The sequence below is a fragment of the Leopardus geoffroyi genome, chromosome A1 (assembly GCF_018350155.1).
Source record: "Leopardus geoffroyi isolate Oge1 chromosome A1, O.geoffroyi_Oge1_pat1.0, whole genome shotgun sequence".
NCBI classification, from domain to species: domain Eukaryota; kingdom Metazoa; phylum Chordata; class Mammalia; order Carnivora; family Felidae; genus Leopardus; species Leopardus geoffroyi.
Window position 1 is genome coordinate 47989524 of NC_059326.1, and position 66373 is coordinate 48055896.

The following is a 66373-nucleotide window of genomic DNA, read 5'->3' on the forward strand; positions in this document are numbered from 1 at the left end:
AGACAATTCCAGCTCTCCTGATGCACACAGTTAGATAATGTGTGAAAGATAGTGTGAATCTCTATGGAGCTATTCCAGTTGAGAAGTGCAGTGGTGTCCCCTTACGTGTGGGGATGTGTTCCAATACCCCTGCGGAACGATGTCTGAAGTTGTGGATGGTACCAACCCCTATATATATATTTTCCTGTGTGTACGTCTCTATGATACAGTGCAATTTATAAATTAGGCACAGGAAGAGGTTAGCAATAATAACTAATCGTAAAATAAACAATTGTGACAATACAGTGTAATAAAGTTATGTGGTCTCTTCCTCAAAATATCTTATACTGTATTCATCCTTATGATGATGGTAATGTGAGATAATAAAATGCCTACGTGATGAGATGAAGTGAGGTAAATCACGTAGGCATGTGACGTAGCATTGCAGCTGCTTTGGACCTTTTGACTGTATGTCAGAAGAAGGATCATGTGCTTCCAGACTGCAGTTGATCACAGGTAACTGAAAGCATGGATAAGGAGACTACTGTACTTTGACATTTTGTAATTTCCTTGTATTTGCAATTTTTTAATGTTTATTTATTATTTTGAGAGAGAGGGAGAGAGAGAGAGAGAGAGAGAGAGAGAGACAGAGTGCAAGTGGGGGAGGGGCAGAGAGAGAGGGAGACAGAATCCGAAGCAGTCTCCAGGCTCTGAGCTGTCAGCACAGAGCCTCATGCGGGTCTCGAACTCACAAACAGTGAGGTCCTAATCTCAGCTGAAGTCTGACGCTTACCTGACTGAGGCACCCAGTCTCCCCAGACCTTATTCTTTTTCTTCTTTCTTTTTTTTTTAAATGTTTATTTAGTTTTGAGAGAGAGGCAGAACATGAGTGGAGGAGAGACAGAGACAGAGGGAGACACAGAATCCAAAGTAGTCTCCAGACTCCGAGCTGTTCAGCACAAAGCTCAACCCAGGGCTTGAACTCAGGAACCATGAGGTCATGACCTAAGCCAAAGTCAGATGCTCAACCAATTGAGCCACCCAGATGCCCCTGTAATTTCCTTACATTTCTAAAAAAATTTTCCAGAGTCATATTCTTTTCCTGGTGTTAGAGTAATGTTATTCTCCCATCCCCCCCATAATTTTAGCAGTTTTACTGAATCAATAATTTATGAAATATCTGTTCTGCTGCTCAAACATTTATTGCTTTATTATTTTGGTAATATCTGAGATAATTATGCAAGTTAGCTTCCAAAATATCCTTGTTAAATGTTTAATCCTTCATTACTATATATTAATTTAGAGAGTTGAGGTTCAACTGGAGTGTAATTCTAATATTTCATTAGAACACAAAAGTTAAGGCAGTTTATGTTATTGTTGTTTTTGATGTTGGAGATTTTTTATCAAGGTTTGTTTGCTTTTCTTTTAATTGTGATTTAGTTAAGAAGGATTCATCTTGAAAGTAACTCAAAATAAGGGAGCCTTATTGATGTGGTGATGATTCTGTGACATATGCCTGCAGACTGCATGGTGGGAAAGCCTGAGTTTATTGTTAATTGTTAAGGCTTCACTGTACACAGAGTGTATTGGGAGTTGTGGTCCACGTAAAAATAACAGGCACAAGCTCGACTCTCTCTGATCTCTTGTTATAAGGTGTATACAAAATAGATAAACATTTACGCTGTAAGAAGTATTGGGAAAGAACTCTTTGGCAATAGTATCACTTATGCATGGTAAATCTTTCAGACAGACTCAGTTTAATCTTAACAATAATTTGTCTTAATGTGCCTGAACTGTGTGAACGTCTGCAAGTCAATTCTTGTAAAGAGGCCACATACAAAACTAAAAAAAAAAAAAAAAAAAAAATGGCTTGCTGAAAAATAATCTCAAATGAAGGCCTCTTCTGTGGCCTCCTTGAATTCTTTCACATTATTAATTTTTTTTTCCTCTCCCCCACGTTCTTACTTTGGCTGGAAGGATAACTTCGAATAAAATGCTGAGAAGGAAGATGGTCACAATTTTAAAAATTGACTGGGGTTGGTTTTTGCCTACTCCTGCCTCAGTGTAGAGTGGGATTGTTTGCCACACACAGTCATGGTTATAGAAATAACATGGTGTCCTCAGGTCCTACCACTGTCGGGTGAAAATCTCAAAGGGAATATAAATCACCTAAATGAGGAATCCTAATCCTTTTCACAGCTTTCATACTTATGAAAAGGCGGTCGATTTGTAGCATGTAAGAGAGAAGATGATTTTACTTTGTTGGAATAATTCAAACATCTGCTCCTTACTTTGAATAGATTCTGATTTATGTGCCTGTACAAACTTGATATCTATAAAACCGACTCGCAATGTAATATTTTGAAATTTTATTCTCTCTTTGCTTTAGGGAGCTCCAGAACCTAGGAAGTGACTAATGATATTGCATGAGATAGATTAACTTAATTCTTTCATCATCAATTTTTGTTTGTGACTACATGGTAACAACCATAAAAATAGAGACTAAGCGTTCATTGCTTGGAGCGTTCTACTTTCCTGTTGTGCAGCAGGACGATGCAGCTATGTTCCATAATTTAAAGAATGCCTATATACTCCATGAGCATCATGATGATTCAGCAATTCAACTTTATGCAACGAAAGCAAAAAGAAGAAAAGTAGAATATTCAGATTCTGACTTAGTATGGTGTGGCCCAACACTCCCCAACCAAACACGTTCAAGCTTTCAACTCAATAGAGCACCTTAATAAGGAACTACATAATATTGGAAGTACGTGTTTCAGCACAATCAGGTACTGTGTTATCTCGACAGTTTAAGACTTAAAAGAGAAACTCTTTCTTCTTTCTTCTTGCCTGATTTCCCTTAAACTCTTTCCCCTAGGAAAAGGATATTGTTTATCTTCCCCCATGTTGATGACTCCAATAACCCGTGTTGAAAGTTTGCAGAATTGCATTGCCACTGTAGATCTATTTCTCACGTTACTCTTCAAATCGAATGTTCTGTAATATCTAAGAGAAACAGTGTTTCCAAGTCGTTGTGGTTGTCGTTTAAAAAAAAAAAAGTTTTTTTAAAAAACTTTTAATCACTTTAATCACTTTGATCACTTTAATCAAAGTGTTCACTGTTTCTTCCATTCTTTCTCCCATTTATCACTACTTCCTCGTCCTTTGCTTTCTCATTCCAAGGAGCTTTTTATGAATTGTCTTTAGTTAGGGTATAATTTAAGTCTGATTTCATAAGCCGATTACTGTGGAACCAGATGACAGAAGAACCTCCCAGAAGAGCACACTTAATACAGGAAGTGAGGTTAATGATTCAGTGGGTGAAACTCTTATTTCTGACTCATCATGCCACCTAATAAAACGCTATATTCACAAAGGAGATTCAGTAAACGTTTGTTGACTGATTACTACACCGCTGCTAAATCCTGACTATAAGAAAAATGCCACGTAGAAATCATCAATTTCAGTTCTGAAGATTAGGAAACAGAAGCACGGACAAATCAACTGACATGTCTGGTAGAATACGTGGAGGAGTTTGTCTAGAAACATTTCTATTATTGGCTCCATTTTATGTCCCTGTATGGTTTCCCTTTGCTCTCTTTCTCATCTCTTGAACAGGTACATTATATCACTATACATACTTACCTTCGAAGGCCTTTGTAGATATTTTTTGGAACAAGGCAGTAAAAAAGCGTTAAGTCCTAAACAGGTACCAAGACATTAGATTCAGAAATGGACCTTTGCCATCTGACCAAATTGAGTGTGACACAAATCGGTGTCCAAGTTTCACGTAGTTGATCAGAAACTATGTGGTAATCTGTGACAACCGGTTCAGTCTGTCAAAGATGCAGAATTGAGTCTGCGATTGGGCAGTAGTTTCCAATTACCCTGGCAGCCTTGGAGAAGTAGTCCACTCTTGAAAACATTCTTTCGGAATTACCTTGCCTGGTTTAGTTGGCGGACCTTAAATTTTCAAAAGCTCTAGGCTGTCATGAGAATGCACGTATATACATACTCACAATAATTTACACGGACTTTCAGCAAACTTAGAAGGCCCTGAATCTATCTGAGGACTTTCCATGGTATCATGACCTGTAGAATACACATTTTTGGCTTAGAGAGCCAGTGCATGTATCTGCTTTTGTTCGTTCATTTGCCAGTTTTGGGGGTATGGGGCTGGGGAATGGGGACCAAATTGTCAATCTTTAAATCTATGTTTATAAAATCAGTGGAAAAATTATTTCCTTTCAAAGCAGAGAGTAAATTTGTAAAAATTTGTTACTGCCATTGTACAGATTTGATTTTTTTGCTAGAATTAGAGATTTTATCTCATATTGAATGCGATTCCTAAAGTTAAACTTCTACTATCAAAAAGTCATTCTGGTATTAGAGTTCTTTCCAGTTCCAGAAATGAGAATCAAAGCATTCCATGAGGGAGAAAGGATTTATACCAGCCTCAGCAAACTAAGGCAGGAGGACCAAATGGGTCCTACCATCTTGGTATGCTAAAATTTTATTAGCATAGGGCTGCACCCATTTGTGTTTGCCTGTAGCTGCTTTTGTGCTATAGGAGCAGTTGAATAGTTGTAACAGAGATTGTGAAGGCAGCAAAGCCTAAAATATGTGTTATCTGGACCTTTTTAGAAAAGTTTACTCACTGCTGGCCTATACCAGTCTAATTAAAAGCATCATAACCTCAGTGCTATTGATTTTTGAGGCTGGATCCTCTTTCTTTTGGGGGGCGGGGCAGGCGCTATCTTGTGCATTATGGGATGTTTAGTTGCATCCCTGGCCTCTTCTATCCACTGGATGCTGGAAGACCCTGAACCCCTCTGCCCCGATAGTGACAATCACAAAGGCCACCAGACATTTCCAAATGTCCCGATTGAGACCCAGTTTTTAGCTAGCTAAAGTCTCTCTTCTTGGCTACAGGAGAGAGGAGTCCATACCTTCTCCATGACTTAAGGATCTCTTCCACTGTGAAGTTTTTCATTAGAGCATTCTTTCTTTCAAAGAAGAGATCTATTCTGCTATTACATCAGTTTATCTCTCTTTTAGTTTTTCAAAGAGGTAGAATACTAGTAATTTCTGCCTCTTAATTAAAAATACCTTAAAAAACCTTGTACTTGCTAAGAAGTCACCCCTTTCCTCATTATTATATTAGTTCTTCTTTCATCTTTTATTTGAAGCATAGTTAACACACAATGTTATGTTAGTTTCAGGCACACAACACAGTAATTTGACAACTCTGTATGTTATACCCTCATTAATATTATTACTATTAAGTGCTATCATCACTTCAAGCCCAAATAAATTAAATAATTTTGATTTTTCTACTCTAGGAAAAGAAGTAGTTATGTAAATCCAAGATATTATTACTACTCCTAGTTTTATTATTGGTTTCTTCTCTGATGCAGCTTGACCCCATTGTGTAGAACTGTCTCCATTAAGAAATTTCGTGAATGAGAAAGATTTATAACGAGTATCCCAGTCAGAGCATCACTCTCTGAGAATGTGAACCTGCTTCCTTTTCTAAACACTTCAGTTAACTGATTTCTACTCTTCTATTTTTTAAAAAAAATATTTATTTATTTATTTTTGAGACAGAGGGAGAGAAAGAGAGTGGGGGAAGAGTTTAGAGACGGGGAGAGAGAGAATCCCAAGCAGGCTCTGCGCTGTCAGCACAGGGCCTGACATGGGGTTCGATCCCACCAACCGTGAGATCTTGACCTGAGCCTAAATCAAGAGTCGGACACTTAACCGACTGAGCCACCCAGACACCCTTGATTCTACTCTTCTTTAAGTATTGCCTTAAGAATTATAATTATATTAGAAGTATTTTTTTTAAGATTTTAAGCAATCTCTACACCAAACTTACAACCCTGAGATCAAGAGTTCCAGATTGTACTCACTGAGCCAGCCAGGTGCCCCTACAAGTATTTTTCTTTTCCCATCTTCATTTAATGACAAAGCCTTACACATATATATGAAATCCTGAATGTTTCTTCCATCTTTTCGTTAAAAGAGTTGCTTAAAAGAGAAACGTTCTTTAAGAATTTTCTCTTAGGCTGTCATCTAAAAATAAATCTTTCTCTTCACTTTTAGATAGATAAACAGGGTTATAACTTTAGCCATTTAAATCATATTGTTGAACCTGATGGTCTGTGTACTTTCTGATCTAAGTAGATTTTACCTTTTAATATTTATCTTGAGTGGATATGGGTGAATTGGTTTTGTGAAAAACTCTTGTAGAAATCAGGCAAGAAATATTTATTTCCTCCAGAGTCTAATCTAAGGTCGATGACATTTACACACAGAGAAAATGAAGCTATTTCATCACTTCAGAATGAACTGAAGTGATCTATCACTGCAAATATAGTTTTTAAAAAACCGCCACACACAGATTACTGAGAAAACGTAATTTAGTGGTCAGAACAAAATTAAATATTTAGAGGAGTGGGAAGTGAGTTAAAAATAAATTCATTTACTCCCATGCTAGAATGACCTGCCGTCATCCCTTCTGACTTTTACCTGATGAGGTAAATATGACCTAAGGTTCAGGAGGTTTGTTCCATACGTGTGACGACTGTGACATTGCCATGGTTCCGAGCAAAATATTGTTTCTTTGGCACTGCTCACATTGTCATTACCATTATGCAACCTTAATTTTCATGTAGCTTAAATGATAGAACCATTAGAGTTTAGTCAAGTTACCATAAAACAATCCAACAGATTGTTTGCCTCTGTATTAATAATTCTTTTCAGGGGAGATACGTTCCTTTCTTATTTGGATATAAGAAATAACTTTTAAAGTATCAGGAAAACAACAGACATTAACAATATTTTCTCTAACACGAATGCCAAAGTGAATAAAATTCCTAACGACATGCAAGTTGGAAACATGTAATGTTTTCTTTATTTTGTCTTCAGTGATACAAGGTGGTCTCTTTTTTTTTCTTTTGTTCAACAATCGAATTTCCAGAGCCGGAAAACTGTTACCCTTTCATACTTGGGTTGATAGTCACTCTGACCTTCTTACACAAAGAGTGAAAAAAAAAATCACTCCAAACCCACAAACCAATGTTTTTATTTTGAAGAAAAACCAACTTTTTTTTTTTCCATGAAAGGGACAAAAAAAGAAAGAAAGAAAGAAAGAAAGAAACCATAGCAAACAAATGTTTTGTGATTCACAATTGCACGCTATTCACAGTTGTGGTGGTTATTATCCAATTATATGTGGTTTCTCCTGTATCATCTTGTCTGTGTATTTTACGGGTGTCATTTTGTTTATTTTTGCTCTGATTATTTTAGAATTAGTACAACATATAGTATGTCTGAGTGCATCAGTTCACTTCAGGCCCAATCTTGTAAATCTCCACACCCATTTTGCATAAAAGCTCCCACAGATCAGATAAATCATGTGTTGACGACCTGCATGTGGATATGGTTACTTGAGGAAAGTCCTAACGCTCCTCTTTCCCCATTTTCTTCCAGTTGTTTCATTTATATTCACTCATTCATGTACTCAAAAATCATTTAGATCCTCATGACATGCCGGAGGTGGTACTTTCACATTTTCTCATTCATTCTTAGGTTGATTCTGTGGTCTCAGCGTATTTATTTTCATTTTACAGATCAGGAAATCAAGGTTTCAGGGAGGTGGAATTATCCAAGATTACATAGGTAGTATGCATGGCTCTAGGATTTGTTACTTTTCTGCAAACTGTATTTGCATGGTTGGATTTGTATGTTTATGTGATGAGAAAAAAAGAGTTTAATAAATGGACTGTAGTGTTCCTAACTGAATCACTGTGAGGAGAAAAGATAAGGTGAAATAATTTATGTCTCAGAGCAACAGCATAAATTTCTTAATTATTAGGTGGTATATTCAAGAGAATGCAACGATTGTCTGGAAAGTGAAATGTTTGGTCAATCAAAAAATGTTTTTCCTGTGTGACATTGCTCTGGTTTTGACTGATCTGAGATGTTTCGGCCCTTTTGGAGTTCATGGCATAGGTTTGCCTATCTCGACCAGTGGGGTTCTCCAGCCTACCTTCTTTGTGTCCTTTTTCTGTGCAACAGAGGAAGAGATTAGCAGGTATGTGGCATTTTGCTTAGTTTTAAATAAGTTGTATTGCATTTCTTAAAATCGTAAAAGCCATTTAATTTTTTGATTGTATAAAACATACATAACATAAAATTTACCACCTCAGCTACTTTTTTAAATGTTTATTTATTTTTGAGGCGGTGGGGAAGGGCAGAGAGAGGTGGGGACAGAGGACCTGAGGAGGGCTCTGTGCTGACCGCAGAGAGCCTGATGCAGGGCTTGAACTCACAAACCGGGAGATCATGACCTGAGCCAAAGTTGGACGCTTAACCGACCGAACCACCCAGGCACTCCCCACTTCAACCATTTTTAAGTGTGCAACTCAGTGGCACTGTTGTGCAATCCTCAACCACTATTCAGTTCCAGAACCTTTTTTCATCTCAGAAACTCTGTATCCATTAAAGAGTAACTTCCCATTCCTCTCTCTCCCCAATATCTGACAACCTGTAATCTATTTTCTATCTCTATGAATTTGATTATTATAGGTACCTCATATAAGCAGAGTCATGCAATATTTGTCTTTTTTGAGACTGGCTTGTTTCACTTAGCATGTTTTCGTGATTCATCCATGTGGCGCGTGTACCAGATTTCTATTACTTTTTAAGGCTGAATAATATTTCATTGTGTGTAGATGCCATATTTTGTTTATTCATCCCCTTACTGAGGAACATTTGGGTTATTTCCACCTTTTGGTCATAGTTCATGAATAATGCTGCCATGAACATTAGTGTGCATCTGAGTTCCTGCTTTCAATTCTTTTGAGTATATACCCAGAAGTGGAATTGCTGGGTCCTGTGGTAGTTCTATATTTAACTTTTTGAGGAGTCTCCAAACTGTTTTCCATAGCAGCTGCACCATTTTACATTCCTGCCAACAATGGACAAGTGTTCTAATTTCTCCACATCCTCGCCAATGCTTCTTTTCTTTCTTTCTTTCTTTCTTTCTTTCTTTCTTTCTTTCTTTCTTTCTTTCTTTCTTTCTTCCTTCCTTCCTTCCTTCCTTCTTTCTTTCTTTTTCTTTCTTTCTTTCTTTCTTTTTCTTTCTTTCTTTCTTTCTTTCTTTCTTTCTTTCTTTCTTTCTTAATAATAGGTCTCTGAATGAGTGTATCTTTAAATTTTTAATAAAACATTTTCCATGATTATAATTAAAATATGCCCATAGATTTTTAGACTTATTTGTTTTAAATAATGGACTCTCCCAATTTGCATCTTTTATTTCTGAGTATATGCTAAGGGCTTATTGTTGGGAGAATTTTCTGTGGTGGGGGTGGGGGGAGGATGTCCATGTTTTGAAGCACTAAGCCTGTCCAATAGGATTCCTAATCAAATAGAACTCTGAACACCCTGAAATTAATTTATACAGTTTATACAATCTAATCTTTGTCTGAATATTAGGCATAAACTCTGCACACTATTAGAACACGTTCTGAGGGGGCGCCTGGGTGGCTCAGTCAGTTGAGCGTACGACTTCAGCTCAGGTCATGATCTCACACTCCGTGAGTTTGAGCCCCACGTCAGACTCTGTGCTGACAGTTCAGAGCCCGGAGCCTGCTTCAGATTCTGTGTCTCCCCCTCTCTCTGCCCCTCCCCTGCACATGCTCTGCCTCTCTTTGTCTCAAAAACAAAACACAACAAAACAAAAACATTAAAGAACACATTCTGGGAATCAAGAGAGCAGTAGCTTTTGCAGTATAAAATTCTGGGGTAAACGAAAGACACATACACTGTTGATTCTTCTAGGTGAACCAGATCTTCCTGATAAAAACAAAGCAGATACGGAAGATCCTGAAAACAATTAGCAACAGCCTTTATAATTATGCAAAAACGTAATGAGAAGAATGTCATCCATCACCCAGGGGCAAGCATGAGACCAGATAAATGCTTAAGGAATTGCTATGCTGTCCCTCAAAACCCCCCACCCCACCACCCATGTAAACTGTGAATGAGGAAAAGAAAACAAGGCTTTTGGTAAAATGTCCAAAGAAAACCTAATGAATAACACTTCTTTCTCATTACACCTAGGTTTCTGGAAATTGTGCTAAGAAAAATGTTCTGAGGGCTAACTACAATGACATTGTTTCCATCATGCCATATGTTTTGAGAAAATGGAGTTTTTAGCAAAGATGCTTATGACCTTTTATCTTATTCATCTAAACAGAGTTGAACATGCTTCTTTAAAAGCATCAAAAAGTTGGAATGAAAATAAGTTCTTGTTTGACTTACTTGTAAGAAGATACTAAAGCCAAGACTTGGAGTTCGCTTGAATTCTTAAGTAGATGGCCACATGTTAATGGATGTTGGGCCAAGGTGGTTTTATTTTGGGAAATTTCTAATCTTTTATGACTTGTTATGGTTCTGAAACTTCTGAAATACTGTTTTTGTCACCTTAGCAAGAAATCAACAATTGAGATAGAACTTTATTTATTTATTAAAAACAATTTTTTTTAATGTTTATTTATTTTTAAGAGAGAGAGAGAGAGTGAGCAGGGGAGGGGCAGAGAAAGAGGGATACAGAATCTGAAGTAGGCTCCAGGCTCCGAGCTGTCACCACAGAGACTGATGCACGAACCATGAGATCATGACCTGAGCCGAAGTCAGGTGCTCAACCGACGGAGCCACCCAGGTGCCCCTAAAGATAGAACTTTATTTTTTTTTTTAACGTTTATTTATTTTTGAGACAGAGGAAGAGCATGAACGGGGGAGGGTCAGAGAGAGAGGGAGACACAGAATCGGAAGCAGGCTCCAGGCTCTGGGCCATTGGCAGCCCAGAGCCCGACACGGGGCTCGAACTCACGGACCGTGAGATCGTGACCTGAGCTGAAGTCGGACGCTTAACCGACTGAGCCACCCAGGTGCCCCAATAGAACTTTAAATTGTAAGATACACATTTGCTTCCTCCAGTAATTGAAATTTACGTATTGATTTATCAGGACATTGTGCATATACATCATGTAAGTCTTTACTAGGATTTTTTATCATAATCCCAGCTAATGCAGAGCCTGGCACATGGTAATAGTGCATGTGGGAGGGAGAAACTTTTTTTTTTTAATTTTTAATGTCTATTCATTTTTGAGAGACAGAGAGTGAGGAGGAGAGGGGCAGAGAGAGAGAGGAAGACACAGAATCCAAAGCAGGCTCCAGGCTCTGAGCTGTCAGCACAGAGCCTGATGTGGGGCTCGAACTCACAAGCTGTGAGACCATGACCTGAACTGAAGTCAGACACTTAACTAACTGAGCCACCCAGGTGCCTCAAGAAGCTTCTTAATCTAGACCTGGAAGTTTAGGAAGTGAAAACAGTATTTTACAGGCTGTAATGATAGGTGGAAGGCAGTATTTGAGGAGCTTCTGGAAATGGGGAGTGATTCCTCAGAGACTAGGCAGGAAGGAGGGCATTAAAAGGAGCAATTTGTGGGTCAGGATTGGAGTTGATAGCTTCCGCGTGACTCTTAGCTCATGAGTTTTCTTGTGACCCATCCCACTACCCAAGTTTCCTCTAGTCTGATGTATGTGCTCCTCCCCTTTGCTTATCTGTCATACCTGTATGTTCTCTGTGACAACACTCAGCCTACTGTCCTCTGGATGAAAGTCCTGGCAGAGCAAAAATAACCTCTTGGAGTAGTGATGTCTCTCTTCCAGAGCACTCCACGACACCACTTCTCAGCTACCACTGCTCAGTGGCTAAAGTGATTGATTTTGAGGTGGGTAGATATGTTAAATACATCTAAGAATAGATTAGTCATTAGGCACCTGAAATGTTGAAGACTGTGGCTAGCCATAGGCATTTCATCAGCCACCCTGAACCCATTTCCTTTGGTTGGTGTGGAATATTTTTAAAAAGCAGAGCACATCTCTAAAGAGACGGAAAATGGGCAGATAAAAGCTTAGGGAGCCACACGTGAGAATGCATGTTTTTCAAATTGCAATTTAGTATTTACTTCAGTGACAGGGTTTATTGGTAGGTGGAAGGTTTGATTCTTAAAAAATCTTTGAAAACGTCAGGCATTTTGAGTTCCCTCTCTATTCGTGTATATATTTTACTTGTATATATATTTGTATACTTGTATGTATATTTGTATACTTGTATGTATGTGTGTATATGTGCACACACACATATATATATTTATAATCAGTCTCCATTCCCCGCCTGACTTCTGACTTCTTTTTCCTCCTGACTTCTTTTTCCCAGCAGGTTCAGGAGCAGGCCGAATTGCTGTGTTTAATCTTTAAGAGGGGTTCTCTGCCACAGTGCTGCAGCTCCCTCTGTCCCCCCACCTCTCACACAAAGTCTTGGGCTGGTCTTTCTTCTGGAGAAGTGTGTGTGGTGGTGATGAGGGTGGGAAAGAAGTGCTCTGGCATTGAGATACTTTCTCTAGGGGGGGAAGGAAGGAATTTTTCTTGGATCACTATTGCCTCTATAGTTTGTTAGCTTGATCATTTGCATTTCTTCATATATAGTTCACTCGTGCTGAAATTTTAATTTGGAATACTTTGCTGTTTTGTACTGTATCTATTAAGCCTTCCAGACAAGATGCATTTTATTTCCCATGTTCTTGTGCTTGTGTGAATTTCCCAGCTGACCGTCACAGTGGTGAGCCAGGGGCAGTCTCAGCAGAAGGATGCTGAATTGGGGACAGCGGGTGTCAAATAACAGTCTTCCCCTCATACTATCACCTTCTAGACCAGGTTACACTAAGGAATTTTACCCCATCATAATGAAGAGTTTTTAGAGAAAGAATATTGTGAAAAACATCATGCTATTTGAACACATAGAATATGAGAGACACAGCTAATCAGATCTGACCCATTTCTGTGGTACTTATCATGTGACCATCTGCCAGGTCCAGACCGCTTTACAAGATGATTCTGATGAAATTGTTAATAAAAATGGCAGACATGTATTGTGTTCACCATATTACACATGATGCTAAAGGATCTACGTGTCTGTGTCAGGTGGTTGTCCAATACTTTATGCAAGAGGAACTATTATTATCCTCATTTTACAGATAGGGAAACTGAGGTATAGTACAGTTAAGGAGTGTGTCCGTGGTGAAGCATCTAGTAAGCAGCCAAGTTAGTCATTGAACCCTAACTCCCAGATATGCCCCATATGATACTGTGTCTCCAGGCACAGCTAGGCGGTGGCCTCCTTTATCCCACCTGCCTTCATGCTGTGTTCACCTTAACCTATGAACTGAGCTAAATGTGGTCTTGTTTATATCAAACAACCTAGAAACTCTCTTGCCCATGAAGCCCCCATGCTTACAAGTGGCAGCATTTCATCTGAAAGGAAGGTGAAACGTTTGCCAAAGTGAATGTGTATAAACTTGTAAAATAAGTTCATTAAGTGAAAGGCTCTGTCTTTTTTTTCTTCTTCAATTTTCAATATTTAAAGCTTATTAGAGTTTTTACAAAAGACTTAATCATGTATTTTTTTTTATAAATGAATAATATGTTTTTAACCTAATAAAAAGTTAACGAAGCAGCCTCACAATACTTTGTTTGGAAGGAAATAGAGTTTAAATAGTGACCTATTTTTCCAGCCAAGAGTTGATGTAAACCAAGCTGTCATGCTAACTTTCCATTAGAATAGAATCATGTTAATTACAAATTCATTTTGGCTTAAAAGTATAGTTGTCAGGGGCGCCTGGGTGGCTCAGTCAGTTAAGCATCCAGCTCTTGATTTCAGCGCAGGTCCTGACCTCACAGTTGAGACTGAGTGACACGTAGGGGGATGGAGCCTCATGTCAGGCTCTGCGCTAAGGAAGGAAAGCGCTCGTGAGTCAGGTGTACAGGATATAGTGAAGAGGCAGCCTTTTCCTCGCGGCTCTTTGTCATAGATGAATTGACCATACAAACAAGGGTTTATTTCTGGGCTCTCTGTTCTGTTCTGTTGATCCATGTGTCTTATTTTTGTGCCAACACCATAATCTTTCGATTACTGCAGTTTTGTTGTGTATCTTGAAATTGGGGATTGTGATACCTCCAGCTGAGTTCTTTCTCAAGATTGCCTTAGCTATTCAGGGTCTTTTGTGGTTCCATACCAATTTTAATATTATTTTGTTCTAGTTCTATGAAAAATGTTGTTGATATTTTACAGATTTTGCATGCCTTATTTTAAAAATTGTTTTCAAATTCTTAAATGTATTTTTTGTTTCCTTTCGGTTTACTAATTCTTTGAAACTCAGTGTGACATTTGCTTTACGGTCAAATTACACGGTCAGTTTTTAGAAATACTCCATATGTATTTGAAGATCATGTTTTGCCAAGTTGGTGGACACAAAGATCTTTACAAGTCCATTAAAATCAAACTTAAGTACACAACTGAGTACTAACCAGGAAATGACTCTTGGCTGGGGAAAGAACCACCTGAGAGGATTAGAGGTGACAGTGTGTGGGGCTTCCATGCGACTGTGAGTAGTGCCTATTCCCACTAGCCAGACTGGAAAAACCTCATGATTCATGCAGGATTAGGCAGAGGACACGGAAAGACCTTCCATCATACCGGGGAACAATTAGCCCTAGCTTGAGCACTGCTTCAAGCCCACATAACAAATCTTAAAAGAAAATCTGATAGGAGCAAATTGTGTCCCGGAAAAAAAGATTGAGAATAATTTTGGGAAAACAAAAATATCAAAGAAGGTATAACTCACAATATCTACCAGCAACAACAGAAAGCTCTCCAGAAAACACTCAGATATTTGGAAACTAAATAACATGCTTGTAAATATGGGTCAAAGAAGAAATCAAAAAGGAAATTAGAAGTTGCTTTGAGCTGAGTGAAAATGCAAACACAGCATGTCAGAATTCATGGGGTGACATTAAAGCAGTATTTAGGGGGAAATTATAGCACTAAATGCCTCTTTGAGATAAGAAGATAGCTCTTAAATCAGTGACCTCAGCTTCCACCTTAAGAACCTAGAAAAACAAGAGCAAATTATATATTAAGTAAGAAGAAGAAAAGAAATACTAAAGATCAGAGTGGAAATAAATGATCTAGAAAACAGAAAAACAAGAGAGAAAATCAATTACACCCAAACCTGTTTTTTTGAGATTAAAAAAAAAATTGATAAATCTCTAGCTATGCTGATCAGAGATGGCATAAATTACTGATATCAAGAATGAGAAAGGTAACATCGGTAGAGAGTTTACAGATATTAGTAGAAATATAATAACTTTATGCCAATAAATTTGCAATTTAGATTAAATATTCTCATTCTTTGAAAGACACAAACTAACAAAACTCAAGAAGAAATAGTTACCCTGAATAACTTTATGTCAACTTAAATAATTGAATTTGTAGTTAAAAATCTCCCTATAAAGAAAATTACAGGCCCAGACAGCTTCATTGGTGTTTTCCACTAAATATTTAAGAAAGAATACCAATTCAAAACAAATTTTTCAGAAAATTGCAGAGGAGTGAATATTTTCCAATTCATTTTATCAGTCCAGGTTATTCTAATTCTAAAAACCACACGTTATATAAAAAGAAAACTATAGACCACAATCTCTCATGAAAATAGATGCAAAAATCCTAAACAAAATTTTAGTAATTTTAAATCTAACAGTGTATAAAAAATATAATACATCATAACCAAATGAGGTTTATCCCAGGAATGCAAGGTTGGCTTCAACATTAAAGAAATCAGTCAGTGTAATTCACCATATTAATAAACTAAAAAGAAAGAGCATATGATTGTCAAAATATATGAAGAAAAAGCATTTGGCAAAATCCAACACCCATTCATGACAAACTCTCAACAAATTAAAAATAGGGGGTGTCTGAACGGCTCAGTCAGTTGAGCATCCAACCCTTGATTTCCACTCAAATCATGATCCTAGGGTCATGGGACTGAGCCCCGTGTTAGGCTTTGCCCTGAGCACTGAACATGGAGCCTGCTTAGGATTCTCTCTCTCTTTCCCTCTGCCCTTCTCTGCTACTCTCTCTCTGTCTCTAAAATTAAAAATTAAAAATAAAAAAAGAGGATTTTCTCAATCTACAAAAACCCTATAGCAAACATCATATTTAATAGTATAAGACTGAATACTTTCCTTCTATGATTGGGAGCAAGGCATAAAGATGTCTGCCCTTATGATTTCTAATAAAATTGTATTGGAGATTCAATTGGCGATTCAATAAAGTTAAGAAAAAAGTAATAAAAGCCATTCTGATTAGAAAGGAAGAAGTAATGCTGTTTTTATTCACAGAAAATATGATTGTCTATGTAGAATATCCAATGGATCCACAAATAAGCTACCAGAACTGAATGAGTTTAGCAAAGTTAAAAGATACCAGATCGACACATAAATATGTGTTTTATTTCTGTATAATAGCAACAAGCAATCAGAAATTGAAATAAAAAGGATACTATTAAAACAGTGCAATGGGGCGCCTGGGTGGCTCAGTCAGTTGAGCATCCAACTGTTGATTTTGGTTCAGATCATGATCTTGTGGTTCCCGAGATCGAGCCCCACATCAAATTCTGTGCTGTCAGTGCAAAGCCTGCTTGAGATTTTCTCTTTCTCTCTCTCTGCCCCTCCCCACTCAAAATAAATAAATAAACATTTAAAACTTAAAAAAAATGAAAACTGTGCAATGGACTTAATGTTTGTGTTCCCCCCAAAATTCACATGTTGAAACCCTAATCCCAATGTGATGATATTTGTAGGTGGGGGTCTTGGGAGATAATTAGGTCATGAGGGTGGAGGAATGAGATCAGCGCCCTTCTAAGAAGAGGACAGAGTACTAGATAGCTTTTTTTCCCACCATGGGAGGACACATCAAGAAGATGAAGATAAGCCAGAAAAAGGCCAGTCACCAAGAGCTAAATTCTGACGTAAGCCTGGAGAGCTGATACACCTTAGAGACAGGGCGGTAAAAGTATATTGTTGGCCTTGGAGCTGAAGCTGGGGGTAAACTGCTGTTGGTGGTCTTTATTAACAGGAATTGGGAAAAAAGAGCGTTTTATCTGCATCCCAGTGACCAGAAAATGTGTTAACTTACTGAAGCAGTGAAACCATACCTGGTACAGTAGCTACAACTGGAGTCGCTGCCTGGTTAAGCTTATGATAATCCGCCATCATTCTCCAATAGCCTTCTGTCTTCTGCACAGGTCACGTAGGTGAGTTGAATGGGTGTGGGATAGAAACCACCACTTCTGCATCCTTCACGTCCTTGAGGGTATTACTGGCCTCTACAATCTCTCCAGAAAGGCAGTATTGCGTTTGGCGTACTATTTTCCTAGGCAGAGAGAGTTGTATTGGCCTCCATTTGGTCTTTTCCACCCTAATAACCCTCACTCCACAGAACAGGGAACGAGTGCGGGGATTCTGCCAGTTAATAAGTGTATCTATTACAATTATGCATTCTGGAGCTGGTGAAAGAACCGCAGGATGGGTTTAGAGACTCACAAGGCCCACTATGAGATAAGCCTCCTTTGATTTTTCTCCATAAGCCCCTTCTATGATGGTAGGCCATAGTGATGTTTTGAGTCTCAGAATTAGTGTCGATTCAGAGCCAGTGTCCAGTACTCCCCATAAAACAGTTACCTTGGTAAAAGGCCCGAGATCCCTTTAGGGAAGGCTAGGAGAAAAATGAACAGTATAAGTTTTTGGCAGTGCAGATCAAGGATCAATTCCAACAGATCAATTCCTTATACAGATCAAGGAAGAATTTAGTAGACTTCTTGTCTATTTCACTTCTAGAAATACTACGATCAAATAGCCAGTGCCATAGTGATGTACAGGTCAGACTATCCTGATTGCTGCTTTTACTCTGCTGTCTCTTACAGTTGCCACGCCCACCTTGCGCCTGGAGGCTGAATGCTGCCACTTGGCCCTGCCAGCCCGGGTTCCAATTACTTCCATTGCATCTAGGTTTCCCAAGTCAGTGACTTAGTCCCCACTAAGGTCTGGCCTACAGAAAAGAGTGAGTGATCACAGAGCTTTTCAAGGATGCTGGGGCTCTCCTCACAAATTTCGTTTCCACAGTTGTGATAAAAAGTATGCTTTCTAGGCTCTCTGATGTGGGAGAGTTGGCCTTAAATGACAAATTCACTCTAACGTTCCACTCTCCCCACATCTCTGAGTCCCTTCCTTTACATTAAGCCAAGGCAGATCTGTCATTTCTAAATCACTCACTGTGGGCCACCTCTCGGTCTATGTTTTAGTCAACCAATGAAACTGTTAGAGCTCTTCTTAACTCCCTGAGCTGCAACATTAATTGCAGAATCTAATTAATTGCAGAATTGCAGAATCTAATTAATCTAATTAATTGCAGAATCTTAGTGAGTCTGTATCAATGAATTTGGCTCAATTTCCACTGTTACCCCACACCCTCAACATCTGTTCCTACATAGGTCCCTCATTTAGCAATCTGTATAAAGTCGAAAGCTCAAATACTTCTGGAGTAGAGCACACCTCCTCATGGGTCACACTTTTTACCTCACCTCTAGGGGCCTGCTGTGACTTCAGTTCAGTTAGAGGTCTAGAAACAAAAAGGAGTGGTAGGGGTGGGTTCTGAGGAGAATCAGGATTGTCTTTTATAGCACCTCCATCAGAGGAGACCATTTCAGTTTCCTCGGGCAATGCAGGGTTAATTCCCTCAGACTGGGTTAATTCCCTCAAAGAAGACTTTTCAGAATTTAGGGACTCAACATTTCCAGCTTTATCAGGGTCGACTCACACATCCCCGTTCCAACTTACAGGATCCCATCCGATACCGTCACTAAACAGTAGGCACTTGATGAGGCTGGGAGTTGGGCTTGCATTGTAATTCAGCTAGTCACAGGATAAGATCCGACACTAGATTTTCAGCAAAATAGAAGATCTCGGGTAATGTATGCAGCACTTGAGCTAGGAATTCTAATCCCTGAGCTCATCCTTTTATTTCACGACTTTGTCCAGTGACATTAGGAGCAACAAGATAATCTCATTAAACTTGTTAGTTTTCCAAAAATGTTGAAAAGTTTCATATACATGGTGATCCAGCTCCTAGCTTCTTATACTAGTTGATTAGAAGTGTCCAGTGGAGATATTTAGTGTGTTGCTATTACCAGATCAATCCATGGACTATCAGTGCCCTCTCTACTACTAGAAATAGAGTAATTAGCATCTTTAAATCTAATCATATTAGAGGGTCCATTCCAGAAACCCCAGAAATAATTCAGAAAACTCATTCTTAAAATTCTATTCCTGGAGAACCATTCTTAGTATCAAAGTCTGTATTAGTTGGGTTCTCCGGAGAAACAGAATCTAAAAGGGTTTCTGTGTGTGTGTGTGTGTGTGTGTGTGTGTGTGTGTGTGTGTACGTGCGCGTGCAGGGGTGGGAGGGAAGAGGGAGAGAGAGAGAGTTATTATAAATAATTGGATTGTGGAGACCGAGATGCCTCAAGTTCTACAGTTGGCAAACTGGAGACCTGGGGAAGCTGATGGTGATGTTCCAGTTCCAGTCTGAAGGCCTGCGAACCAGGATAGCTAAGAGTGTAAGTTCCAGTCTGAGTCTGAGTCTGAAGGCAGGAGAAGACTGATGTCCCTGAGTGAAGACTGTCAGGTAGAGAGCAATTTGTTCTCATTTGGGTCAGCCTTTTTGTTCTATTCAGGCCTTTAGTGATTGGGTGAGAGCCACTCACAAAAGGGACAGCTCTCTGGTTTATCAGTCTACTGATGTAAATGTTAACCTTTTTCAACACCCTCCCCCCCCCCCCCACACACATACATATAGTCAAAACAATGTTTGACCAAATTTCTGGGTACCTTATGGCACAGTCAAGTTGGTACATAAAAATTAACCATCACAGATGGTAGGGGTTAAAGTTGCCATCGAACAAGAGATGGAAGCTGCCTGATAAAGTTGGCAAAACCGGTAGATGAAAAATCCTGTATTCTCAGGACTCTGGAGTACCCATGCTTACCTGCCCTGGAAGCTTCCATGGAGGCTCCTACATGAGGAAACTAAATAAATTTATAGCTTGTTTAAACCACTCTTATTTTGGTTTTTGTTATAGCCTTTAAAACCAATATCAAAATTATATTTTGCCTTTTGGGTTCTTGAATATATTTGGCTCTGGAGGAATTCAGAGTGAAGGAAAAATATTAAGTTCTTTTGGAAATGTGGATTTTCTCCCCTATATGTGTGTCAATATCAGGATTGAAGATGTAGATAAAAAAAAAAATAAAGGGGCACTTGGGTGGCTCAGTCGGTTAAGTGTCTGACTTCTGCTCAGGTCATGATCTCGCAGATCGTGGGTTTGAGACCCTCTTAGGGCTCTATGCTGACAACTCAGAGCCTGGAGCCTGCTTCAGATTCTGTGTCTCCCGCTCTCTCTGCCCCTCCTCCGCTCTGTGTCTCTCTGTCCCCAAAATAAATATAAACGTTAAAAAAATTTTTTTAAATAAAATAAATTTGTAACAAAAAGGGCCTTTTTTTTTTTTATGGCCTTAAGATAGTCTACGAGGGTATTTTGCCAAATATATAACAGGATGTGATGTGGGGGTGAAATTCTATCTGTAATTCCTAGTTCTTTCTTTCTTAAACTGGTGAAAAGGCAGGTAGGGGGACACCATGTTGCAGTCCTTGAGCAAACTCTAGTTTTGACTTGGATATGAAATATTTGTCTGGCGAATCTTACCTAGCAGTGTTGAGGTTTACATGAGGGCTTGCTTTTTATTAGGCATGTACTGATCTGACTTGTTTGAGTTTTATTGGCACTTACAACCATGAGAAGATCACTGATTCATAACAGCAGAATTTTAGGTGATTCATTCAATTCATTAATCAAAATGATTATTTCAGCAATGATTTACATTTGAGAATCAGTAACTAACTTATCTTTTCTGATTTAAAGGTACTTGAATTATTTGGTATCAAAAGACTGAAATATTTGTATTTGTTGAAGTATAATTTATATAAAATAGAATGCACATATCGTGGGTGTTTCAATGCCCTGTAACCTCTGTCTACGTCATGGAGATATTTCAAAAGTAATCACATCAGGCTTTTATGAATGGGTATTGATGGTGAAGGAGAAAATAACTCAAGATTTCTTCCAGATTTCTTGTTTAATCAACTGGCCATATGTAAATACTATTTCCTGAGATTGTGAGTACTCAGAAGATTATATGTTAATATGAATGTGAGTGTGAGTGTGCCCATGCGTGTGTTTGGTGGAGAGAAGCATAGATGGAAATGTTGGTGTCAATTTTTGACATACAGATGTTTTCAGTGCTTCCAGAACAAGTGGTGATGCTTATTAGACACTTGTCTGGAGTTCAAGAGACAAAGAACTCAACTAGAGATATAAATTTGCTCATAATCAGCAAATAAATGGTTATTGAATGATGGTAGTGGGTAAAGTTGCCTACAAATAAGTATATAGCTCTTGGAGGTAACTAATAGATTGTTTCCTAATATGGCTTCCATGGTGGAATAGTTTTGTTAGATACTTTGATAAAATTACTTTGTGATCAAATGAGTTTAGAAAATGCAACCAAGAGTACCCTTCTCCTGAAAATGTACAAGATACGTTATTGGATTAAAGACGAGGGAGTCCACTGGGGAGTCCACTGTATCAAAATATGTTTCACATTTCATAACGCTGTGTTTCCCAAACGCCCCCCCACTGTGATGCTAAGGAAGAAGGAAACCAAATCCTACCAGTCTTCTGCCTTGTGGTTTTACCTTGTGGATGACCCACACCCAAGCAACTTGGCCCTGGGCAAGTGGAATTCGGATTCACTTTCCAATAACAGTAGGATAGACAGGTCTTTGCGCTTAGAGTTGCAATGCAATCAAGTATTTTTATTTGTTTCTGTTTGCCAAATGTTTAACATCATATTTAAAGCAAATTATAGGTTCTATGTCCTACATATATACTCATTTTATTTTTTTAACTCAATTTAAAATTTGATATTGGTGTTAATGTTTAAATACTAAGATAACCATAACTTTGCTTTATTGTAGTACTATAGCAGAAGATGTTAAATCACTTAAAGATGTTTTTGAATATAATTAATATCCTTCTTTCTTTGTTTCTTACCTAATATGTTTATGGCTTTGAATAGGCTGTAGCAGTGGGGTGGTTGCTTAATCTTTCCAATGGGGCAAGGAACCCAGGCTGTAAGGATATGTAGTGCCTATTCAATTAAACAGGATTATTTTATAGTTTAACAAGGAGAAAGGCATCTGAGTATGATATTCTAAAGTAAAATTGACTGGAATACTCTTATGCACTTCGTAGGTTCATCCAGTGCCTCTTTGCTGCTGACCTTCAGAGGTCATCAAGCTGTCTCAGCCATATTCCACTCTACCTGGATATCCATAGGCACCTCAAGCCTGAGGTACCCCAGACAGAGCTTGTTATCTTATTCTCACCGAAAGGAGATGTGGGAAAGCTTTGATTGTTTCTGTTATAGTTACTTTTCCTCTTGGTTTTCTATTTTGCCTCAAGACATTCATTGATTGATTTTGCGCAGCTCAGAAATTCAGTCAAGTATCCTCCCCTCTCTTTTTCAAATCCAGTCATCACCAATTCAGTTGGTCTGAAATGCTTTTGCACCTCTGGACTCCACCCTGCCCTTGGATGATAGATTGTCTTGAGTCAGATCATCATCTCTCATCTGGGTTGTTGCAATAGCCCTTATCTGGTTTCTCTGCCTCTACTCTCTCAGGATTTCAGTCCCTCTCCTGTCTCCACCCTTCTGCTAGAGTTATCTGTCTAAAACACAGATCTGATCAAGTACTTCTGCTTTTACAATCTTTAATGACCATCTACAGGGAGACAATCTTTGAGTGGATTAGAAATCCTAATCTGATTTCAGGTACTTTCTTAATCTCATCTCCCACTTCTTTCTCCACTTCTACTTACACAACTTCTCCCAGACACAATATGGGTTTGTTATTCTCTGTCCCTATGGTGTGCTTCCATTCTCTGTGTCCTTGCCTTTTCATCACTCTCCGTCGCCTTCTTTCTCCTTAAATTCTGACTTCTACAGGTAGAAGGAATTTCCCACTCTTCTTATACCTCTGTCACAGCACTAAATGTGTTATGAAAACTAAGTGTATATGTGTAACCCTATCCCATGATAGATGGTGAGCTTCTCAAGCAAGGGTTGGAAATTTTTTCTGTAGAAGACTGCAGGCCACAGTTGTCTCCTGTGTTAACTACTCAATTCAGCCATCTTAGTGTGAAAGCATTCACAGATAAATTATAGAGGAAACGAGTGTGGCTGAATTTCTATAAAACTTTACTTACAAACAGAAATTTGAATTTCATGTAATTTTTACACGTCACAAATATTTTTCTTCTTTTGCCACCCGCCCCCCCCCCCCCCCCACCAACCATTAAAAAAATCTGACAACTATTCTTAGTTCTTGGCCCACACAAACACGAGATTGGACTGCGGACTGTAGTTTGCTAAGCGTGTTCTAAATGGTAGAGCTATTTCATATATATTTTCATACACTGCTGGTAGGTAACAAAATACCTGGCACTGAACGAATGTGTGCTAAAATGAATCATATAGAGACAAATGGTTTTCATTTTATGTTCTATTCCATTACAAACTGTGGTGGTGTGACAGAGTAAAATTTTTTTAATTAACTGAAGATGAAGTAGAAAACCATTTTTAAATTTCAACCTTTGTTTGAAAATCTTTCTGAGGTATGTTTTTCCAATTTTCTGCCCTAGTAAGTACAGTTTAGTGAATACATTTAATGATTATCTTGCAGTGCCCCCAGGTCATGATTACAGATAAGAATCTCTTTGTGCAGCCAACTAAATGTAGATTATAGAAGGTATAGCTGATTGAACCCCAAATGCATATAGCCTGGGATTTACTTCAGATACTGCTTTCTTGATGCAGAGGTTCAAGCTGTGCTATGCACTTCTTTTCTAGTGATCTCTTTTCTCTGTAAAGTGGGGCATAGGAACCCGGACTCAACCAAACGAAACTAATTACTGAAAGGTTCTCATTCTTTGGGTTCCAGTTCTATTGCTCCCTATATAGGGAAGGAACGCTGAGCATTGGTGTCATTGATTGCTTCTTTCTTCTTAGCCCCTCACCCAAGGGAGTTAAAAGTGCAATGTTGTTAAAGAGAAAACATTGAAAACAAGCAAGTTTGTAACACTGACCTAAGGAAAAAAAGTCACAGGTATCTACAGCATGGATCCCTCATTTTAATGAGCCAGTTGAAGTTTTCTTTTAAATTAGAGTGCCAAAATGGAAATTCAGAGTAATATAATACTGGAACCACCTAGGAGTCCCTTCAGGTGGTGAAAGCACAGAGGCTCGTGATTTTTTCCACCCAGAGTTTACCTGAGCACTTTTCTCTCTTCTACTCGTTGTAGATTGTCTACCTTGTTTTTCAGCATGGAACAGTGGTAAAGGTACTCATCTGGATCACAAGGACTTGAGTCCCTATTTCTGTTCTATAAATCCTTAAGTACGTGCTAATATTGCTAATATTGATCCTTACTTATTTGAGTAAATGCAGTCAATGTGGGATCCTGGAATAGATCCTGGAATAGAAAAAGGACATTGGGAGAAAACTGCAGAAAGTTGAATTACATTTATAATTTAGTTAATGGTTCTGTATCAGTATTATATAATGTTAATTTCCTGGTATAAACATCACATAGCTGTTATATAAATTGTAAACATTCGGGGAGGCTGAGTGAAGGATATTTGGGAACGATATTTTGGGGGCAACGTTTCTGTAAATCTTAAATTATTTCAAAACAAAAAGAGAAAGAAGAACAAGACCAAAAGGAAAAAAAGAAATCTTGTTGGACCTTCCTTCAAAATATATGTAGAATCTGGTCACTTCCTATAACCTCTGTTAAAAGCACTTTGACTCAATTCATCACTATCTCTCACTTGGATTATTATAATAACTTCCTAATTGGTCTTTTTGCTTCTATTCTTGGTCCCTCAGAGTCAATTTTCAGTGCAGTAGCCAGAATAATTATAAGCAAAAAATTAAAACTCTACAGTATACTGCCATTAGTCTTAGGGTAAAGCCCCAAGTTCTTACATTGGTGAAGAACAGCCACCATCTGGGCCACAGTCCCCCCGTGGTCCCCCCTTGCACACTTTCCCGCTTCTCACTTCCTCCAGCCATGTTGACCTCCTTGCTGTTCCCTGAACATATCAGGAACATTCCCATTGTAGAATCTGTGCACTGGCTATTTCTTCTGCTAGGAACAGTCTTTCTCCAGATACCATTATGTTCTCGTGTTTGAATATCATTTCAATGAGGCTGACTTACACTCTTTAACAATTTTACCCCCCACTGCCTGATGCTCATCTGTACTGGAACTTGCATTCCTCTTAGCACTGTTCTACCTAAAAGAAATTTCCATTGCACTTCTCATCTTCTAAGACACTGTTTAAGTTTATGTATTTATCATCATCATCATTGTCATCATCATTATCATTATTAATGGGCTAGTCTCCCCAGACTCAAATGTAAACTCCAGGAGAGCAGGAATCTTTTCCTATTTTGTTTCCTGGTATATCTCAAGAGCCTAGGAAAATTCCTGGCATAGGGGCATCTGGGTGGCTCAGTCGGTTGAATTTGACTCTTGATTTTGGCTTGGGTCATGATCTCATGGTCGTGGGATCCAGCCCTCCTCAGCATGGAGCCTGCTTGGGATTCTCTCTCTCTCTCATAAAAAAAGAAAGAAAAAGAAAAAAAAAAAAAAAGAAAAATTCCTGGCACAGAGTAGGCACTCTATAAATACTTGTTAATGAATTGAATAAAAGGTAGGATAGACAGAAATTGAGAACTACTTTGTTGGTAAAGGAAAAAATAGTGTGTAGTACAACTTTATGGCTATTGATTTGGGTCATGGGAAGGAAAAATGCCCCACTAATCAATACAGAAAAAAATATATATAATTTTCAACTTGTTTTATTTTGTATTTTTAAAAAAATTTACATCCAAATTAGCATATAGTGCAACAATGATTTCAAGAGTAGATTCCTTAGTGCCCCTTACCCATTTAGCTCATCCCTCCCTCCCACAACCCCTCCAGTAACCATCAGTTTGTTCTCCATATCTATGAGTCTCTTCTGTTTTGTCCCTCTCTCTGTTTTTGTATTATTTTTGTTTCCCTTCCCTTATGTTCATCTGTTTTGTCTCTTAAAGTCCTCATATGAGTGAAGTCATATGATTTTTGTCTTTCTCTGACTAATTTCACTTAGCATAACACCCTCCAGTTCCATCCATGAAGTTGCAAATGGCGAGATTTCATTCTTTTTGATTGCCGAGTAATACTCCATTGCATATATATACCACATCTTCTTTATCCATCATCCATCGATGGACATTTGGGCTCTTTCCATACTTTGGCTATTGTTGATAGTGCTGCTGTAAACTAGTACAAAGCACGTGAGGGTGCATGTGTCCCTTCGAAACAGCACACCTGTATTGCGTGGATAAATGCCTAGTAGTGCAATTGCTGGGTCGTAGGGTAGTTCTATTTTTAGTTTTTTGAGGAACCTCCATACTATTTCCCAGAGTGGCTGCACCAGCTTGCATTCCCACAGAAAACTATATTTCTAAAGGAAGGTATTTGTTGGATATACCCGTGAAGATGTCCAATAAACTGTTGAACATGTAGCTCTGCAACTCGGGGTAAAGGTCTGGGGTGAAGAGAGAAATTAGGAAGCTTCTACTTATAATTGTAGGCATGAGAAGAATGAGAAAATAAGGTCTTTTGCAGTTTCGAATATATTTGCTTATCATATCTGCATCCTAAGATGAGGAAGCCTGAGTGGCATGGAGCTCTGGAGGGCTGGGGGTGGCTGGGGATGGAGAAGAGCTCACGAATGAATGTGATAGGGTGCCAGAGGCACGTTTTACCTACTTCACAATCTGGCATAGAGCTAAAGCATTTATGGTTGAGGAAGGTGAAGGATTAGAGGATGCAACCAGGCAGCTCCTTGTCATTTAAAGTGAGACAACCAAAGGATGATGGGGCAGAGCTTCTAATGTCCTACCTAAAAATGAATCAAATCAAATCAGTTTTAACATACATGCAGGGTTGTTTTGTTTTGTTTTGTTTACTACAACTGGGCTGGAATTGGGGCAGGGTAGGGGTCAGAAATGGGGCGTGGAGGGAGGATCATGGCCTAGCTCTTACTTTTCTAAACTCTAATAGTCGAATACTCAGTGGTATTTCTTCAGTCTTTTAGACCATCACCTTGTCTGTTCTTTGGAGAATAATTTTGTCATTGAAGCTTTCACTTTGGCAAGAATCCGATTCATCAAGGAAGACAGAACTCCGTGTTTGCCTGCTTCAAGGCAGAGTTAAAGTCTACTTTGGCAAGCCTTACAAGGAAAAGAGAGAAAAGAAAATAAGAGCCATAAATCATCGGAGGCCAGAATACAGGATTAAAGATACTCAATCCATTTCAGAGAGGACTTTTGCTAGCATGTTCACCTAATGACCCTGTATTCTCCCATCAGCCTTTAGATCCTCCCACTCCGTGTGAGCTACGGGAGTGACATCTTATGTTAGAGGCAGCTACGGGGAACGATGAGATTCTGCAAGACTGGCATAAGGCTTACTTCTTAGTGACACTTCTAAGGGTCATTGTTCTTAGGCAGGGTCCATTTTGAGAATTTCATGTTCGTGTTTATGTAACAGTACATCTTCAGAAATAATAAGCAGTTGTAACTCAACCCCTGTTGGTCTGTGGTAAACAGAGGAGAATGGCAGGGTTCCCATCTTGTAACTAATCCGCTCCCCTTCACATGACTAATTTAAGTTGTGCATTCACAAACCCTTGGTGAGAATCAGATTTTAAGGGAACATATACTTCGTGAAATTGGGCAATTTTTAAAAGCCCAGGCCTCCAGATTTGTGTTCTGTACACTTGAACTTTAATGAACTTTTCTTCCTTTTCAGATAGGCTAAGAACACCTCTACACCTCATCATGAGTCACCTAGGTAATTATTACCTGTTGATTTTATAATAAAATGCTACTTATCAAATCTATCATGTCACTCTTTACAATATTAAGAAAAAACAATTTATATGGGCCAAATTACACCTGGAGACTGAGGAGAAAAAAAAATTGTTATGATTTGTTTTTAAATTTAACGACACTCTGTGTCAAGAAATCCTGCAAGGAACCTTCAGATAGTACAAGGAGCTTTACTTCTCACGTACAGAAGGCCGTCCTGCCGTAACTCCGGTTATCAGTATCCACTTGGAAATGAGGTAATTTGAACAAGGAATCAACACTCTGGAGCCTCCCCTAAGCCTTCATGTTATAGCTTGAATTCAGTTAAAGGCAGTCCTCAAAGGATTGCCTGTCAGTTCATTGTTTTCAATTAGAATGTATTTACCCTGAGAGAAGAAAGAAGGAAACTGGCATTTATTTAGCCAGGCTTTCCTGCTGTAGTGTGTTTCCAGTGTAATGATGCATGTACCCAAGAACCTAGTATACTGTGAATAAATATTTGTTGAATGAATAAATAAGTAATTAGCCAATGACAAAGTGTTCTCTTTGATTCCAGGGACAAGGGGAGCCTTTCAAGCGCAGTCATCTATTGTTTCCTGGAGCTGAGGTAATATTAATAGAGGAAGTACTCATGGACCTTCCATTGGTGGCTTCTGTGCCTCAGAATTAGCACTAGAAAAGTGCCCTCAATTTTCCTGCATGCTGAAGTGAACTAATCCTCGTTGAGCCGGGAATAGAAGGTCAAGGGTCATAACTGTCATCTTTCTGGGACACTCAACTTCCTGTGGGGGTCCCTGGGCCACACCCAGAGATACTCAACAACTTCACAGGGGAGGACTCTCGGGTTCCTCCTCTCCCTCCCCTAAACTTTGTTCACTAATCATTTGGAAGTTTGATTTGGGAGTTGTGCTTTAAAGCATCTGGCTTAGTTTTGAAATACAGCAATCACTGTTTCAGATTCCCCCACCCCTACCCCTCCGCCCCCCACCCCCACCCCGTCTTTTTTTTTTTTTTTTTTTTTCAGCATATGTGATGAGAACAGCCTTCGTCAGAACCATGCAGCAGCCGAATAGTTTTTGTGTCGCAGGAGTGGGACGCTTGGATTTTAGTCACCTTCTTTACTTGTATAAGCCACAGAAACAAAAGCTAAACCTGGTGCGTAGCCATGGTTCAGTTCACCCATGATAGGCCCTGAGAAGTTAGCCTTGGTTTCAGATACGTGTAAGTAAGCCATGGTGATTTGAAGTTGGGGAGAATGAGATGTGGTTGATGACATTTCCTGAGGATCTGTTGAGTAAGCGGTCGACTCATGTTTCTAAGGAGCATTCGGTTACTTCAGGTCAAAGAGATTTGCATGAGAAATTTGTGCACCTGGAAATATAAATTGCACGCTTAATAATTGCATGTGCAGTAAGGGAAGTTTTATTAAGGCCTCGAGGAAGATTGGACTCACTGGCCATACGTGCTAACAGCAGTGAGGAGAAAACACAGGTCTAGTTGAAAGGGATTACAATCTGGGTTTAGAGCAGGTGGGCGCTAGGATTCAGAACATTCTGACGATGAGACCAGCAGGTAGAGCTGGGAAGGGCGTCTGGGCTAAATGAGCAGCAGCAGAAATCCAGTGCTTTTCCTTTTTATGTGAAACACTCAAGTTTTGTGGGGAAGATTAAGCCTGAGAAATCTAAGAACAGTTTGACTAGTTACACTCTGGAAATCTGGCAAGAGGAAAGGTGAGTGATTAAGGTGGTTTCGGTCTAGCCCATAGTGCTCAGCACTCTTTGGCACTGCTTGGTTTGGCAAAATTGTTAACACCCTTCTGGAGAGAAGCTTGGGGCTGAGAGATTAAGGGCATTACAGGTCAAAGGTTGACTGTGTTAATGTATTTATTTAGGAAACCATACAAAAGCCCTTATTAACCTTGGCTTTTGGAGACCGGGGTTGTCAATCCTTCACTTTCGTGATCCCATTTTCACCTAAAAATGTTTTTGAGCAGCCCAGTATCAAAACAGAATATGTACCTCAGGTAGAAACATGTTGAACTGCGTGGTACCTGGAATAAATACTACGTACACTGGCGGCTTCGTTGGTTAGCTACCTATCACGTGAGCCGTTCTTTCGTTCCTATAAATTTAGTTACTATTTCAGGAGAGAAGGTAAGTTATTTTTCAAAAATAGGGTGGAAGGAGTGTTCTCTATTATTAAAAAAAAAAAAAATTCCTCTTTCAAAATGAAGCTTTCAGATTCCGAATCGTTTAGGGGAGCACTGTCTACCTGAAAAAAGAAATACGAGGTGTCTTTTAGTCTCAGGGGGGTTTAGCAACAAACCATTATTGTTTGCAGGCTGATTGTTCTGAGAAGGCGAGCTGCCTTAATGACAGCTTAGGCAGTAACAATCCATGATATAGTACTTACTTGGATGTAGCAACAACTGTGCTCTAAGCCAAGAAGAAGGAGGAAAAAAGTCAGTATCTTGTGCGTGAGAAGCTTGTAGATACCCTGAGGTGACTTCATATAATTCTAAAATAGCAGGTAGCTTCTTGCATAGCTAATCAAGGCATCAGCGCCTGGAGCAAGTGGAGGTGGCTGACAGTGTACTTTGGTTTCAGATGCATTCAGCTCTTTTTGAGTGATATGAGCTTAATTCATATTCTGGTTTCTATACTAAAAGTTTATGTGTTCTGATTTGGCAAATATCCTCCTTCACAACCTGACAGAGCGTGCTTTGATAAAGCTGCCCATCTTAACGTCTTACTTGCATTTGTTCATTTGTTCATTATATGCGGTGAGAAAGTTCGTACAGCTGAATAAAGGGAAGAGGGTTTTTTTTTGTTGTTGTTGTTTTTTGGGTTTTTTTTTTTTAAGCATTGAGTTATACCCCACCCTCCACTTCCATTCATTGCTCAGCAAAGGACAAAGGCGGCTCACCTGAAAAACTTGAAATACACCCTGTAGGTAAGTGGAAAGAGCTCACAGAGAAAGGAGTCATCCTGACTTTGTAAAGTAGGTAGGTCATTTCTGGAGAGAGCAGCACCTTCATGAAAGTGAAGGTCACAGAGTGACATGCTTAGGTAGTTTTAATTGCCAGCGTCTTGAGGTCTTCCAAAGAAAGTGTAACATCAGTGGATGGCTTTGGTTTGTCATTATGTCCATCCAAGCTCTGGGCTGTGGTTTTGGTTCTATAAATCCCTCTGGTTTAAGATGTAAAGGAAACGACTTCTCGTAGGGACCATTGGCCACTTGCTAGGCAATCACTGTTGTGAGGCAGATCTGCCTTATAAAACAGAGGGCTCAGGCTCAGTGCTCAGGAAGCTACAAGTGGAAACTCCACATTCAAAGAGCCCATAATTTTACTCTAATAGATATTTAGCAGCTTAAATGAAATAACAAGGAATACATTCACTCAGGCGCCATCCAGGAGGATTTGCTGGGTATTTTACATTCCACTCTTTGAAAGGAAAAACATAATTTTTTATACTTTCCCATGATATATGAATATTTTGGTATGCAAAGAGATAATACATAGCATACCTTTAAGGCTAAATCAAGTTCTGTTTGGCCAAAGGGATTTACTGCTATCAGTATAATGCAGGCCAGTCAATCAAGTTGAATTTTTCCTCCAAATCAGTGCATTAGCGTTCAACCAGGCAGCCTCTTGCTTTTTTGGTCTGGTTTGTTCACATGCTGCTCAATTTTCAGGATCAACAAATACGAATGCTGTAACTTACGACTCCATGCCTGTTTCTCCTTACTCCCCAGGACCTAGCTCTCGGGGGTAGTTTGTGGTTTCAGTCATTTTTCCTTTTATCTTTTTTTTTTTTTTTTTTTTTAGTTAAAAAAAAGTTTTCTTTATTTTGAGAGAGAGAGAGAGAGAGCGTGCACATGAGCGGGGGAGGGGCAGAGAGAGAGGGAGAGAGAGAATCCCAAACAGGATCTGCATCGTCAGCACAGAGCCTGACTTGGGGCTCCATCTCAGGAATCGTGAGATCAGGACCTGAGCCAAAATCAGGAGTGGGATGCTTACCCAACTGAGCCACCCCAAGAGCCCCTGTGATTTTTTTCTGTTAGCCACTCAGAACTCCATGGGTCTAAGCAGAGTTTATCATCCTGCCCTCCTTCCAGTCTCATACACCTTCAAGTCACAGCCCTGATTCTTCTTTTGATTCCCCTCTGACATCTGTTCAGTGCCCTCCCTCCACGGTGCTTGCCCTCCTGTAGTCCCTCTGTGTCTCTAGGCTGGAGTCCTGTCACATCGACAGGACTGAGTGTGATGGTTACTATGGCAAAGCACTCAGGCTCTGCAGTTAGAACAGACCTTTGCACTTAGTGTACCACTTCTGTTACTACCCAGCTGAAATGTGGGGGAAATAATAGGACTTCCTCTTAAATAGGAGCAGGCTAGTAAAATACTTGGCATGTTGCTTGGATAGTTAGTGCTCCATAAATGTTGGTCATTATGAGTGTCCGCTGGTCTTCCTCACCTCGCTACCTCCTCTTGTCACCATCAGCAGAGTTGTCTTCCTTCTACTTGGAATCAATCAAGCTGCGGCCCTTCTCAGAAATCCTGGGTCACGGCTAGTCCTGTTGGCTCAGGTTTGCACACATTCGGAGCCATCCCTCCGTAACGACTTCATGCTCAAGTCGTCCTCTTTGCGCCCTTCCAGCCCCCTGGGACAAAGAGCACAGCCCATTCCACTCTTGCACCTCGGTGCCTTTGCTCATGCTCCACCTGGCATGCTGCTCTCTGTCTCTGCCACTTGTTAGTATTCTCCTCATCCCTTGAGGTCCTGTTCAAGTGACATCTCTCCCCCCCAGGAAACCTTTTTATATAAATATGTTTGAAGTCTTTTTTGGCCATCTGGTGAGAATTGATTACTCTTTTGGTCACGGTCTCATGTCACTTTGCTCGTACCTCTGGTGAGACTTGCCCAGTTGCATTTTGTAATAGAGTTAGTTGCAGATATCCGTCTCCCTCACGGGATTCTGAACAACTTCAGGGCAGGCATCGTAGCATTAAAAAATCTCGCTATCTACACAGTGCTTTGGTCATAGTATATGATCAATAAATGTTTTAGAATTGAATTAAAATTAGATATTATGCGGATAGCATCTAAATATCTGTAAGTGGACTGGACCCGCTGGGCACATTTACTATAAAACTTAGTAGGTGTGTGTGACTCTGGTGATACGAGTGGGCCCTCCAATGTCTTTGATAGTCAGCAGCAGGGGGACTCCTCACTCACCCCAGAGCCTTGATGAGATAGCAGATAGAATGTGAGCTGGTGGGCAGGAGTCATCTTTCACATGGCTCGCAATGGAGAGGTTAGAGGATAGGGGTTTCCTCCCTTGCTAAGAGGGTAGAGAGGGAGAGCTACTCTTGCTCGGTACATAGTCCTAAAATGTGATTCTGGGTCACTCCATGGTGAGAGCTGGACAGGGAGAGTTGGGATTTATCCCTGGATGACAGGAGGTTGACATTTCCTAAAAAGCCCGATTCCAGCATAGAGGACACCCTTTGTCATCGGATAAAACGTTCACTAGCGTGCAGGTGGGAAAGGTGCCCAGAATGTGTTGAAACCTCTTTTCCCCTTCTTTTCTGGTGACAGGGCGGTGGCTGGGACATGGCTGCCCACCTCAGGACTGCAGTTCCTGACAAGCTTGGCAGCTAGGTTTTAGGCAAAGAAATGTGCTTAAAATTTATGTGTGCAACTTCTCACTCATTTCCTGAGGGCAAGTCTCTGGCACTGGGTCTCTACTTTTTCTTCTCTTCCTACTGGCAGGGATGGAAGTCATTGAACTGACCTTGGAAGCCATTTGTTGAAGATGGCAGAGCTGTGTCAGTGTGGCTCACTGAACGCCTGGGCGAAACAGAGTCTCCTGTTGCAGTGAGAACAGTATCAGCCGCTACATTGCGTTTATTACAGTGGCTGTCGGTTCCCCCATACAGGGTCTTTTCTTTTCCCAAAGCTGTCCCCAAATATTTGTTGAACACTGACTATGTGTTAGGCCCCCACTACGTGCGAGAATGAAAACAAGAATGAATGATTCTCAGTCTCTGTCTTTAAGGAGTTTATAGCTAGGTCCAACAGATAAGACACATTGTGATAAAAAACTATACAGGCGTGCTCTCGCCAGACCATGGTCAACCTATAACCTGAAGGTTAGGAAGGAAGAAAAGAAGGAAGAAAGAGAGGTTCCTTTCAACTGTAGCGAGCTAGAGAGTCCCACGTAGGAGCTGGGTTAGAAAGGTGGAGAGATGCAAGGAAGACATTCCGGACGGGCAAGTGCAGTGTGTATTTTGAGATTGGGGGAGGTGATAGTGAACTCACAAGTTTGGACAGACTAAAACAATTTGTTTTGGACCAGGGAGTAGCAGTAGTTACCTCTGGACAAGTTGTTGGGATGTGACTGGGGCAACATCTTGAATACCAGAGCGCCTTGGGAGTTGGTTTCTCCCGGCAGCCAGTGAGGAGCTGTCTAAGGCAACATCATTGCATACCACTGTGAATCTTTCAGTTTGCATGTAGTAACCCAAGCAACATTTTGTTTGTTCACAGATTTGTTGTCCTGGCACCTCGTAGGAAGCTGTGAGAAATTTGCTTCAGTCTCTAAAGTACAGTTTTCTACAAATAGCTGGTTTGTGTACCAGGGGCCTACGGCCATTCCACAGAGCCAACTTCAGAGGAACAAATATATGGATGGTTGTGTCAATGGCTCAACCCTTTCCTTTTAACTCCACCTTGAAAACAAACTTCCTGTCATCTCCCTAGGAAGATTTTCTACATTTTCTACACCAGTGACTTCTTACTGCACCTGTCTTTGTGTAATTACTTCTTTTAAAAAAACACAAGTAAACTTTGCATGTTTAATCTCATTCTTCTTACCTCACTAACTGGCATTTTATTGATTTACCTGTTCAAGAAGTCATGTTCAGACTCAGCACCTCTGCAGTTACTCTTGTTTGTTTTTATTTATTAACCACCTAGCAACATAGTCTTTACGGGAGCCCTCCGTAACAATTGGTATCCTACACACATGTCTCCAGTATTGTGTCGATTTTTCCAGCCATACACACATGTTTCTTCCTTTTGAACCAGTAGCAGGAATCTCAAAACTTGAGAAAGTCCAGCTCAGAGAAAGTTGACTTCTAGGTGGTTTTCCTTGTCTTATCTCCAAAGAGTTAGATGTCTGTGGTCTTGAAATGGCAAAAGTTTAGATGAAGGAGAGTTTGACTGCAGCTGGCAAAATTTGAGTCATAACTTTCAACTTGGGCGGGCTAGCATTAACTTCAGCGTGTTCCCTAAACATGTGAGGGTAGAAGGCCAAGATGCCGGAACAGTATTCTGTGACCCTTTGTCCAAGAGTGACCTTTCTTGAATTATTGAATCAGATGTGGGAGAAGATGGTGTGAAAATAAGAAGGCTTCTCAGATGTTTGAATTTTAGAAGACATTATTCTTGCCAATATGATGGAAAATGTTGTATAATTCATTTAACATTGTAGAAAATCAGGAATGGAAGCTCCTTTTGGGCCATGGGAAAAAAAAAAAACCTCTCAACTTATAAATGTTGATATCTCAGTAACTGTTTAACTTATGGAATATTCTGTGGGTCTAATCAACAGAATTGTGATCAACAGTGTGGTGATTTAGCTTCGTTTTTATCACATTCTGGCAAGTTGTGTTTAAACAGGTCATGATATCTTATTCTTTAACTACTATCTCTGTGTTTCCCCTCCTTACAAGAGCAGGGCTGTCATTTAGAGAAGTGAGCCCACGTTGGTGCTAGAATCACAAGGATGCTTTTGCTGCAATATGGATTTGGAGTGTACAGTGTAACCATTTATTTATCTCCATCCACATATGAATTAGCTTGTTTTCCTATCCCTCCCTGGCAGTGGCTGTTGCTTCTTTTAGTTGTTACCTTTTGTTCTCCCTACACATTATTTTTCTTAGTTTCTAAATACCATTGTTTTTGTTTTTAAAGTTTATGGTTGGGGATGGGGGACAATGGGGAATGACTGTTAATGGGTATAGGATTTATTTGGGGGGATAATGAAAAGGTTCGAAAATTGATTATGGTAATGGGTATGTGACTCTGAATACACACACAGAAAATAATTGAATTGTATGCTGTAAACATGTGCATTTCTTGAGCACCTTGTAGAACCAGATTCTCTGGGCCCTAGGATCCGTGGTGAATAAAATGAGTAAGTTCCCTGTCCTCAAGGGATTGATATTCAAGTGATGGAAATAAATACTAAATAATTAAAAAATTATTTTGTATAGTAATAAATGCTCAAGAGAATATTTAAAGATGAAAATACTATAGAGAGTTTATTTTAACTTAAGATAGAATCTTCAGGAGAGTTCTCTCTGAGAAGGTAGCATTTCAGGTGATCCTAAATGATAGAAGAGCAGCCAGACATGTGCATACTTGGGGCAAGAGCACTCCAGTCAAAGGGAATATACAGGGTCAAGTTCCAGGGTGGCTGGGTATACCAGAGGGCACATGATGCAGGTGTTGTAAGGGGAAAAGCCCTTTATTTTTGTTGTAATTACAATGGACAGCCATTGGGAGATCATAAGTAGGGGCATGTGAGAGTTTGATTTCCATCTTCAAAAGACTTCAGAGACCAGTCAGAAGGCTGTGATAGTGTTCCAGCTGTACTTGTGTTGTAGTGACATTGGGGAGATGTAACACGTGGTTGATTTTGGAGGCACAGCCCAGTGTATGTGTCTTTTATATTTCCTAGCATAATGTGGCATATACAATGGATGCTTTGTTGAATGGATGAATGTTTGGAGAGGGCCGTAGGGGGAGAAATATCTAAGTAACAACGGAAGGCCAATGATACATCAAACTTTGGTGCCATGAAATATTGACTTTTGAATTTATCAGTAGTTGTTGACTTCTTGATGGATGCTACTGTGGATTGTAGTCCAAACTTGTAATATCAGCAGTCATAATGCCAGACTAATTCCTTGAATTTCACTGTTCATCACAATGCAATGCGGAAAAAGAGGATTTAATTTGAGGTGAAAGATATTGTGTAATGGAGAAGTAAGGGTAGCTTTACTTTTAAGGTAATCTCTTTTCTATACCTTGATATCTTCCCATCATTGCCTCCACTTGTCCTGGTGATATTTGTTAAGTTATCAACACCTTTAAAAAAAAAAACCCAAATCTAGAAATTAGAGGGTCAATATCTTTGTAGTGATGTTCATTTGGGAGCAGAAATGGAAATCATGAGATATGGAACCTACTCTCTGTAGGATCCATCTCATTATCCAAGATATAAGGACACCATAGGAGTCACTGAGAATTGCTTTCCATATTTAGATTTCTGGTTTGTTAGAAATTAACTGCATCACAATAGGTCTACGCTCTGTTTCTGGGAAGCAGCTGGCATGGAAGGGAAAGAAGATATTCTCTGAATATCAGTTTATATCCTGGTTCTCTTGCTTACTGCATGAGCTTGGGCAAAACACTTCATTTCTGGGTTTGGTGTGCTAAGCTGCGATATGGTGGCAGTAATCCACTGCTTTCAGAAAATAACTGCCTTTCAGTATAATTTATACAGGAGATCACCTATTTAAAGTAATTCAAAACATGGTCTCTTTACTTCCTTTCCCTTTTCTTTCCTGAGGAAGTAGTTGTCAGGTGTAATTTTATTGCTTATCAATATTGTACTTGTTGTATGAACATAGAGGGGCTGTAGTCCTGTGGAAAAGTCTCACCATGGTGCTAAATTGGGTGCAGAGTTCTGGCTTCCCTTTAGGACATGCATGGATAACCAGCATAGCCAAGGATTAAATGAGTGGATGGTTTTCTGTGATTATGCCAGAATCTCAACCAATGATAAAGATATACGACCTGGCAGAAGTAAAAGTAAAGGTTATAAGTACATTTGGATGAAGGCTACCGAGACTGGAAAAGGATTGACCTTCCATTCAGATGTGAGCTTTTGACTTGGTTGCACTTTGCTTCCTCTCCAAACTGGCACTTTATTTTCAGCCTTCAAATAAAGAGCAACCATTTGATTTTGTAATGTAAAAACTATTATTGCCCTTAGGAAAAGGATTACTGAACTTTCTGTACCTAGTGTTTATGCCTTTAATAAGCACAGTGTTTCCAAGAGAATTGAATGCCTTTTTGTACTGTGATGTTTTTCTACCACTGCATCTGAGTTTTGTACCTTAATGTCTGGGAAACTTGTTTTTATAAATTCACAGAAACCTGACAAACAGTAGGAATTTGTTCTCTGTCCTGTAGAGATGGGCACATCCCTAAAGAGCTTGTTGATCTCATGCTAGCTACTTTGCTGTGAGCCAGGCGCCTTTCTTTTCTAAGGGAAAGATTTATACAGGGGAATAAGGTTCATGGGAAATAGCAGACTCAGGTAACTGCAGTGCTAACAGGCAGCACCACATATCGTGGGTTCATCCACTTACCTATGGAAACTCTTACAGGCTCTAACATTTGATTGTGCTTTACAGGTTGCATATAGTATTGCATTTTGATTCCAACTATGGCATCATAAAGGGCAATGACATACAAAGACCTGGTACTCTCCTAAATATTAAAAGCCAAAGCACGAAGAGGAAGAGTTTAAGTGTGGGGCAATGAAGCTGGAGAGAAAAGCAAGAGTCAGATGGCAAAGTGTTTTGTGTGCCAACTTCAAGACTTTAAACTTCATTCTAAGAAACTTCAGGAAGGTAAGGCAAAATCATGGGAGGTTTGCATGTCAGGACGTGAGGTTTTCAGTCATATATTTTAGATATGTCTTTCTTGGGGCTCTACGGAGGTTTGATTTGAATGGCGAAGGCTGGAAGCAGGGAGACCAGGTGGGTAGTTGTGGAGAAATTCAAGTAAACAAACAGGAAGTCTTGAAGTGAGTAAAGATAGAGAGGACAGAGAAATTGGGACAGAGTTGAGTGAGTGAATGAATGAGTGAGTAAAGAGTGGTAATGAAATAAAGGCAGTTGGAAGATATGACTAATTCACTCTTTTGGTTAGACAATTTCTTAACCAATCAATAGATTAAACTGTGTTGAAAGAAAGATTTTTGTAGTTGGTGTCGGCAAGATGGAGTAGGAGATACCAGCCTTCATCCCCCCTCCCTCCCTGCCCCCTAAAGAACAACATTAGGCAGCTATCCACAAAAGAAAATAGCCTTGGGAGGGCTCAAGAGTCCAACCAAGGACTTAGAGCAACACAATGGAGCCAAAACAAAAAAGGAAAAGAAAAAGAAAAAAGGATAATAACCGCACAGAAAGGATCACTGAGAGATGAGCTTAGCTGAGATATCCGGAGGTGGCTAGGGACCAAGAAGATGGGGTAATCAATATCAGTTGCACAGCATGTACCATAATGGCCCCGGTGGCCTGCTCTGCAGAGGACTCTGGGCAGCCCTGCAACTGAGCCCCCACGGCAGCCAGACTCCCCACAGCTTTCACAGAGGAGAACCTGGTGGTATTTGTTGGCACAGACCCCAGTGGCCTGCTCTTCAAAGGACACTGGCAGTTTTTGGCGCTGAGGTAACCAGCAACCGCCACAGTTGAAAATTCCCCAGAGAAGGAGTTACTGTGGTATGTTCTCTAAAATGAGCTGCTCTTTTACCACTCTGGGACCTGGGCTGTGCCTCAAAACCCTGTGCACACATTGGATCCTGGAGCCACAGCTGCTGCACAGGCACCCCCGTTTCACGACTCCAGCTCTGTGGCTGCTGTTTGTGCACAGGCACTCCAAACAGTGGCTCAATGTCAGGCATCAGAGTTACCCCTGCTGGAGGCCAGCCAGTGCTCCAGAGCCTGGAGTTGCTGTCACTTCATGTGCACTTGCACTCCAAACCCCAGCTCTGTGGCTGCTCTGTGGATACCCATGCATCAGACACCAGTGCCACCACCACAGCTATGGTGTCAGTGAGCCAGACCCAGCCCCTACAGGGATTCCCTGAGGCCCTGACATTCACTGTAGGAGAAAAAGAGATCAGTTGGTCTCCAGCAGTTTTCATAACCAAAGACCCCAACCGCCCTAGCTCCTTCTGTGGACACCCACAGTTTTAACATTGAGGACCTTTGCAGTCATTGCCAACACTGACATTAGCTGACAGATCTGCACAGAGGCTACACCACTGGGCCTTTCCCAGAGTGGGAATTGCTACAAACAACCCAGCCAGCATCCTCACACTTACCTGCAGGTGAAGGTCTTTACTTACCAAAACCAATTCATAAAGTTGGAAAGAGGCAACTACTCAAACAAATGTACAAACATCATCAAGAAACATGAAAAATCAAGGAAACAAGACATGACCAAATGAACACAATAACTTTTCAGTAACTGACCTCAAAGGAATGAAACCTACAGCCTCCTGGATAAGGAATTCAAAATCATTGTTTGAAGGAAGCTCAACGAGCTGCAAAAGAACACAGATATTTGGGGGGCGCCTGGGTGGCTCGGTCAGTTGAGCGTCTGACTTCGGCCCAGGTCATGATCTCGCGGTCTGTGAGTTCGAGCCCCGCGTCGGGCTCTGTGCTGACAGCTCAGAGCCTGGAGCCTGTTTCAGATTCTGTGTCTCCCTCTCTCTCTGCCCCTCCCCTGTTCATGCTCTGTCTCTCTCTGTCTCAAAAATAAATCAGTGTTAAAAAAAAAAATTTTTTTTTAAAAGAACACAGATATTTGACACCAAAAGCAAAGGCAACAGAAGCAAAAATAAACAAGTGGGACTATATCAAAGTGAAAAGCTTCTTCACAGAAGAAATAGTCAACAGAAATGAAGAGGGAACCTATGGAATGGGAGAAAATATTTGCAAACTATTCGATAAGGGGTTGGTATCCAACATATATAAGGAACTCCCACAATTCAATAGCTAAAAATCAAATAGTCTGATTTCAAAATGACCCGAGTAGACAATTTTCCAAAAAAGACATATATAATGACCAACAGATACATGAAAAGATATTCAACATCAATAATCGTTAGTCAATGTGAATTAAAACCACAATGAGGTATCACCACATACCTGTTAGAATGGCTATTATTAAAAAAACAAGAGATAAGTGTTGGCAAAGATATGGAAACAAGGGAACCCTAGTGCACTGGTGGGAATGTAAATTGGTACATCCACTGTGGAAAATAGTACAGAGGTTCCTCAAAAAATTAAAAATAGAGCCACTATATGATCTAGCAATCCCACTTTTGGGTATATACCCAGAGGAATATCTATCTTAAAGAGATATCTGCACTCCCAGGTTCATCACAGCATTATTCACAATAGCCAAGACATGGAAATAACTTAAGTGTCCATTGATGGATGAATGGACAAAGAAAATGTAGTATAAAATGGACTATTTTCTAGCTATAAAAAAGGAAAAAGACCTGCCATTTGGAAATCCATGATATCATGGATGAACCCGAAGGGCATTATACTAAATGAAATTAGCCAGACATTGAAGGACAAATACTGCATGGTATCACTTATACGTGGAATGCAAAAAGAAAAAAAAAAATCGAACTCATAGAGTAGAATGGTGGTTGCCCATGGCTGAGGGGTGTGTGTGTGTGGGGGGGGGGGGGTGGGAATGGGGATTTGTTTGTAAAGGGTACAGTCTTTCAGTTATGAGTAGGTTTTGAAGATCTAATGTACAGCATGGTGACTGTAGTTAACAATACTGTATTATATACTTGAAATTTGCCGAGAAAGCAGGTTTTCAGCATTTTCGGTGCACACACAAACACACACAAAGGTAACTACATGAGATGATGGATGTGTTAATTAGCTTGATCGTGATAATCACTTCACAATTTATATGTTTACCAAATCATCATGTTGTATGCTTTAAATAAACACAATTGTATTTGTCAATTATACCAATAAAGCTGGAAAAAAGAGAAATATTTTCAGGTAATATTTACTGGGGGTGTTGGGTTTAGTTGACTATAGCCCCTGGACACAGCTTCTTTTTCAGTCACCTTCAAGACACTGCTTTATCATCATTCAGAATTTCTTTGTAGCTGATTCCCCCTCTGAAATAACAAATTTTATTGAAACCAATCAAAGGAAAATGAAAAGAGATAAAATACTGCATATTTATTTTACTTCTCTGTCTACTGTGATTTCACCCCAATAAGTTTTTAATGCTTGTAACAGACTTCATTTCTTCTTACTTTCACATTAGGGAAAAAGGGAGATCTAAATTGAAAGATACAATAATAGTAGTACATTTTTTAGATTATAAAATTTAGAGGATAGCAAATCAGATCTGGTATTCTTGGTGTGGAATTAACATATTATTTGGATGTTTTCCACCTTGTGCCTTCCATAGGAAATATTTACAGTTTCAAATTTATACTCTCTTGAGCCACAAGATTACAAATGAAGGAGTCATATCATCTGTGAAGACCAGATTGCTGGAGAAAATAGGGGAGATGCTGGTCAAAGGGTACAAAGGTTGAGTTATAAGGAATGAATAAGTTCTTGATATCTAGCAGTCAGCATGGTGGCTATAGTGAATAATACTGTATTGTATACTCAAAATTTGCCGAGAGAGTTGATCGTGATTGTTCTCCCCCCCACACACAAAGATGTAACTACGTGAGTTGATAACTAGATATGTTAATTAGCTTGCTTGTGGTAATTATTTCACAATTATTTGCATATCAAAACATCACATTGTATACCTGAAATGTATACAATTTTTATTTGCCTAGTAAACCTCAATAAGGCTGAAAAAAATAAAGAAATATAAACATCATCAAAAGCTAAACTATTTACCATAAATGAGGTGCATAAATGCCTGTCAATAACCCACAAAATAACAGTAAATTTTAAAGAAAGAAAGAACATACATTGCGATGCATATAGTAGGCATTAAGCAAAATTGTATCATCACCCATGTAAGAAACATATGCTGTGAGCAAATTATTGAGTTGGGGTCAAAAACGTTGAGAAGTGAGTCCAAAAACATATAAGAAAAGGTTCTTTCCTTCCAATGTAGTTGATGAGACATATATATCAATATACATTATCTGACAGACTAGAGTGGGATAGCAATACAAGGCAACATTGCAAGACACCAAGCAACTTATGGTTGAAAACCAAAGAGATGATGGTAACAGTAAATGTCCAAGAGGGAAAGAAAGTTACGTGGGTCCAAGCGGTTTAGGATGGGTTCCATAGAGTTGGTATAGATGGAGAGGAAGGGAATACAAAGATAGAGACATGACAGTTTGTTTTTGTGGAAAGGAGAAATAGAGAATTGCAGTCCAAAAAGTAGGTTGGTGTCCAAGGGTAAAGACAATCTATCTTAGATATTAAGAGTCGCTTCTGAGTCTTGGGTTTGAATCCTAGAACACTTCTCACCAATTTTCTTTGGGCAAGAAAGCATCTTGCTAATCGTCAATTTCCTCCTTTATAAGATGTGGCTAATAATGGTTATTCCTTAGAGGTGTGTGTGTGTGTGTGTGCGCGTGCACATGTACTAACTGACATAATGCCTAGATTGCTTGGTAAAGTGCTATTCAGTGAATGGCAAATGAAGGAATGTGAACCATGTGTGTCCATAGGTAACCAGGGATGGGTTTTGATGTGTTCAGTGACATCATGAAAGCTGCCATAAAAAAGCATGTTAGGATAATAATGTAAAAAAATGACTGCGGTAAAAAAGGACTGGGGAGGGGGATGGAGTTACAGGCAAGGACAGTGCTTAGGAAGCTATTACATTAAATCTATCATGAGCAATTAAATATCCAAATTATAATGGCAATAACAGGGATTGAAAACAACAGCAAGAGAGGGTTAGATTTAAAAGCTTTTGCGCAGAAGAAAAATAGGACTTCGTGTCTGATTGAAAATGGATTAAGGGACTAAAGGTAAGGGGAAATTTACATAGAGACTTCTGAAAGTTTATGATTCTCTGACTCAGGAAATGGTGATCTTTTTAATAGAAAAGTGTGAGGGGGCAGCCAGTTTTCAGACGGGAAAGGTGGGGCTTGGTTTTTGATACATTGTTTCCCAGTTAGGATGTAAAATAAAATTGCTGAAGTACAGTTAAAGAGGCTCAGAGGGCAGGGCTACCGCTGGGAGAATCTAGAGGAGCAAGAAAGGAACCTGCAAAGAAGGCAGGTGAAAAACCAGCAGGGGTAGAAGGAGAATCCAAGGGATGTAGTAAAAACACACCATAGAGGAGGGAGATGCAGCCTGGTGTGCCGGGTCTGATCTGCAGGTGACACCACAAAGGTGCCTACCAGATGGACTGAGACTGCAGTTATCGGATACAGATGCCATCCCTAACTTTTCAATAGGCTGTTTCAGAAACAGTATGGGTTGGGAGTCCAAGGTGAGGTGAGATCAAGGCAGAAAGGGTAGAAGGCGACAGGTGAGAAGTTTGGCCATCAAAAGAAGCAAACTGTAGGCAGCAGGAAAGCAGATAGGCTTTCAAGATGCTTTTGGAAGGTAGAAGAGACAGAACAATTCGATGGGGGAACTTAAACATGAGGAAGAGGGGATCATCTCAGAGAGATGATAGAATGGGAAAAAGGCAAGGAACTGGGATATCCCTACTTATTAGATAAGAAGAAAGGAAAAACTGGTGGGTATAGAAATAGGTATTTTGAACTGGGACTTGCATTGGCCTTGGAAAAAAATGAAATTTGAAAATGAAACTGGGAATTGTTTCCAAATTGAAACTGAAAAAACAGGAGGCCACACAAGGAAAATGAGGGAAGTTCTAAGAAAGAATCATGGTATTTTGGCCATCTTTAGAGTAGTAAAAGAACAACAAACATCACGTCCAATACTGTAGGGTGAGCAAATGCCTGGCCAACTATATTAACCTGCCGTAAGTCATGAAGATGTCGGCACCTCATCAAAGAATTTTCAGATAAATTAACAAGTACAATGGCAAATTCAAGGTAAAATGGTACTAGGGAACAAGGTTGCTTTCAGTGATGGACTGTCCTACATTGTGAAGGCAGGGAAACTTGGCATTTCCTGATCGGGTGGAGCTGTGAGAGATTAGGAAGAAACAAAGAGAGAAACAAAGCCTAGTAGAGTACAACAGCTCAGAGTGTTTCAATGTCAGTCAACAATCAGTGGCATTGCCCAGAAAGAACATTGAAACAGTGGAAGTGATCCAGAGAGTAAGAAATTGTTATTTTCAAACCAACCAATTAGAAAGTGACATGACAGACTATAAATAGGCAATATGTCAGCATTGTATCATCAAACATCCTAGGTTGACAACTCAACCAAGCGAACAAAATGTTAGGGTGGGACTGGCCATCGTGAAGAGAATCTGCTGGTCAGGCCAAAATAAATACGATTACATGTGACATTTCAGAATGGCAAGGCTTCAAAAGAATAGCAGATGAAATAACCCTTACTAATAATGAATGAGAAGAGAAAAATACCCTGGGATGATGAAGAAAGACAAATAAAAGAGAAGGCAGAATTTAGATCAATAGTGGCTTAAGAGCAAGGACTGCATTTCAAGAAAGCTGTCATTTACTCGTTCTTTGTGCCTGAAGGTCCAAGTCTGTAACTGGCAATAGGAGATGTTTCTTCTGCCTTAAATGGCAGTGGGGTCCTATGCAATCGTTTCCCATTTACAAAGGAATACAGCTGAAATGATGATGATTAAGGTCATGGCTAGCTTTGAAGTTCTGTGATACTTGATGTTGAGGCACACATTTTCGTGTAAGAACCTGGACACGGTTGGATATCAGAGGAACATTGCTTTAGGAATCAGAAGAATCAGAAAGCTTGGATTCCAGTCTCAGATCTGTGTGATTGTGCATCTTATGACACGTCATTTGATTTCTCAGTATCTCAAGTGCCTTGTGTAAAATAACAAAGAGAGGCTAAGTGCTCACTGAGATCTTTATTACATTTTAAAAATCTGTGTTTCTACAAGAGTAGGGGACCACACTATTGACTGCCTAAATAATAAGGTTGTTCTTTGCCAAATAACATTAGGCTTAGAAACAACTATTTGTGGGTGACAGAGCCTTTCTAGAAAATTAAGACTTCCTATGGAGAAGGGATCTGATGCTAATGCAAAAGCACAGAGATAGCACTAAAGCCATTGGACTGAATAAGGTGACTTCTGGAGTGAGTGTAGATAGAAGGGTCTTCTGAAGATTGAGCCCAGCTTTACAACTTCAAGGTGGGGGAGATCTAGCAAAGGAGATGGGGACCGGCCTGTGAGGGTATAGGAGAACTAAGAACAAATAAAGTCTAGGTGGCCAAGGAGAGAAAGCATGTTATGGAGGAGGCAATGTCGTCAAGTGCTATTGATCAGAGGAAGATGGCGGTTGAGAACTGTCCATTGGACTTGGTGATGTGGGGTCATTAGTGACACTGATAAGAGCAGTTTCATGGAATGGTGGGGGATGAAGATCTGACTGAAGTAAGTCGAAAGAAGAACAAGAGAGAAGAAAATAGAGCTAACAAGCACAGAACCCTTTCAGTGTGTTTTGCAGGAAAGGGAAGCAACCACTGAAAAAAAGATACAAAGTCAGGAAGTTTTGTTTTGTTGTCCAATGAGAGTTATCCAGTGAGAATGATGCAGTAGAGTAGTAAATTGATGATACAGGAGCCAATAGATAACAACAACAGAAAAAATAACTAAGCAAAGTCATTTCAGATTGTAGTAAGTACTGTGGATATAAATAGGATATGTTAGCCAGGGAAGCATTGGGATCACACTTTAAATAAAGTGGTTAAAGAAAGCCTTTCTAAGATGTTTGAGATGAGATCTGAAGATTTTTCTAGTTGCTGTTGAGGGGGAGGCGGGGAAAGAGAGAGATTGAGAGAGGGACAGAGATTGAAAGAGAGGGAGAGATTGAAGGAGAGATCGATTGCAGAGGGAATATAAAGTACAGATGACCCACTTCAGCTTGGAATATGTGCAGTGTAGGGAAGGGGGTCAGTATGGCTGAAGAAAAGGGAAAAACAGAAGTGATGCTGAAGAGTGGGCAGGTCCCAGATCTTGTCATTGTTTGTAGATCATGATGGGTTTAGATTTTATTGTAAGCACAAAGAGAGGTCCCTGGAGGATTTTGAACACGAGCATATTTTAATATGATCATTAATAACATTGTTAATAACAATTTTATCATCTTGCATTTTTAAAATACTTTATAAGTGCTGAATCTCTTAAGTGGAAGCTCATGGAGCTCACGTCATTTGCTTGAAGGCTTAGCACAGACTTGGGTGCTGAGCTCAGTGGGATGCAGAGCAAAGACTCAAACCCAGTTCTACCACTTGCAAAGCCAGTGATTTTTTTCCATCACTCTGCAGTCCACCATTTTCAGCTTTTGCCCATACTCCCCACACTCAAATCTGTGGCCCTGTCAATACCGCTTCTTGACTGAAACTTCCTACTGTTTTTCCCTTGCTCTTTTCTTTGATTTTTGAACACATCAGGATTAACCCCAGGCATAGAAGATATACTTGAAGAAGCTTGTTTTTAATGACAACATTATTTTTATTGGTAAACTAAAATATTTGATATTTCAAGCAGAGTAGATTAAGACTTATGTCGGATATATAGGACAGGATTAATAGGGGCCAATAGTTTTGATTAAAATCAGTACACTGTGATTGAAACATCCGAATCATATTTTTAAAGTCTGTAGCATAGTTCTTCACTTGAATGTATTAAATTCTTAGGTTAGTTTGCCAGGCATTTTGATCATTGTTTTTTGGCATAATTCAATGAGCAAAAGGACCCTCTTCAATCTTTGAAACAGAGAAAAGATTTCCAAACTAAAGTCCATATTTTAATCGATGTTTAGTTAAGGAAGACTTGCTTATCAATCTTTTAGATTTCTGCTTGGAACTAGTTGCATGTGATTTCTTTCGAAGTATAAAAAGCATTTACCATAACATAGAATGTGAAGATAAATATTAGCCAGGTCTTCACATAGTCATAGGGCTGATCTAAGTGAAATCACTCTACGTGGCTCAGGCACAACAAAGGATTTACCTGTAAGGCTACAGTCAGAGTTAACTGGCTAAAAATGTCCCATTGGTTCAAGTGGCTCCAACCTGTTAAGATGTCCCCAAATAGAAGAGCTGAGAAGTCAGGTTGTCACTGTCCCCACCACGGAAACGGGCCAAGGTAAATCAAACTTCCCTAATATTTTACTCACTTCCAATCAGCTACAGTCACATAGAAACAATATTATTATTATTATTATGGCTTTACTCATGGCAGAAAAGTTTAAGTTGTTGAAGATTTAGTGCAAGATATGACCATCTGTACCAAAACATTCAGTTTACGTGCCGACTGTTGAACGTTTGTTTTAGTGGGGCCATAAAATAAATGCAGCACAAGATTCCTCTGTAGTGTAATTTTTATCACCTTATGTAGGAATAAAATAGTTTCTTTTGAGTTTAAAGGGCTGACATCAAGAGGCAAGAGGGAAAAAACGCCTCACCCTAAAACTAATTGTTTTGCTTATTAACATAGAAGAATAATGCACAGCTACAACCTTTACTGTACATAGATTACAAAATTAAGGAACTACTTTTACAGTAAGTCAAATTGTTAGATCATATTTTTATACCACTAAATCCTAGTAATATAAAAAATAATCTGTCAGGAAATCTACAAATGATTCAACCGCAAGTTGAGACTTGGAAACAAAAAGAATTGCATACTACCCACCTGTATCAGCTTAGCTCTAATTATATAGATGGAATTGTGTGTTATTTTTTTCGTTCAGTAACCATTTACTCAGTTCAATTCAATAGGTAATAATGGAGAACCTACCACATGCAAAGCCCTGTGTTAGGCACCACTAGAGAGGCACAGATAAGACATGGTCCCTGTTCTCAAGGAGTTTACAGTCCAGTGGAGGAGATGGATGAGAACACAACTAAACCTAACATAGGTCTGGCTGTGACAAATGCTGCAAACGAGAGTATAAAAGAAAGTGCCATTCGTTTTGCCCAGAGCATTCAGGAGGGGTTCACAGAGATGAATGGTGCGTAGAACTTCTCCAGACAGAGAGGGAACAAAGGGCTTTCCAAGTAGAGGAGCACTATGATGGAAAGTATTTAAGTTTGGCTCGAGCATGGAGTCCTGATAGGGCATGGATAGAGATGGATCTCTGTGGGAGAGGAAAGATACTGGAACTGAGGTAGAGGCCAGAGCCGAGTGAAGCCTTGATGGAGACAGGAACCAGAGCATACACAGTGGGAATGGAAATGAACCAGGGGCCTTGTGGGTCTTGTGATTTTTGTCTCAGTCGTGTTCTTTTGTCATGCCTAAATTACCTGCCAGGGATTTTCTGTTCTTTCTTTAAGACTCAGCCCTAAAAACCATATCCAGGTGAAGCCTTCCTCCACCTCCTGGAGGGCATATGTGTCTCCATTCTTGGTACCTCCATAGCATGTGGATCAGACCACGCTTGGAGTTCTTGTAAGCTACATCCATATGAGGAGCAGATTGGAAGGTGGGCTTCATTTTGGATTCACTGTTTGCAAGGGTAGTTTTAGGTGGAGGTGGGCAGTAGGCAGCTAGAATCCCCATCTGTGGCTCAGGAAGAACATAGGGTTTAAGGTAAAGATACGGGAAGAATTTGCATAGAAATGGTCTTAGAATTGGATTAAATTTAGGGGAAAAATAATGACTCAGTTTAGAACACGTTAAGTTTCAGAAGTCTGTAAGCATTCCTGTTTTATTTTTTAAACCCCGTACTAGCTGTGGACTTAAGTCTTTAACTTACACTCCAGATATGTCTGACTAAAAATAAAGTGTGTCGTTTGGTGAGGGGCTCAAAGTTCTTATTGGAAAAATTTTAAACATGTTTTAATACAAAACAGCATGAACCTTTTCTAAAAAATTCTAAGAGTCAGTATTTTAGTAAGATAATTGAATGCCTAATTGGGGCATATACTACTTAGGAAGCTATGGATTATAGTTATTATTAGGAAGACGTTGCTTATGTGAAAATTGACAATTAGCTTTCAAGAGTAAGTCAATTCATGATTCAATAGATCCTGCTATGAGATAGACCCAAGTGTGTGTTGAAAGGAGCCATCGGTCCTCCACCCAATGCCAAATCACTGAGGAATCACTCAGAAAAAGGGCAAATCTGTAAGGGCAGATGTTCTGGAAGACATAGTTGGTGTGTCTCTGGAAAAAAAAAAAAAAAACGATTGTGAAGTGTCACAAGTTACTCTAAAGTGACAATTTCAAGAAAAAAATTCTTTTCCTGCCAACTATATTGGGGAAGCTCTTCAGAAAGGGTTTTTTCTAAAGAGAAAAAAAAGTTACATCTTTGCTTTTGTCTCTTGCTGTTCCGAGTGTTGATAAGTCTGCAGTTAGGATGGATTTTTCCGTGTTGGATTCTAAATAAGAGGAGAAAGGAGGAGAGCTTGGGAGGAAAGGGGATGCATGGAGCAGAACCTGCAAGAGAGCAAGGGGGGATGGAAGAGAGTGAAGAAAGCAATTTGGAAATGAAAACTTCTTGACAAAGTTCAAGAAGGTGGGGCTAGGGTCAGGAACAGAGGGAGGAGGAATGTTCATAGAGGAAGGTGCTAGAGTGATGAGCATAGAGGCAGAAGGCTATTGAGGAAAGAAAACTGAGCATGGATGGGTGATGCTATGGGAATGAAAGCAGGGAGAACCCAGGCAGCAACGTCAAGAGGAGACATTACTGTTCGTGCCAATCCGTATTTATGAAAAGCATTAATCTCTAGGGATGATGATGAAGATGGCAAAAAAAGGACACAGGGAATTTGATTATGAGACTGTCAGAGATCTCTAAGCAGTTGAAAATAATGGGACAGGATGAAGATTGGAAGTGGTCAAAGGAAGAGAAGAAATTGGGGTGAGCGAGAGAGGAGAGGGACCAACTGAAAAGAGAGGGATGGGATGGGAGCAAGCGGTGGGTGTGCTTAGTTTTCTTTTGTTTTAGCAGGGAGGAGATCAGAAACCACTTGATGGAAGGCCATCAAGAGCCTCAGAGGAACCAAGAAGGACCTGAAAACAGAAGACCAGGAAAACCATCTTCAATAAGAGCAAAGAATTGAAAATAGGTATCTAGTAAAAACGGGCGAGCGATGGCTCTCAAACTTTTTCCACCATGCACACATGATTCAGAATGTTCATATGTTCTGTGCTATCATGGGAGTACATACTTTCTGGCAAATCAGCTGTGATTTCACCTCATTCTCATCCACTCAAGAAAGCCTGTCAAAGTGCAAATGAGAGCGACACTGGATCCCCTCTCATGTGGCCGAGTCTCTAGCATGCATGAGCCAGAAAACAAGAGAAAGGGAAGGTCTAGAGTATGGATTAAGGGGATAATGTGCTATCAGGGAAATGGGCAGGGGGCTTTTGTGTCTCAGCCATTTGAGGTTGAGAGAAAAGGAAGGGGGGACAGGGGGGGCTTAAGAGAACCTCTCTGATGAAGTTATTCAAAGAACCAAGCCTTGAGCAGTAAAAAACAAAATGTGTTAACGGAGAAACTTGGATGGGGGTGAGAGTGAACACTGGGGAGCTCTGAGAAGATGGAGAGAATACGAGCCAAAACCCAGGCAGTGCGACAGGGAAGAAATGGTGGGGAGACACAGAATCTGGGAAGGAGTTCTCAGAGCAGAGACGGGAAAGCTGTCGGCTCTGTCGGTGTTTCACTGTTGGGCAGAGAGCAGGCATTGCCCCAAGATCCAGGGGCCGGCCTGGGTGACCCAGGGTCCGCCCAGGTTGCGGGGTGGTCCTTAAAAGCAGTCTTTTTGCTCTTGGGTGATAACAGACTGGTGGGTCAGATATACCACTTTTTTCCCCTCTGTCCCCTTCTGTCAAATTATGAAAGCTTCATGGGCAATGTGTGTTTTTAAGTTTTAAGCACCACTCAATCAGAGGGGATTTTCCACAAGGACTTACAAAAATGCAGATTACACTGTAAAAATGCTTTTCAGCCAATAAAAGTCCTGTTTTACTGAGCAAATTTCTTTATGATGTTTAACTTTGGTTCAGGTTCTGATTCCGAGAAATGAAATTTGGTGGAGTGAAAAGGAAAAACAACGTGGAAAGAAGAAAACCCCAAGATAGCCATTTAAAACCCCACAATCAGACCTTGTTTATGTGATATGGACTCAGAGCTTTCTCTTCAAAAATGCACGCGATTAAGAAAATACTTTGAGAACCTAATAATAGGTCCTTGAAACCTGAGATCCACCTCTCATCTTTCTAACTCTTGGGAACGCAGTTAATAAGAATGTATGTTTTTAATACACCGATTCTTAGCAACAAAGTAGTTCTTTAATTAGTACAAAACTCGAATAATGCATTGCCTATTATCGTGCACTGCACGTAACATTTGGTAACTTGTACTGGCAGATTCGTTTACATATGTCACCACTGTACCTGTAATTTAGCTTAATGCCAGGTCAGTGTGCCAAGTGTGTGTGTCTGTTTTTAAAGCTTTCCCCAACAGTCGTTTCATGGGCCTTCGCAGTAGTAACTGAAACAGTGTCTGTATTAGGAAATCGTAATCAGTCAAAATAACTGTCTCTTGCAGGGATCCACTATAGTCTTCACTCGCACGAGGGCAATGAGTGGTTCACTTTTTAGAGAATTACTTAGTATTGTCTTAAAAAATGGGAAATACCGGCCGAAGGTGTAGTCAGTACGGTCAGTCTGTAATTTTGCCGAGGGAGATGCTTGGTGTCTTTTAAGTGAATTAAGTCAAAATCAAAGCGTGGGACTTGAAATATACTTGAGACCTGGTCAGATGGTTAAGGCACAGGACAGACCAGATGTAGTGATCTGACGAATCCTTTTTGGTGTAAGTTGTTCTAATTTCTCACATCACCACATGCAGTTTTCTGGTGTCGGGAATCACTTCTTGACAGAGAAATCAAGCTTCTCCCACGTGACCAATTTGCCCCAAAGGAGGATGCCTGAAAGAGAATGCCTGCCAGTCCCTTTCTGTCCCGATCTCTGTCACCGTGGTCTCTACAGGTGTTGCGGCTGGAAGCGTCAGAAGAAAAAGGACTCCAAAAAACATGCAACCATTTAAAAGTACCCTCCTCTCTCTTGAACCGTCAGTAGGAAGTGTGTGGTTTATTCCCTCACTCCACACCGGATTTAAATGGGCAGATAGCAGCAGGATTTTAAAAGTTTTTCATCATGACTTAAGTCTCTAAGATTTAGAGTATTTTGTTTGTCTGACTGTCTCACCAGTACAAACCTTCGCCATCGATATTAGAATGGAGAATTCCTTCCTTTGGAATTCACAAGCATAACATACATAATCCTTTATCTCTGGCAAAGCTATTAGCTTCTTGGCCTTTGGCTGGTAGATGTATACAGTATCTATAGTTATTGCATGCGAGTGTTCTCAACTGACTTGCAAACCCTTTGATCAAACCAGCTAAACTTGATTTTCCAGATTATTCAAGAGACAAGGCACACATCTATCAGCTTTACAAGTCCTGGCAAGCAATCAAGACCCCATGCTCCCCCACTCCCTTCAACAGAATCAAAGGTAAACAGGGAGCCAGCTCTCATTTAAATATGTAGCATCGAGATCTTGCCTCCACTTTCACAGTTGTAGCAGCAGAAGAAAAACAACAGTCGAAGTAAGAAAAAGGTTTCCTTGGCAAGGATGCCAAACTAAATAATGACACCCAAAGCAAAAACATGCTTCACTGAAACTAAACTTCAGTCAATTCAGCCTGCTTAAAACAAAGCTTTTTTTGTGATTTCAAAAGTGAACATTGTACTTTGCTCTGGCAGCCATTTCTGTGTTTTTGAATGATCCGATTATGCATAAATCCCCGGCCTACAGGTCTTTCAGCACCTCTATCCCGCGAGTGATTTGAAAACATGACTGAAAATTTCTACATACAGTGCCTGCCCTTTTCTTCCTCTTAACCTTTTGAAATATACACTTTGACTCCACTGTTTTGACATACATTGTCATTGTGTGTTTTCTCTCTCTCTCCCTTTCTCTCTCTCTTTTATTGCTTTGGAAATATTTATAGGACATCAGGGTCTCTGCTTCCTGTTCCCTCGAAGCTCATGTTCTTCATCACCCTGCCATCCACGTCTTGCTACGGTGCTACTGACTTCACTGGGACAGATTTGGAGTAGCCATATGTGTCCGCCTTTGTGATTTGTCCAGTTTGTAGTAAAGAGACAGCAAACAAAAATCAGTTTTGTCGTTGTTGTTGTTCTTAAATAATTAAAGCTGTGATGTTAAGGCCTTTATTTGAACAATGGCATGTGTGCTTGGCTGGTGAGTAGCCGACGGACTAACAGCATAAAATGGTACCCGTTTGAGAACACGTGGCCACATCGTGGCTTGGAAGGGGTTAAAGAAGCAGAGGAACACTTACCGGGCTCCACGTTTCTTTGGAAAGTCTCCGAACTAGCAATGCTGGCACGATCTGCTCTGCTTACACCGTGAATAAAGTCCCAGAGTAATGGTCACTTGACTTCCTTCCCTCTAAAACTGGAGACATCTCCCCATCGTTTTGGCTAAATTCCTAAATGCACCATCGCATTGTGTCTCGGGAGTTCCCGCTGATGTCAACAGGATACATTCCTTACCTCACTCTAGGACACCATCTGGCAGCTCTCTATTAATGCTCGTTTGGCAGAACGAGTTGATTGAGGGTTGCCTTCCCCACTGGGACCTTGAAGGTGTGAATGACAAGCATGGTGAAGCCAGAAATGATGCTTTGAACTGGGGCAGATGCTCCTCGGGGTGGGGAGGGTGGGGGGGGGGGAGGGCTGCTGCAGAAACTGCAAGGCTAATTCTCCATAAGTTGCCCCAAGGCCCCAGTATAGTCATAAACTGATCTCTCAAAGCCAACTCTGGGATAGGGTAAGTCCACGAACCATCATGCGACTTCCCTGAAAAGTTCTTGTTGCTAAGACCCACTTTTAAGAAGAATAGATAACTATATTTAGAAAACTCTGTGGATCTCTATCGTGTGTGTATGTGTGTGTAAAACTGCACTCTCCTGGTTTTTCCTCCTACCCTTGTGACAACTTGTTCTCAATCTCTTTTGCTCTTTCTTCTCATTCTAGATGTTCTAGTGAGATAACATTATCTACTGGTAGAGTTTCAATTGCTTACTATATAATAAGTACTCACAAATGCAATCTCAAGGCAACACTGCTCATTAGGGTTTGGAGTCACATATCCAACTAATTACTAGACAGCTGCTCTTCAGTGTCCTGTTGACCCCCTTCTATCCTGTGACCTGTGACCTGCATCTCAGTGAATAACATCACCTTTACCACATTTGTTCAAGCCATAAACCTGAGAGTCCTTCCGATTCTTCCTCTTCCCTTACTTCCCACATCTAATCAAACCAGGCCCTATCGACTCTTCCTCTCCAAAATCTCTTAGATCTACCCATTTCACTCCACCTTCTCTGGCACATGCAGTCCATGACTCTGCACCATTTCCTGCCTGGCTTATTAGCTGGGCTCTTTGCCTTCAGCCCCGGAAACTGACCTCTCTAAACTATAACTCAAATCTACCAGTCTTAAAACCTGCCTTAAAGCCATCAATGGCTCCCTCTTGCTCTTAGCATGAAAGCAAAACCTTCTAACACAGTTTACAAAGTCCGTACATCCTTGAACTCTGATTCCCTCATGGCCTTAACTCTTTACCCTTCACCTCTTAATGCCACACTTCAGATGCCACACTTCAGATTTACTTCTCCATCTTCCCTCATTCTGATTGTTGCCTTTTACCTGGTTATCTTAACTCCTCACGTGTGGATGATGCACTGAACTTCAAGTCTTGTTTCTACGAGGCTGTGCTTAGGAATCCTTCTCTAATGTTTCAGCTCCCAAGTTATAGCACTTCCTATTGCCCCTCTATACTCCAGCACATCATACATTTATCTCTGTGCATGATGGTCTCTTTAGGAGTTTCTATTTTTCACCCTTCCCCCACCAGGAGGACAATGACTTGCCAAATGTCCAATATGTACTATGTAGTTAGTAAATATTTCGATAAAAAAAGAACAAATGAATTCATCAAAACAGGAGCCATCAATACTAACAGGCTCCAACTCATCGGGTGAGGCAAATATGTCTCTTTCATTCTTGAATCCAGTGCTAGTAGAATCAAATTTAATTGAACAGAAAGAAAGTGAGGGAAATGGTAGGCCTTTCAGGATTCTTAGAGATCATCCTCATTTGATGGGTGAAATAACAAAGTCCCAGAGAGTGTAAGTTATTTCATTATCATACCAGAGGATGACTCCTTTTACTCCTGAGCCGGTATCCTATTTTTTCAGGCATTAACATTTCCGCTGCTTTGAGATATATGAAATGGTAACCCACTTTTTGAGTTTGCTTGTTTTAATGTTTCTTTTCTGGCTATTACTAAGTTGAACATAGTTCTGATATTTATTGGCCAAGGTAGGTTTCTCTTTATTCAGCTGCCTGTTTGTATCATTTGTTCATTTCATATTAGATCATTTTTTTTCTTAGACATTTTTAGGAATTCTTTATACATTCTGCATACTAATTCTTAGCCATTTGACTTGCAAATATCCAGTAAATTTGAAGATATATACAATCTGTGACCGGTAGTTCCATGCTTAGGCATGGAACTCTCACACATGGCCAAAGAAACATTTAAGAAGATTGTTCTTCTGGTGCTAAAGGCACAAAATTGGAAATAGCCTAAATGTATATTCCGTAAATGAATAAATCACTAATTTATGGTATACTCACATATTGGAAATGGAAGCTTAAATTTATGAAGTGGCTGTACACATTGTTAGCATTGATGAAGTCAGAAAATATGTTGCCTCCCAAAAGCAAAGAACAAATCAATTCACAGTATTCCATATACACACAATGTCACAAAACAATTCTTTAAAAAATATACTTTTTAATGTTTATTTATCTTTGACAGAGAGAAAAAGAGAGACAGAGAGCAAGCAGGGTAGAGGCAGAGAGAGGGAGACACAGAATCTGAAGCGGGCTCCAGGCTCCCAGCTGTTAGCACAGAGACTGATGCGGGGCTCGAACTCGCGAACTGTGGGATCATGACCTGAGCCGAAGTGGGACGCTTAACCAACTGAGCCACCCAGGTGCCCCACAAAACAATTCTCAATAATGTTTATAAGTACATATATGTAAGGTAAAAGCAAAAGACAGAATGCACATCTTTGAGGCCTGGAAAAACAAGATGAGTTGGAAGAGCTTAGAGAAGAAGCAGAGTTCTAGTGATGGGAGAAGTTTCTAGTAAAGAGGGTGGTGGGACAACGCAGACCATGAAATACCTTGCTAGCTGACACAGAGTTGGGAAGAGTTGTAGACTTATAAACATTATAATTCCTGGAAGGAGAAACCTATCAGTGGGAATAATAATGTTTGATTATACCTTTATGACCCATTTATATGAATAGATTATAGGAGATGAAAAGGAACTCAGAGCTCATCTTGAAGTTCAACTCCTTCATTTTAGCAACAGAGAAAATAGGCTTAGAAAAGTCAAAGTGTAAAGATAAGGGAAGATAGTTTGTGCCAGAATACTGGGCTACAATGAATCCAATCATTCAATATATATGTTACTGGCTGACTTCTTAATTGGTGGGTCGCCTAATTGTACCATAGCCATAGTAGGTTTGGGAAAGACTGGAGCAGAGAATAGATACATTTTGATTAGGTATGGATTTGTTTTGATGAATGGGCCATAACAAGGTAGAGTTTTGAACATCAAACAGGTATCGCCAAGTGGGCAGTTGCCTGTGATATGGGGTGTTTTAGAATGGGGAGACATAGGACATTATAGGGGTCGTTGGAGTTAAACTACCTCACAGTTTTGCCTGGATAAGTCTTACTTGCTAGCTGATCGATATCACGTTGGAACCATTTGGACCCTTATGGCTCCAATAAAGATTATCTCATTAGGTAGCCCAAGGCCAAGAGATAACTGTAAGGTCCCTCTGTGATGACCTTACAGAAGTTGACCTAAGGGGTCACCACCATCGATGGGTTCTTTTTGACTTTTCTAAGGGTTTTCTTCTGGTATGGCAGGTTGTGAGATCAGAGAAACACCAGTGATGTCCACCTTTGTCTTGGTGACATCTACCTCAGGCTCACTGTCAGTTCCAGTCCAGATAAAGGTAAAGGAGGCAGCATAAACCACTTTGTCTAAGTTAGCTCATTCATCAGCTTTCCCATCATAATTGACCTCACATTCCCTCAGAGATACTGGTCTATGGACACCAGAGAAGCTGGATATCTCCTTTGACATAAACATATGGGGTTGGTCAGAGATGAGATTCTTTTGAAGGTATCTTCAGGAGTTTCTTCCACAACATATCAATACTATGATGAATCAGATTAGCTAATTGCATTTTAAAAGGAATAGGGAGTTTGTCCTAAAGCAGAGATGTAAGACTGGCAGGTTTCAGCATGTTGATGATAGGCTAGACCAAATAAAAAACATCATAGCTTTAACCTTCTCCTGGCCAGCTCTTAGACATCTTCTGACATCTTCAGGTTAAGTCCCTCTATTTTATACATTCTCACAACTCTACATTTTCCTTTGTAGCACCGTTCAGTTTTTTAATTAAATACTCATTGGAATAATATGTGTTTAATGTTTGTCTGTCTAGATAGACTGCAAACTCTATGAGTGGAGGGATCAACTCTCTCTTAGTGTTTGCAATATTCTGGAGCCCTGGCCTGGTATCAAGTTTATCATAGGCACTCAACACTGAGTGTATACATGATTAAGTGAATGAGTATAAGGAAAAAAAAAAAATGGAGTGGATCAAGTATGAGTGGATACATGGATAGTATTGGTGGAGCAGTAGGACTATGTAGGCCACCATGGGTTAGTCCCTGTCTTTCAAGCAATCAACCAGGGGTGAGGCAAGAAGCAGCAAATGTTTTAGGGGCAGAACAGAAAAATCCCTGGCTCATTGGGGGGTACCAAGAACCTGTTTCTGAGAATAAAGGAAATTATTCCTGGAGAATAATTATTATCCAGTTATCCCTGGAGGTATTCCAAAGTCAATTTTGCCTATTTAAGATTTTTTCCTGGGTTAGCCACACCACAATGCTCTGAGTGATTACTGCGATGTCACCCTGCAGCCTCAAAAGACAATGATGTCTAAAGAAGGACCGCGAGAGTGTTTCTTCAAATGTAGATTTAGTCCTTAGGGAGTTTGTAAGATTGGACCCTGGTAATCCTCAAATCTTAACACAATGGTTCCTTGTAACCAGCATTGTCTTTTATGACTTAATTGAACTACCCATTAGTTAGATGACTCAGGACATAAAGGCATTACGTAAATATGAAATATTATTACTATACCATAACCATTTGATTCCAGATGACTTACCTTAAAGAACAGTGTATTCACTTCCACTTTCCCATGACATTTAAGTCTTGGTTTATGAGATTCCCAGAATGGGATGTTCAAAACTTTAGAACATAGAATTTAGTTGTCTGTGTGATCTAGCTACCTCCCTGTTTATGTACTATGTACATTGGTCAAAAATATAGTAGTCTTATATGATGTGAAATATTTTATCTTTGGTTCTGGATTGAGGAATATAAATGTGAGTTTTATAGTGATCACCACTGTTCTTTACTTTAAAAATCAATATTTCAGGGGTGCCTAGTTGGCTCAGTTGGTTAAGCGTCCAACTCTTGATTTTGGCTCAGGGCATGATCTCATCGTTTGTGGGATCAAGCCCTGTGTTGAGCTCTGGGCTGACAGCATGCAGCCTGCTTGGGATTCTCTCTCTCCTTCTCTTTCTGCCCTTCCCCCGCTCTCCGGTCCAGAGTAAACTAAGAACTCCAAGTTAGTGTTGCTTCTTTTGAAAATGTTGTGTGCACTTACAAGTTAAAGGGTTTTTCTCTTTTTCTTTTCTTTTCTTTTTTTTTTTTGTATATGAAAATTTATTGTCATGTTTTCGTCATCAAAACTTATGATCTTGGTCTTTCCTTCTTGCCTTTGTCTAAGGCCAAAAGAGAGACATTGCCTACTTTGACAACCTTAAAGTGAACTCCAGGAATATCACCAACAGTATGGCCTTTGCAACCAAATCCAGCAACCAGAACCTCATCATTTTCCTCGATAAAAATTCAAACCATAATTGGGCACAAAGCTTGTGATTTTTTTTTTTTTTTTTACCATTCTTGATCAGCTGGATGGACCCTGACATACTTCCTGATGGCAGAATTTGGCTGTTTGGCCTTCAACACTTTTTCCAGATGTGCTGTTTTTCTAATAAGGGGATATCATTAGTATTTTCAAAAATATAACCTCCCTGACTTCCTTTTGTTTAAATTGAATTTGCTTATAGCAACATGAAAGCTTTTTCTTCTTTTTTGAAATAAACAACGATCTAAATTTCTTTAAGGTGATAGACTTTATTTTTAAAAGCAATTTTAGGTTTTCAGAAAAATTGAACACAAAGTACCGAGTTTCCATTATTTTCTCTCTCCTCTGTCCCTGAAGTTCCCCCTATTATTAACATTTTGCATTAGAGTGGTACATTTTTTACGAGTGATGAACCAATATTGATGTATCATTATTAATTAAAATTCAAAGTTTATATTAAGTTTTACTCTGTGTTATTCAGTTCTAATGTTTTTGACAAATGCCATGTAACCATTACAGTAATATATAGAATAATTTTCCTACCCTAAAAATCTCCTGTGCTTTACCTATTCACCCTCCCTGACCTTCCCCAAATGCCTCAATGGTTTCATTTTATTAAAAGTAGAATCATATTCTTTTAATAGCAACATAGAAGAATGCCAGAAACATGGCAAATACCAAATGGACATGTATACTCTATTATTCTCTATTATTATTTTCATCTTATTACTCTGAGTTCTGCTTTTGAACAATACATTGATAAATATGAATTTAATTAATTTCTCAAGAAGCTTATCAATGAATTCTTTTCATCTATTTTTATCTCTAAATTCTCTGGAATAAGAAGAGCAATTTTCTTTCTTCCTTCCCTCCTTCTTTTATCAAAGGTGAGAGAGAGGTACTGAATTGTCAACCGTGGTTGATGGTAAGTACAACCACCTCTCGCCTCCAAGTCATACACTCCCATCGGTAACACCATCTTCAGCAGCATCAACATTACCAAGAATCTTTATTAAGTACCTAAATGTGCACACTGCTGTTGGGCTTATCAGAAGGAACTCCTTGACAGCCATTCTCTGGATCCTTGAGACTTGAGACTTGCCCAGAACTTGTCCTGCCTCCTAGAAGAGGTGCTGAGATTAGGGAAACCTTTCACTCGGCTTTGCCAAACAATCAGGCTTAGAGCCCCGAAGTGGATACCCTCTCTCTCAACATTGCTGCAATGTGTTGTAGAATTAAAACACATATAAAAGATGGCAGAGGCAGTATCTCTACATTCTTGAGCAAAGGAACAGGAATTTCCCAGCTCTGTAGCAACTGAACTCCCTAAAGAATAGCTTGCTTAATTCATATGAATATTATATTACCTTCTTTGGCATTCATAGACGCCAACATGTCCTCTAGAGCATGGTACTTAATTGTTTTTCTTATTAGTTCAAAAATAAAACATGTTGGATACATTGCCATGGCTGCTTCTCTAATTAATAAAAAGACTGTGTTGAGTTTAAAAACAACTAACTCTTTTCATGTCCAAGTTACTTTTAGTAGCTATTATAAATTATTACCTCCTTCCACATCAGAGGTGTCTTATGACTAAAGGAGGAGACTGCCCCCATGATGCTCTTTAACAATGACTCTTATGTTTCTTTTGGTAAACTCATAATGTTAATTACACTCTGCAACAGATGGAGTGCCTTCCATCAAGGACCTCAATGCACCTTACAAATGTCATGAGTCATCAAAGCCCTTCTTTAATGGAGGTAAGTATCTGTGGTCACAATTTTATAGTTAAAGAAGCACAGAGAAGGTAAGTGTTTTTGTTTTTTTAAAGTGGAATATGTTTTAGTCAAAAGACTTAGTCATCTTTTACGAAGGCAGAGACACTCAATGACTACTGAATGAAACTCAATGAATATAAATGAATGAAATGGTTCGTCAACAAGATTTGGCTATCCTGGCAATGAACACCTGGACCATAGTAATTATTTTGAAGAGTGATGAATAGATCAGAAAGGATTTACTGCTAATTAATCAGTCTTTACAATGATTGGTGGAGAAAATGGTGATTTAACCACCATAATAATATAGTAAATCTAGAAAATAGAAATGACCAAACAGTTTAGTAACATTGATAAAGAAACATTGAAATTTAGAGTTAGAAGATTCTAGAGATTGTTTAGTCAATCACTTTAATATTTCAGATAGGAACAGTGAGATCCAGAAAGGTTAAAAGGGGCTTGCATCAAATTATTCAGCTTTTAAAACCTTAATTTAATTTCTTTATACTCCCTCCTCCTTCAGAAAGGGTTTAATTTGACTCAGTCACTCAGCTAGAATCTAGGTTCCTGACCTAAATTTATCCATGTTTCCACTAAATTCCATTTTATTTTATTTTATTTTGTTTTATTTTATTATTTATTTCCATTAAAAAAACTTTCACAATTGTCCTTCTGCATTCTAACAATCATAAAATTATAGAATTTGAAAGTTCTAAGGAGGTCACTTTTGTCGATCTTCCCGTTTTAATTGGTGAGGAATCTGATATTCAGAGAGTTTAAGGGAATCACTCAGGTTGTGTGGTGAGTTACTGGCAAACAACTGGAATCTCTATTCCCTCTTCTTTCACTACTTCAGAATCTGGAATTTAATCTATAATCAAGATCCCAGTAACCCCAAACACCAATATAATTTCATCTTAATTTTTTTGAAATCCTCTTTTACTAAAGACAAGTGAAAAGTAAACCAGCTAATATTAGGGATTAAAAAAAAAAAAGTCCAGAGCATGTCATTAGGTCAATAGTAATTAAGATTCCACCCATTTATTTGATATCTTCTGAACTTGTGAATCCAGACAATGATGACTATACTTATCATAAAGGCACAGGTACTAACGATCCCAAAGTGCTTGCTGAATTTTCAAAGATTGAACCATCTCCATCAAGGAGGTTGTATATTTTTGTTCATGATAAAAATTGACAGCCATAGGTAAAATGATGGTAGTCTTGATCGGAACAACTAAGTAAAACAACACATTGATTCTTAACCATCATTGACAATTAATAATTTCTAGCATTTTTAGGTGTTGAAGTTTGCATCATCCCTGTCTACAGCAGTAATTCTTTAATTAAATGGACATGTCAAATAAAACAGAAGACTGCTCACATGAGTTTTCAAGATGGACTTTTCTCTTATTTTACATAGGCTTCCTTCTGTAAAAGTTGTCACACAATTATACACTTTGGATCGACTTGCCTATATATATATTTTTTTAATTCTAAAATGAAAGTATTCATATGGAAGAAATCTTGCAATATAACAATTACTTTCCATTTGTATGATGGTTTTAAGTGGAGTTGATAAAGACCTTCTATTATTGAGATGGGAAAGGTGGGGACAGGGTGGGGGTGGGGTGCTGAGGGGAGTGATCAAAACCTTCCCTTGTTACCAAATCCTCAAGTGCTCCTGCTGTGTCCTTAGCTTTCTTGGTAGATATAGCAGACCTAGGGAGGTTTGTATTGAGCTCTAATTCTGCAAATACTCACCTCTAGACTTATTTGCTATTACTGATAATTATTCTGCTGCCTTTATAGCTTGTTTTCTTTCTTTCTTTTTTTTTTTTTTTAATTTTTTTTTCAACGTTTATTTATTTTTGGGACAGAGAGAGACAGAGCATGAACGGGGGAGGGGCAGAGAGAGAGGGAGACACAGAATCGGAAACAGGCTCCAGGCCCTGAGCCATCAGCCCAGAGCCCGACGCGGGGCTCGAACTCACGGACCGCGAGATGGTGACCTGGCTGAAGTCGGGCGCTTAACCGACTGCACCACCCAGGCGCCCCTATAGCTTGTTTTCTTGACACACATGAGCTCACCATAGGAAAATGATTCTCTGCTATTATTTGTATAGGAAATTAACCAAGGAGTTCCCCATTACTCTGTTTATCTCTCTGTGTATGCTAGGGTCTTTGAAAGGCTGTAAGTGGAATTTGTACTGTGAATTGAATGTTAGTAAGATAAGGATGGGACGCCTGACTGGCTTAGTCGAAGGAGCATGTGGCTCTTGATCTCGGGGCTGTGAGTTCTATCCCCACGTTGGGTGTAGAGATTACTTAAAAATAAAATCTTTAAAAAAATAAGGTGAGGATAAGAAACAAGTTTATCCTTTCCTTTAGAGCCCCCAACTGCCCTGTGAGCAGGAACATCCTCTCACGACAGGCACAATGTCCCACTTCTACACCTGGTTCTCCATGAATACGTCACGACAACTTCAAGAGACCCTTTCAAGACAGTTTGAATTTTCTAAGCAAATCACTCAAGAAATTAGCACCTTCTACTTCAGTTAAATGCTCTGTTTTATTAGGAGAGCTCTGAAAGTTTAACATGCTGCTCTTCTTTTTACCGTCTTTTTCAAGAATAGTAAAGGGTTAGCAATGGTATTTAGTACAAGAAGCAAAGCATTTCAAGTTCTTTAAATAAATACATCAATAATCTCTTTTATTCTTGTATTTTCTAAGTACAAATGCTTATTTTTATAGATTGTCCTTTTGTTCAGCTCTTACCTTCCTTTCCTTGTCTAGGCTCTTAACTTCAATGTAGAAGAGACAAGGGATCTATAAAAAAATATTCTAGGTTTATATGTAAATGATGACCAGACAGAGAACACTCAGATGGGAAAGTTGAGACTCTGCAAATTTTTTTTTTATTCTTCCCTAGAGCTGATTGATAGGGAAACCTAGGGGCAAAGTTCTAATCCATGGTTATCACATTTTGTGCTATTACCTCTTCCACCATCTGAAATACCAAAGTGTTTAATAGCAACTGAAATGGAATCCACATCACATCTTTTCAAATTAAATAAATGGCTTGAATTATTAGCTTCATTTGTTAGAGAAAGAAATAAGGATTTCCGTGTACTACCTGAACCCCAAAGCATTGGCCATACAACTAGTAATTGAACGTCTAACTTCAAGTTCTGGCTCTAAGAATTTGAATTCTGGTCAGTTCAACAAACAGGTAAGGAGTTTTCAGCAATGTGCCATGCACAAGGCCATTTAAAAATTGTCATATGGGGGAAAAAGAGAATCAGAATGAAATCAAGGTGAGTTTTCAGGCCACTGATTTTGGCTTTTAAAATTGTGACTGTTGAGAATTATATACTTTTCAATGTAGTCTGTTCTGTAGTCAGGAAAAGAAAAAATGAAGAGAGAAATGTGCCCAGTGAATACTCAGGTATAGGAGTGGAGTGAATAATTGGTAACTAAATTATTTCAAACTGATTGAAATACAAATTTACTTTTATACAACAGAAATTTAAAAATTTACGTGCCCAAACTCCCGGATATTACTGTAATTTTTAAGAGCCATGTCTATCAATAATAATAACTGAATCTTTATCATATACAAAGCATGGTCCCAGGTGCTGAGAGGATCCAGAAATAAGAATCCAAGAGGCTTATTCCGAGCAGTGTTCACCACTAGGTGCTAACATGGAATGCGTGCTAATATAGAGTCATGACTTTTGTTTTACCAATGACAAAAGTCTTATGTCATTTGTCTGCATTATCCATTCAACAGCCTTAGTTTATATAACCTCCCACTTTCAATAGAATCTACAGAACTTTCCTATTGACTACTTTTTACTGTATCTTTTTAACATCCTTGTAATCAAAGTAATGCAGTTGTTATTATCCTTGTTTAATGGACAACAAACTGAAGTTATTAAGAAATGAAGTCAATTGTTCAAGGTCAAGCAAAGTCGCCTGACTGCCCCATTCATTTTTCACTAAACTTTCCTGCCTGAAGGATACTTGAGCTTTCTCAAGAAAAGTTGGAAGACACTTAATAATTTTTTTCAATAAAACTTTTTCTAATTAAAACATTTTACTATAATACCATACAAAGAAAGGAAGGGAAGAAAAACACCTCTCATCCCACTCACCCAGGTTGTTTTTGTAGATAATTTTCTATGCTCGTATAGTGTTTAAAAAATGAGATTGTATTACAAGAACTGTTTTGTGTCCAATTAATGTTGAATGATTGTCTTACTAACTGTGAGAATGAACTATAAAAGAATTTTTCCTCTCTTTGTAGCTTGTATTCTCTGCCTTCCATCATTTACTTAGTATATTTCTTATTTACTAAATGAGGTTCAGTTGTTTGGAGGTAAAATTCATACCTGGTTCACCTTTATCTTTAAACTCCTTAGC

The 66373-nt window shown here is 39.5% G+C and overlaps 1 long non-coding RNA gene across 8 annotated transcripts; it reads left to right on the forward strand.

The window, feature by feature from the left end:
* The first annotated feature begins 11330 nt into the window (after nt 1-11330).
* On the forward strand, nt 11331-54227 carry LOC123598554. Of its 8 annotated transcripts, XR_006712699.1 has the most exons (7): nt 11331-11783; nt 17027-17204; nt 17874-18010; nt 27996-28037; nt 28209-28311; nt 28611-28661; nt 29079-31875. It is a non-coding gene; the product is annotated as an uncharacterized LOC123598554 (long non-coding RNA). The 8 variants fall into 8 exon arrangements; XR_006712692.1 differs by lacking the exons at nt 17874-18010; nt 29079-31875 and adding exons at nt 53462-53557; nt 54057-54227 and having other exon boundaries at nt 27996-28311; XR_006712695.1 differs by lacking the exon at nt 17874-18010 and adding an exon at nt 50987-52010 and having other exon boundaries at nt 27996-28311; nt 29079-29209.
* The last annotated feature ends 12146 nt before the right edge of the window (nt 54228-66373 follow it).